This window comes from Schistocerca americana, chromosome 4 (assembly GCF_021461395.2).
Source record: "Schistocerca americana isolate TAMUIC-IGC-003095 chromosome 4, iqSchAmer2.1, whole genome shotgun sequence".
Lineage (NCBI taxonomy): Eukaryota > Metazoa > Arthropoda > Insecta > Orthoptera > Acrididae > Schistocerca > Schistocerca americana.
In genome coordinates, this window is record NC_060122.1 from 41,055,356 (window position 1) to 41,127,444 (window position 72,089).

General features: G+C 39.5%; 1 protein-coding gene across 1 annotated transcript; it reads right to left on the bottom strand.

The window, feature by feature from the left end:
• Positions 1 to 22,257: 22,257 nt before the first annotated feature.
• Positions 22,258 to 52,665, bottom strand: LOC124612569. The gene is made up of 3 exons (XM_047140853.1): positions 51,222 to 52,665; positions 22,620 to 22,671; positions 22,258 to 22,345 (listed from the first exon to the last, which is right to left on the bottom strand). The coding sequence occupies exons 1-3, from the start codon at positions 52,663 to 52,665 to the stop codon at positions 22,258 to 22,260; spliced, it is 1,584 nt and encodes a 527-aa protein (XP_046996809.1).
• Positions 52,666 to 72,089: the final 19,424 nt, after the last annotated feature.

The window sequence follows — 72,089 nt, forward strand, 5'->3', positions numbered from 1 at the left end:
ATCATTTTGCAAGATATGTGTGGGAGGAAGAAATACCTTGTCCCCGCTTCTCAGAAAGTGTGCTCCCAAAATTTCAGTAGTAAACATCACTGTGATGCACAATACTGCATTTGTGATTGGAACAGGAAAGGAAATGATTAGTAGTGATACAAGGTGCCCTCTGCCTTAGGTTGCCTTGTGTAGTATGTAGCTAGGTGAAGATGTAGGTCTTTCCTTGAGAAAAAATGAGCCTGAATTCTGAAATTAGTTTAGTGTGGGTAAATGTTTTTTGTGTTGATTTCACTTATTGTGCTGTTTGTGAAATCTGATTGTAGAATGCAGCTATATTATTTAAGCAACTTGATCATGATTTCAGCATTATTCTTTCTTTGGTTTTCGAACACACAACAGTTTCAGCACCCAAGGAAAAATAACGTTTTGCAAAGTAAAAAGCCCCAGTGAATGTCTGTAAGTCTGACATAAAATAAGTTGCCCTAGTTAATGAAATGGAGTATTCTTCGTTATAGAAGGTAACAGAAACAGCCACTGTTGGCAGTCTGTAGTGAACTCTTCTGCTTAGATTACATTGTCACTAAATAATTTTAGGCCAGTTTCATTTTAATCACAACACACTTTATAGTGACCTCTTTTCAGTTGAGTTTATTTGCATTGTTGCATACTGAATTCTTTACATGTGCTTTTCTGACATTTAGAACGATATAGTAATTACTTGCAGATGTCTGTAATAGGAAATGTCTGTGATAGGAAACAAACTTTCTTTTGTGTATTTCCCCCTTCATGGAGAGCAGAGCCTGCTGACACAGAAACCACAGTTGGAAGAACAGTAGCATTGTCATGTGCTGCTGAGGGCTACCATGTCCCAAGAATACAGTGGAAGAAAGACAGCGGCTCCCAGCCACCTGTGTATGAAGAGCTTGATTTTGTGATGAGCAATTACAGGTGTGTGAAGCAACAGGAAATTTTATGATTCAGCATCATTATGATTTTTACTATAAAATGCATTTGGTTTAATTCCGAATGGTGACATGACCAAGATGACCATTCACTAATAACAGAGGCTTTGAGCAGTAAATATACACCCACCCTACAAATTTCATGGTTCTAAAAGTGAATGTCTGTAGGCATGTATAAACATGTACACACGAGCGCATGCACATGCAGACACACACACACACACACACACACACACACACACACACACTACCATCACAGATTCGAACAGACAGTGTATCCACACAATGATATGGTTGTGATGTCATCAGACCGATGCCCAAGATAGTGTATTCGCACTGACGTCTCCTATGGAGCTTGTAGTGGCAAAGGTTGGCTCTATTTAATTTAGCAATAAGATCTCAGCTTTCTGTCCTTCTTTTCTGTGAAAATTAGTTTTGTGCTTTTGAATTGCTATGGCCTCTCTGTACATCCTAGCATAGTAATTATTGGGTACGTTAGAGGAATGAGTTTAGTGGTTTCTCAGTCCTAGTGCATGATCTGCTACTGCTGGTTTATCCATCTTGCCCAGGTGACAGTTGCTCTTGTGTTCCTTAAGTCTGGTGCTAATGCTTGTTTTTGTGGTATGTATGCTTGGACCAAGTACAAAGGATTTTATACACTCCTGCTATGGCAAGCAGAGGTTGTAAGTACTGCAGTGCTCAAGTATTTGCGCATCGTTATTCTTGGTTCAAACATTGTATCAATACTTTACCGTGTCTTCTGAGTACTTTGTTAATGAAATCTGTGAAAGTTTTGACAAATGTGAGGAAGATATTCTGTTTAGTTGGTTCTTTCTCATAGATAGGGCACTACATCCTAAAAGGTCTAGAGCTTGCATTGAAAAAGGCCCAAATAAAGGTAATGTTCTCCTTCCATTTGTAAAAACAGTTACACATTGAATTAGCAAAATACTCAGGAAACATTGATACCATGCTAAAACCAGAAAGGAATATTTGTGAATATTTGAACACTGCAATAGACCTGTACCAGCCACTTGCCATAGCAGGAGTACATAAAATACTTTGCACTTGAAACCAAGTGTGCATAGGAACTACAAAAAGAAGCATTGATACCCGTCTTAAGGAACATGAGCAGATGTTGCCTAGGTGAGAGGTATAAATCTGCAGTAGCAGATCATGCAATAAGACCAGGCAATTACCACATTCATTTCCCTGGGACTGTGGATTTAGTAATAACCAATGGCTACTATGCTAGAATGGACAGAAAGGCCATAGAAATTCAAAAGCGCAAAACCAATTTGAAAAGAAAAGGTGGAGGATTGAAATAGGCAATGGTCTGATGATGCTTGAGCAGATCATTGTGTGGATACATATAAACAGTTTGGCTTGCTGAGCTTGTTTGGATCTGTAACTGGATTTTGAGTTGTTAGAACCTCTGATGACATCTCAAGCATTCCAAGGTAATATATTAGGCAGGAAATTATGCCTTATGCTCATAAAACAAATATCAGCAATTACTGAAATCCTGTCCATGAAAGTCCGCTTTCTGTGAAAGTTTATGTTAATGACCTTAAACCATATTTAGATGAACCCATGAATGGAAAATAGTTATCAGGTAAGAATGTTTCAGTTTTTTGTTGTGTTTGCTCATATTGTCCATCAGCACCTTTAGTTCACAGACAAAATGGTTGCATACTTTTATGGCAGAATAATTCACCTCTTTCTGTCCTATACTCAGGTTAGTAAAAGCTTTTGTTGTTTGTGGTGTTACATCTATGAATGCTACTGTTTTCAAGTTCTGAACAGATGTTAATGACAAAACTTCATAAGGAAGCAACCTATTGTTAGAATTCCTAGTTGCCGAAACAGTTGTCTCCAGGAGGTTTTAGGGTGATACCACAGACAATATTCTGTGTAGGTTTTTGTACAATGAGTACCAGTGAATCAAGAACCCTCTCTAGCTTGAGCAGAAATTTTCTGAAGTCAGAGTTATGGGACCTATAAACAACAACAATTAGAAATTTAGTTTCAGTAAATTCACCTGCCCTGTGCAACATTCAAATACCTGTTCAGTGCAGTGCCGAGATATGTCTACAGACTCAAATGGAATACTGTTTTTTAAATAAGTGGCCACTTCCCCACTCCCCAAAGAACTCCTTGCAAAATAGCCAGTAAATGTGTACTCTGGTAAAGGAAGCCTCTGAATTGCCAAATAATTTAAGTGGTGCTCCGATATACCCATAATGTCAAGAGTCGACATTTATAAGCATTTCACTAACTTAATCTGTAATACCTCTTATATTTTGATGAAATATGCTGATTCCTTCTCTACTTGGATATGTGGCCTCTGAAGATGATTCCTTTGTTGGAAGGATTTCCTTTAAGCCGGGGTACCGGTCAGCTGACTTCATTCTAAAGAAGGTGCAGCTCTAACACCAACTACTCCAGGAATTTTGCAGATGGATTTTGTGAGTGATTGTTCTAATAGCTGACATCCTCAAAAGATGATCAATTGCATGTAGCAAAATTATATGGTAGCAACAGATAGATATGTATAAAACTTTAATTTTTGTAAGTTGATTTGTATGTGTGTGCGTGTGTGTGTGTGTGTGTGTGTGTGTGTGTGTGTGTGTGTGTGTGTGTGTGTGTTTACAAGATAGGAAGAAATTTGCATACTAGTCTTACATAGGCAATTATTAATGTGAAACAAATTTCTTCTAGCCTCCAGACAAGCATCTTCAGCATGGGGAAATTATGGGATATTACATTGGATACAGACTAGCAAATTCAAGTGAACCATTTCATTACAAGACGTTTGAAGTGATCCCAGGTATAGAGCTGCAGAATACACTAACCAATCTTCAGAAGTTTACTGAGTACAGTATTTTAGTGCAAGCATATAACAGAGTAGGGCAGGTCCTCGGAGTAAGGAAGTGGTGGCAACCACAGATGAGGACGGTAAGTGTAGCCCAATACATTCAGAATCCTTATAACACACATTTATGTTCTGTAAAGGGGGTAAAAGTATACAATTATTTACAAGTGATGCTGTGCATGAGGAAATTTGACTGTTGCATGTCAAACATAGAATATCTCCACTGTTGATAGTGTATTGTGTTAACATATTTGGCCAAGGATTCTGAGAGAGGCAGCCATCAGCTCCTTACAGAAGCTTACAAATTTTGTTTTTCTGTACTTTCACCTGTGGTACATGTGTGAAAGGGTCTTGTCTCTTTAACATTTTACTCATAATTCTTATCTGTATGCCTATACAGCTTTTGGACCTGTTATGTCAGCTAGTGGACCTTTCTCTCATTGGTCTTTGCTGTGAAGTTGCATTTTGAGTATTTTTGATTAGTAAATTATCAGAAGACCTAGGTAGTCAATTTTATCCAACATTTCAATAAGGCAAACTAGATATATTCATTATACACACATCAAAAAAAGTTTTGCATCAACTTAGTTCCGAGAGTTCCGGAACCAGTACAGAAAATTGGAATAGTGATCAACATAAACAGCATTCCCACACTTTTTATTGCTCATGAAAACCACACATTGCATGTTGTACCACCATACAGCAAGACCTTCAGAGGTGGTGGTCCAGATTGCTGTACAGACCGGTACCTCTAATACCCAGTAGCACGTCCTCTTGCTTTGATGCATGCTTGTATTCATCACGGCATACTATCCACAAGTTCATCAAGGCACTGTTGTTCAAGATTGTCCCACTCCTCAATGGCGATTTGTCATAGATCCCTCAGAGTGGTTGGTGGGTCATGTCATCCATAAACAACCCTTTTCAATCTATCTCAGGCATTTTCGATAGGGTTCATGATTGGAGAACATGGTGGCCACTCTAGTCGAGCGATGTTGTTATCCTCAAGGAAGTCATTCACAAAATGAGTGCAATGGGGGCGCAAATTGTCGTCCATGAAGACGAATGTTTCGCCAATATGCTGCCAATATGGTTCCACTATTGGTCAGAGGATGGCATTCACGTATTTTACAGCTGTTACGACACCTTCCATGACCACTATCGGCGTATGTTAGGCCCACATAATGCCACCCCAAAACAGCAGGGAACCTCCACCCTCCTGCACTCTCTGGACAGTGTGTCTAAGGCGTTCAGCCTGACTGGGTTGCCTCCAAACACACCTCTGACAATTGTCTGGTTTAAGGCATATGCGACACTCATCAGTGAAGAGAACACGATGTCAATGCTGAGCGGTCCATTCGGCAAGTTGTTGGACCCATCTGTACTGCGTTGCATGGTGTCATAGTTGCAAAGATGGACCTCGCCATGGATGCTGGGACTGAAGTTGTGCATCATGCAGCCTATTGCACACAGTTTAATCCATAACATGACGCCCTGTGGCTGCACGACAAGCATTATTCAACATGGTGCCGTTGCTGTCCGGGTTCCTCCAAGCCATAATCCGTAGGTAGTCACAATCCACCGCAGTAGTAGCCCTTGGGCAGCCTCAGTGAGGCATGTCATTGACAGTTCCTGTTGCTCTGTATCTCCTCCATGCCCGAACAACATTGCTTTGGTTCACTCTTACACAACTGGACACTTCCTGTGCTGACAGCCCTTCCTGGCACAAAGTAACAATGTGGACATAATCAAACCGTGGTATTGACTGTCTAGGCATGGTTGAACTACAGACAACATGAGCAATGTACCCCCTTCCTGGTGGAATGACTGGAACTGATCGGCTGTCAGACCCTCTCCGTCTAATAGGCACTGCTCATGCATGGTTGGTTGCATCTTTGGGCAGGTTTAGTGACATCTCTGAACAGTCAAAGAGACTGTGTCTGTGATACAATATCCACAGTCAATGTCTATCATCAGGAGTTCTCGGAAGTGGGGTGATGCAAAACTTTTTTTGATGTGTGTATATTCAAATAATTAGATGCCTAGACAGCAGATGATTACTATGGTGTGCAGTGTGGATATTTAATTATGTTACTGTTACACTGCAATACATATCACATGGATACCACAGAGAGGGAACTCCATAATGTGGAAAGAAGTCAAAATCCTGAAAAAATTAAATTGTAAGTTTTGTAAATTGTGCTCGCACTTACAGAAACTAACTGTATAATCGTCTTACAAATAAATTCACACTTGATATCAGTTGTGGAATTAATTTGTTTCTGTATGCCTATCTCTTTCTCATTTCTCTGTCTGTTTTGTATTTAGAAGTTAGAGTGTGCTGTGAGAGGTTAGAGAATCTTTCATTTTTCTCAAATCTTTCCTTCTATGTAGATTTCAGCAAACAAATTTTGTCCTGGTTTACTGAAGACAGGACATAGTAGTCACTATTGAGCCTTCCTTTTCATAGTTGAGCCACTGTTGGTTGGTTGCTTTAAAGCTCCTAACACTTTAGTTATAATTGGGCAGATTAAAAAGTCCACTCACCAAGTGGCAGCAGCAGAAAACATGTATGAACATTAAGGAAATGTGCAAGCTTTTATTGGCACTGCCTCATTCTTCTGGCAGAAGAGCTGAAGGGGAGTGCAGCGGGGAAGAAGGAAATGGACTGACGAGGTTTAGAAAATGGGAAGAGTTCTTTTTCAGAACTCAGAACCCCACGTCAGGGGAGACTCGCCAGACAGGATGAGGAGGGAAGACTGATTATTGGGGACTGCACTAAATGAGATTTGAGACCTGAGAGCTTAAAGATGGAAGATAGGGTAATAAGAAAGACAAGAGATCGCTGACAGGATATTGTGCAAGAGTTAATAAGAGTGGAAAACTGGGGGTATTAAATGTTGTTGAGGGGCGGAGGGGGCAGGGGAGGATACACAGGTCAGAAAATAAAATAAAAGCTATGAAAAACTAAAAGAGAGTGAAGAAAGGAAGAGTTACTGAGAAGAAACACAGCCAGATGGGTTGCGAGAGAGAAGGATATCTTGTTACACCAACTTCCACGTCTGCAGAGTTCTGAGAAACTGGTGTCAGGCAGAAGAATCAAGGTGTTACATGTGGTGAAACAGGCACTGAGGTCACCACTGTCATGTTGTATAGCATGCTCTGCAACAAGATATTGTGTTTCACCAGTGTAAACACTGTGTTGATATAGGAGGCCAGACAGTGTACACGAAAATAGTGGTACACTGTGTGTCTAATGTCACAGGTGTCTCTCCCTTTGATAGTATATCTTTTTCTAGTTAAAGAACTTAAACAGGTGTTCTGGGATTGTGGATAGGACCAGTCCTACAGCAGGAGTGGCAAAGAGGTAGGAGCGATAGCATAGACAAATGGGTGCAGAAAGAGCATGGGGTCTCACCATTATCTTGTGAAGCCTGGGATGATAAGCTGTTGTGGATGTGATGGGCAAAATGTCAGACAGAATGGACCTCATTTCATGTCTGTTAATAATTATTCCTTTCTTCAAACAGTGGGATCTCTAGGCTGGAATATCAACAGTATCAGGAAAAGTATAGACTGCTACTCACAGTAGTAAAGATGACACATTGAATTTCAGACAGGCACAACATAAAGACTGTTCATTCACACAAGCAATCACACTTCGCACACATATGACCAGCAACTCAAACTGGAATGCCTTTCTGTTTCTTGGCTGAGCTGCCAGAGATGGCGGTCATATGTGTGTGATATGTGCTTGCTTATGTGAACGAATGTGTGTGTGTGTTTTTCGTTTATGGTCCAAGCCACTGGATATGGCAGTCATGTGTGTGCAAGGTGTGTTTGCTTGTGTGAACAAAAGTGTTAGTGTGTTTTCTTTTCTGAAGAAAGCTTTGGCCAAAAGTTAAATGTGTAACAGCCTTTACGTAATGCCTGTCTGCAACTCGGTGAGTAGCAATTATCTTTTTCCTTATCCTTCCTTCACTCCCTCTTTGTTTCCTGTACCATTTATTTTATTTTATGACATTTCAAGTTTTATCCTTCCCCTGCCTTTACAGAATATATATAATAGTAATCTCTGCCTTGCTTATTACACTATCTTCCACCTTTAAGTTCTCAGGTTTTCAAATCTCATAAGGTGCAATCCCCTTCTCATCTTGTCTGGTACGTCTCCCATGATCCAGGGTTCTGGATGACTTTTCTGAACTCTCCTCATTGCCTAAAGATTGCTATGCCCTCATTGTTCCACTTCAACTCTTCTGCAGAAGGAGACGCCACTGGCTCCAAAAGATTGCACATTTACTTAACCTTTATATATTTTTTTTACATTTTTCCTCCTCCTGCCACTTGCTGAATAGACTTTCTATCTATCCAGTTATATTTTCAAAATTGATTATTTTCATTGAGGTATTAGCAGTGTAGTTATTTATACTCATATAATACCTTTAGCATACTTTCTTAGCATGTCTTACTTTTTTGTCTTAATAATCATTTTGCCATTGCACAATTGTTTCCTCTTTTTATATATCACATTCAAACAAAGTGTTACACCTAAATCAAATTCTTCATTATTTAAAATTAAAATTTATTTATATCTTTTGAAGTTTGTTCACACAGTAACAGAGTATCATTAGGTTGACATCCAAATTCCCATTTCATTATTTACATGTTATTGGGGGTAATGTGAAGTTTTTGAGTTTGATACATAATGAAAGTAGTGGCACAGTTAAATAATTATATAGAAAAAAAGATATTAAACACCAATGAAAACAAATAACAGTGAATTACATGCAGTTTCCAAATCACTTCCCATGATGAATACTTTAACTTATTTTCCAGGAAAACACTAACACTGACCAATATACGCTACATTTAGTGTGTTCTCTCGTAAATCTTTTTAAATAAGCATCTGACACCGATGCATCTGCTTAATCCTACGCATATTAATCACTCAGTGGACAAATAAAACCTGTGACAAAGTCGCAGCAGAACATCTTCCAAACCAACTGACAAAACTAATCTTGTTTTTGCACATCAGTCCTCTTAATATTCTTTTATGTACACTTCAGGGCTGTTGGCATACTTCCAGGGCAGCATGCCACATTCCAAAGACACACTAGTGCTGCACTCAAGCAGGTATTGCTTCTCAGCTCACCTATTTAAATCGCTACAAATGCCATCCCACACTTAAGATATATGTCTTCTCCAAATACTTCATATGCACATAAAAATAAGAAGACTTAAAATATCTGTGAATTACATTTATCCTATTTCTGCTTCTAGCATCATCCTTTCGTAAGAACTGCAGAGTAATGTGGATCATTCTCTCAGAGTGGTGTCAGACAGACACTAACATAAAGCTCTTAGCTACAGCCTTCATTAGCAAAAGAGGAACACTCACCATTCATAAGTTTGAGCAAGGACACCTCATGCCCATGTGACTGCTAACTCTGGCAGCTTGGGCTGGAATTGCATTTCAAAACAACTTGGCTAGCACTTTTTCTAGCCTAGGAATTACATACAGTCCTAAATGCAACTGAGATTCAATACTAACTTTTAAATCACCACATAATATAATTTCTCTAGTTATTTTCTGAATGACTATCAATTGTGTTCCCTATTGACTTGAAGATACAAATGAGATGAGCTCTAAACTTTGCAGCCTGTCCAATTTTGCCATACATTGCTCTCACATATCGTATCCCACTAGAACTGCCCCACAGAGCTTTGGTGCTTCTGTTTATTTTTATGATTTTTGCATCTCAAAATTCACAGCTCACCCAAAGTTCAGAAACCTGTCTGTTTCCTGAATGGGATTTTGCTAGAGACTAGGTTAACTTGGTATTCAATCCAGGACCCAAAATGTGTGAATGCATCCAGCCCACAAATGTCAGTAACTGTGTAGAAATTCACCTCTAAAGAAGGTTAAGTTTCCTATACTTACCCAAGGACATTGTTTGGCCCTGTAATGGGATTTACTGGTTGTCATACATCATCACTCAGTGCTGCGGGCAGCAATACAGTAGCGCTTGTTGTTGTTCTACAACTGTGCAAAGTGCTTGTCACAGCCAAAACTGCCAGTGTTGTGGGATGCCATAATCTGCACTAGATTTATTTGGGTTGGCCTTTTCGAATCATTGGCAGTGACTTGGGGGAAATATCTGCATGACACCATGGTAAATTAAACACTTTTTTATGTCTGTATTTGCCAATGATGAGGAGAGTCATCACTTATTAAGTATTGTATCCAGCACCAACAGACTACCAAAGGGCCAAGTGCTCTGTGAAACAGATGATTAAATGTTAATTAATTGTCATAAGTTGATTGATGAACATACAGTCAATTACTAGAAAGATTTTGTACACTAATGTCAAACGGAGCTTCTTCTAAAGCTGTAACTTAATGAGCTTCAGCAATTTTAAACACTTAACCCAATGTTGGATCAAATAATACTACAGCTGTTGTGCTGACATGTCTGGATAAATAAAGGCATCACAGAGTAGAGAACTACCATTAGATGTACCACACTATTTGCACCCTTGTGTACTAAACTTAGTATGTCTGCAGCACAAGATGCATATGTTTGCTTATTTTGCTGAATATACTGATTAAAATTCAGTGTAGCTGATACAGTGTGGGATTGTTGACTGTAGTAATCCTTTAGCAAATCACAAATTTTAGTAAAGATCAAACTCAGGTTCAGAGAGTGGCCATAGTTCCTGAACCAATCCACACAATTTGCTACTTTTACATCTGATTTGGAAGTTGATTGTCATTATGGCTAATCCTGTTCTTGACTTTGCAGATCTAAACAGTTCTAGAGAAGTGCTTCTGAACTGTTCTCTCAGATTCTGTAGCTACAGTGTTCATCTTTTTACTACTGATCTTTTCCCAGCAACCTTTCCTTCAATTATCACTCAAATGGTGGTGTACCTTTGTTACTAGGAAGACAGTAAAAGAGCTCTCAGACAGCTAGAGTCAGGTATCTGACTTGTCATGCAATGGAGAACATATGGGTGCAGACAAATTTTAGTATGTGAGGGTGATTCAACTCCCCATTAGCCTAAATATCAATAGAGAGAACACAACAGAGATATCTGGGTTCCAGGTGAGAGTGGAATAGCTGCTGTGGCAAGCATGTGAGATGGCATGGAACTCTGACTAGCATTTACCAATATACACCAGCCCAGCAATCATGTCTAGTCTCTTGCTAGTCACCAAGTTCTTACATGTGTGCTATTGGATAGCAGTGTGTTTTTATCTTGACTGATTAATGTTTTATGATTTGGTCTTCTTCCTGGATCTTGGTATATGCATAGACAAATCGGCTACACTCTGGAAATGTGTTGTTTGTTCAACTTCTGGTCTCTGTTGTCAGTCACCTTTGGAACTGCCTGTTTCATTCCACCTGTCTCCTCATTACCACCAGTGCAAGTTATCTTAAAGTGTGTTTCTACTTACACAGATTAGTAGCTCTCACTTGTTTCATTAGAACAAGTGAACGGCTGAAGGAGAAGCAATGCAACTATTCCTGTTGTCTTTGTTATTGTTGTATCATGTGGATAAGCTGGTTTTTCAGTTCCATCTGCTGCTGCTGCTGTACTTCCAATTGCTGTTGCCACAACTTTAAAAATTGGGGCACCATAAGCCATGATTGAATAGTGAATAATGTCCATGTTTCCACTTTACTGTCCTACTGCACAGGTTGCAAAAGTTCAGTATTGCTTGGCACATGAAGACTCGGTGACCGTTGGAACAAATGGGAATTCTGTGTTGTTGGTAGTGATTAAATTCACACAGTGACTGGCCAGCTGGAACCACAGCAGGGTCATTGTAAGCACGTATCAGTTCAGAGTGAATACCAAAAGAGAGAAAACCTTAAAATAAGCAATAGTAGGGCATTCTATTAAATGGTGCAGCCTGAAGTGATTATACGCAAGAGGTTGTACATGAACACACATTTATGTTTAAACATTTAAGTCCACCAGAGAGTGTGCCCATTGTGCCCTCTGTGTGTGCCACCTGCAGAGCCATGAGAAATTGTGTCTGCTTGCCAGCCATGTACGTCAGACTCTATACGGATACTGCGGCTTGACAGGGAATGAAAATACTATCAGATACAAGTGGTAACAATTTTCTCTGTGTATTCAAAGATGTGCATACTTGGAAGGAGAAGAATTCTTGTAACTGTAATGGGTAGTTAACAATGTTTTAGAATGTCATTTTTTTTTCCGAAGTCTAAATGTGTCTTCACTTCATCTTTGATCTCCCCCAGATATTTCTCAATTTGTGGCTGAACTGGAGTATGCGTTATAATCAGTTGTTACACATTTTTCACTACATGTGGTGGTTGAGATCTATCAGGGAAAAATATGCATGATTTAAGACTTTTCTTGAGATTAGAATTTTGTCTGTCACAGAGTAATGTGTTACTTCCATTGTTTCCAAGACTCTTTTCTGTGCAATACTAATGTCCCTTGTTCATTTAAAACTATCTTCAAATCATCTATGATTACTGTATCACCTGGTGCTTCAGTTTTCATGCACAGTGTTTTATTCATAGTAACCTATGTACATTGGACCAGTTTTGACTAATTCCAAGACGGTTCTAGGATGGAAGTATCAATAACAAAATTCATATTTTCTGCATAAGGCAGTAATTTTCCTAACTGTAAAAGTCATTTACATGCAGTATAGAGTTGTCCCTAATGAGATTCCCTATGGTAGGCTCATGTTTAGCTTTCTTATCAGTTACATGGGCTCTGTGTGATTACAGGGAGCGAAAGGCTATTTACAATCTGTACAGAAACTGGATGGCAGTTATAATCTGTGTGATTACAGGGAGAGAAAGGCTATTTACAATCTGTACAGAAACTGGATGGCAGTTATAAGAGTCGAGGGACATGAAAGGGAAGCAGTGGTTGGGAAGGGAGTGAGACAGGGTTGTAGCCTCTCCCCGATGCTATTCAATCTGTATATTGAGCAAGCAGTAAAGGAAACAAAAGAAAAATTCGGAGTAGGTATTAAAATCCATGGGGAAGAAATAAAAACTTTGAGGTTCGCCGATGACATTGTAATTCTGTCAGAGACAGCAAAGGACTTGGAAGAGCAGTTGGACGGAATGGGCAATGTCTTGAAAGGAGGATATAAGATTAAAATCAACAAAAGCAAAATGAGGATAATGGAATGTAGTCGAATTAAGTCGGGTGACGCTGAGGGAATTAGATTAGGAAATGAAACACTTAAAGTAGTAAAGGAGTTTTGCTTTTTCGGGAGAAAAATATCTGATGATGGTCAAAGTAGAGAGGATATAAAATGTAGACTGGCAATGGCAAGGAAAGCATTTCTGAAGAAGAGAAATTTGTTAACATCGAGTATAGATTTAAGTGTCAGGAAGTCGTTTCTGAATATGTTTGTATGGATTGTAGCCATGTATGGAAGTGAAACATGGATGGTAAATAGTTTGGACAAGAAGAGAATAGAAGCTTTTGAAATACGGTGCTACGGAAGAATGCTGAAGATTAGATGGGTAGATCACATAACTGATGAGGTGGTATTAAATAGAATTGGGGAGAAGAAGAGTTTGTGGCACAACTTGACAAGAAGAAGGGACCGGTTGGTAGGACATGTTCTGAGGCATCAATGGATCACAAATTTAGCATTGGCGGGCAGCGTGGAGGGTAAAAATTGTAGAGGGAGACCAAGGGATGAATACACTAAGCAGATTCAGAAGGATGTAAGTTGCAGTAAGTACAGGGACATGATGAAATTTGCACAGGATAGGGTAGCATGGAGAGCTGCAGCAAACCAGTCTCAGGACTGAAGACCACAACATCAACAATGTGATTGCATGAACAGAGTGAGATTTTTGCTAATGTGTTGCAGACTACTTGTAGTGCATGGCAGAGTCACTGGAAAAAGTATATAGATGATGGAGAGGACTAGTTTAAAGAGTTTTGAAGTTTCTAATACTTAAAATTTTGGTTTATGCATACAGTTTTGTTACTCTCTGAAGACACCTTATAATATGTCAGGTCACTGTTTCAAATGCCCAAACTTTTCTTGAGTACCTTTAATGTTGTTTGCATGTATTGTTATGATTGATTAGTTGCTTATTTCAGGCCTGAATCCAAATTAGGCACTGTGTTGCAGATTATATACAATCTTAAGGGTTTTGAGAAAACAGGCAGCACTTAGAGGTCTAAATAAATTCAGGCTAATTTGAGAAATGCTGCCTTTGTACATTATAGTGCTATATTATTATGCACTATTTTTTGCTTCACTTATACTTCTGTGTGTACTTTTCTCTGATCTCTGACACATGTGAAAAAAACTTGTGTAATTATTTTGACAACTGTATTGGGGTTGATGAATAAGTTCATAGTATTTTCCCATGCATTAAATAAACTCAACAGATAACTGCAGAAGACATTGTAGTCAGGGCAGCCACAGCCTGGATATATCATTTTGAAGAGAAGAAAGTTTCAACCGTAAGTACTTTATTTATAAGTATGACCAGTTTCACAGCATTTTGCTATATCATCAGGTGCAGTCTGTACAAATTAATAGACAAAAACACATGTAAGGTAAGAAATTTGTAACTAAAATGGAAAACTACACGGAATGAACATACTCATCATGTCATGTTCTGATCGAGGAAAGAGAGTGCAATGACCCATCATTCATAGTCGGCAATTTTTTCCTAAGTAGCAGACACCAGTTATAAAATAACATAAAATAACATAGAACACTTCAGTGATACCTAGAAATGACAAAAGATACAATAAAAACTTCTTAACATCAAGGTTGTGGTAGGTAAAATACTACTAAATACCACTCACTATGAGTACCAGTATCTGGAGGTCCCCATGTATCGAAGAAATGACCAAAATCCATTTTATATGCCTCTCTATAGACAACATTTTTAAGAATTTGCATCAGCTTTGACAGACTGTAAGGAATCGCCCAGCTTTCACTTCAGCCCAGCCATCCTTCTACACGTCTAGTTATGCATGGATTTTGCATGCTTGCTCCACATGAACCTTCTCTCCTTGTCGCTACATGCCACTTGCACTTGTGCACATGCACACGCTTGTTGTCGTAAGTGCATGCTCTTGTCATCTGGCTTTGAAGTGTGTTGCTTTCTGCCAATTGAGCTGTTGAAGTATGACAGTTTCGTGTCACTTCAAGCCATTTTTGTGCTAAGCCTTAAAATAGCTTTATATTGAATTTTTTGGGGAATGAACCATATTTTCAGATTGAATAACTGAAGTTTTTACCGGTATGTTTTTCAGTCCATTTTAGGTAAACGAAGGTTAGTGCTGCTTTATTTTACATAATCCCATAGATGATCATACACGGTCATGTTTTGATCACTTTTTTGATGTATGAGGACCAATTAGGTCACCTCATACTAGTGTCCATGGTGAGTAGGATTTAGAAGAATTTTACCTATCAAATAGCTTAATAATTTTGTAATTGATGTCTGCTACTTAGTAAGAAATTGCTCACTATAAATACTGGGTTATCCCGTTCTCTTTCCTCAATCTGAACATGACTTGATTTGTGAGTGAGTTCGTCCCATATATCTTTTCATATTAGTTACTGTATGTCTTCCTGCCTTACTTGTGTTTTTGTCTATTACTGTGCGTGGATTGCGCCAGATGTTTCAGCTAAAATTATGTGTAACTGGTCATGCTTATAAATAAAGTACTTACAGCTGAAATTGTCTTATCTCCAAAACAACAGACACACATAAAAAAGACTTCAGTCACCTATAATATATTCTCCTTCACAATTTACAGTAGTCTGCCAATGCTTTTCGATTCTGTGACTGTAGAAGTAGTGGTTCTGAGGCATAAAATTCGTTGAGCCATGTTTGGAATGCATTTTCATCTGGAAAGGAAGTTCCTTGAAGGTTGTCCCAAGGTTGTTGTATGAAGAGCAGAAAAGGTGATAATCTGAGGTGAATAAGGTAGGTTCAGAATAACTTTCTAATTTTCCTCCTGTTTAGTGCTTTTTGCCAATCTAGCAGAATGCGGGCAGCCATTATCATGGAGTATCATCACTTCATGCAGTCTTCCTGGTCATTGTACTTGGATGTCTACAAGACATCTCAGTAGTTGACAATAATGTCAGCAATGATGGTTACACCTTGGGGAAGCAATTTATACACCACACCATTGTTCTTCCACAAGATGCATAACATTATCTTTTGTGGAAGGGCACAGGTCTTTGCATGGAGAGTTGCTGTTTTGTTTTGGCTCAATGATTCCTTTAATTTCCTTGTGTTAGCATAAAGACGCCATTGCTTGTCACCAGTAACTCTACAGAATGGGAATGGTCACCTTTCTTCACCATCTGACCAATGACAAGCCAGCAGAGATACACGTATGGCCATTTGCTGATTTTTGTTATTTTGTCGAAGTGTATGCGGTACTATTACTCCTGATTTTCAAACCTTTCCTATTGGATGCAAATGCTGTATGATGGTCAAATGATCACAGTTCATCACATCTGCCAATTCTTTAGTATTCTGACATGAATAACTATGGATTAATCATCTTCATCAATACATAATTGATTGACCAGTTCATTCAGTATAACAGGTATTTACATACAGGTGTTACAACTATTAAAATATAAAACCGAATGAAAAGTCTGATAGTTCACTGTAGCTGTATTTATTTAAGTCAATTAAAGGCCCATACAATGGGTTTTGCAACTTGTAAGTTGCATCTTCTTGCATGTATAAATGCTGTGTCACATGGTATAGGGAATTGTTACAGAATGCCGCAGCGTAATAGCTGGTGTGACTAGGCTAAGTTCTGAGTCTTCTTCAATTCATAGAAAACCATTATCAATGATGAATTTCCAGTCTGTGTTAAAATCATGAACTATTATCACTTTACCAATTAAAACTTGTTCCTGGGGACCTACATTAAACAACAGATGATGCCCCTTGTCAATGTTATTCAAGATAATTTTGGGTTTGGGATAAAATTTATGAGGGACATCATTGTTCGATATTTACCCCCAGGAACATATTTTAATCATTAAAGGGAATATAGTTGGACTGAACATTAATCATTGATGATGCTTTTTTATCAGTTGGGGAAAGCTGAAAATTTTACGTAGCAACTCAAACTGTTACTCTGTGACATTTTGTAACAACGCTCTACACCACATGACATAGCATTTAGTTACACCAGAAGATGCCATTTAAAGGTGCAAAACAAGTTATTTGGGTCTCTAATTGACTTAGGCAAATATGGCGACAGCAGACTGTTCAACTTTTCATTCAGTTTTATATTTCAATAATTTTAACACCTGTATGTAAATACCTGTTATACTACATGAATTGATCAATCAATTATTTATAACTACTTAAGCTGTTGCTGACCAAGTTTAAAAAATATCTTCACCAAATCTCGGACACCTTCCTGAATGTGGGGAGTCACTTCAGTCAAAATGAGTCTCCTTAAAATGAAAAAACCATTTTCTTGCCATGATCTGTCCAGTAGCGCAAACGTTTCTGGCTCTCTCTGCTGCTGTCACCTCTCTATTGAACTCAATGAGAAGAATAGTCAGAAATGTACCAATTTCTCCACTCGGCACTCCATTTTTTAGCAACTACAGCTCCACTCACTATCTCCAAATGATGCAGTGACAATATGTATGCTCAAATAGCAATGATGAACTACAAATAAAAAATGACAGTTGATAGGTAATCCTATAGCAACACACAAAACAAAATTGCTATGAACTTATGCACCAATCTAATAGTTCGGAATTCTGGAATGGAATTCTTATGCCTTCTGTGATGTATGTATATGGATAATTTTGTGGGCTTTTGAAATTTGCTTTGGGAAATGCAAAACAAATTTGGTGAGGAATATGCTCAGAATAATAGTGATACCCACCACTGCTTTAAGAAATTATGATCCGTGATTGATATTTTTGAGTTTCTTAAAGTTGATTGTAGTTGTCTTTTGTATAATTCCTTTTGAATGCTGCATTTTTTATTTTTATTTATTTTTTGTCATTTTATAACTTTCCCATATCCAGTTCTATTTTTGTAATTTAATCACTTTTGTCAGACACGACTAAATTGTGAACAAATCCTTCATTTTGCCAGTGTTAACATCAGTGCATTTACCAATAATTGCCGTCACAGCTACCTTTATATGATACTGTCATTAAATCAGAGAAAGAAATCAGTGTATTTTAAACTCATAAAGTAATGTGGCATAGCAATTACATATACGCAGTTTTGAGGCACATACATACGCGAATTATGCTATTTGATGCTCACTAACCATCAGATATGGACTCAAGCCATCAGAATATCTCTTGTTGATATTTAAGTTGTTTCCAAGATCTCAGAAGTACCAAATACCTATATTAAGGGTTGTTGGGTACATTTACTATGCTGTCTCTCCAAGTATGTTCAATTCTGTTTTCGGAGTGTGTGGATGAAGGCAGATCATACAAATAATTACATGTTGTATATTTCATAAGAAATCTAGTTTCAGTGGAGAATGCATTAGTTTCTTATTACTAGAGACTGAATTATGTGCATTTGAATTGTGCATATGTAATTGCATATTTGGTGCTTCTTTACTGGTTATTGCTTATTTTAACTACAAAGTAGTGACGGTGGTCTATCTGTGCAATATTTTAAAGACCTAGGTGTACAGGCTCCAGCTTGATCTCATGAACTGATTCATAAACAGGAACAGGCAGGCAGTCAGTGCATATAATTCCCTCCCCTGTCATACCACATACAACAGCAACAATTTGATTAACCCTTTCCGTGTCTGCAATTCCAAATGGCATCATTAAGTATTCCTGGCTTTTTTGAGCTTCCCAATGCTTCAGTGATACCATTTGGCATTGCTTCACGTAGTTCCAACTTTGGCCAACAGATCACAGTGGTATTTGCTTTCATGACTCACTGTTTGTTTTAAGTGCAGAACAGAGAAGTGTTATGAGTTGTGCTACTGCATTTGTGAGTGAACAATAACTGTTGTGTTTAGCTTTATTATGTGTATACTGAAATTCTTGGTTATGGAACCAACTTTACGTAGTTCCTCAAGGTCAAGGGAAAGAAATACAGTAAGTTTACAATACAGTTATGTATGCAATTTTTTGAGTAATTATTTGTAATTTCTAATTATGCCATTTTGGAATCATTATTTTATTTATTAACCAATAGCTTCAAAATAGCTCTTGCAATGGGTATGGCATACGTGCAACATATACAGTAAATATTCATCACAAAAAAAATTTTCACCAATTTTTTTTCTAAATGTGACGCACAAAGTGTTAAGTGAGTTGTTAGCCACATACCCATTGTAAGTTAAGTTTTCATTTTATTTATACGTAGTTTATCGTGTTCACATGTAGTGTGTTAACGTCTTGTGTACATGCCATTCATAAAATGAAATGGCGTTTTGTGGATAGGTGACCATACTGGAACCTTTACGTATGATAGAAAATTTTTTACATTGCCGTGTTTGCGAGAAAACTGTTTCACGCAAAAAAAAGTTTCAAATAGACCAGCATGTCAAGACAAGCCTTCATATTGCAGCAGTGCAAAAGAAAGCCGCACGATAACTTTTGACAGTGACAAGTAGCTGTAAGAGAAATTTAACTTCCAAAGGTAACCAAAAAATTGCTTTAACATGGCTCTTATGTGAAGCATTCGCTGCAAGTAATATTGTTCTTTGCAAACTTACAAATCCTATTCTCTGAGGTTTTCTGCATGAATATTGGTTAAATCAAAATATACCAGATGAATCAACATTGCATAAAAAGTACATACCTAAGGGATGTCTAAATGTTCTGGAAGAAATACGCAGTGAACTTCAGGACAGTATTATTTGGATTTCAGTTGACAAAACTACTGACACTTGTGGCTAATACATTGCAAATTTAATTATTGGTGCATTAAAATAAGAACCTTCTTCTTCCTACTTAGTGGCCTGCAAAGGACTTGAAAAGGCAAATCAACTACAATCATCAGAATGAGGGTATTAGAAAATTATTTCCAGAATTCTGTGGAGGAAAGGGTGTTTGTGTTTCTCACACATGCTGGTCCCTGCATGATCAAACCAAGAAAAGACATCAAAGTATTTTATCCCAATTTCATTCATGTGACACGCTTTGCTCACATAGTACATCGCCTTGTCAAAGAAGTGTAGTCCACATTTGGGAATGTAAATAAACTGATTTAATCCACAAAGAAAGTGTTTCTTCATGTACCTGCTTATAGTGAATGACTTCAGAGATGCAGATGCTTTGGGAATTTAAGAGTGCAAGGAAGCATTTAATGATTCCAGTACTTAAAAAAAACAATGCTGGTATTAACACTCATTTTACCCATATACCTGTTAATATTAAAAAGCTTGACATTGAAGATTTCGCATTGAATGAATCTATTTAGTTAAAACTGACAGTGAGGGAAAAAATGAAACCACACCTTTTCTGTAGTACACATAAAATTTTGTTTCTCACAGTCAGTTGCAACAGAAAATTTGTCATAATATAATAATAATAATAATAATAATAATTATTATTATTATTATTTTAAAAAAATATAGCCTCTGCCCATCTGAATGCTTATTAGAGTATTGTTTAAAAGTGTGAAGTAACTGGGTCTAGACTTTTTGAGATTTTTGCTAGTAAAATTTGCCATTTATTTGTCTGTATCGATTTATGCATGTTCTGTAATATTTGATATAAAATCAGTTGTGACAGTTTTAATGTTTTCTGCTGGGAAGAGAAAGTTTTTACTGCAAGATACAAAGAACATGTTAGAAAAACTGAAAATAACACCTCCAAGTTTGTTGCACATGGTAGAGAAAATGACCATACTATAGTTGAATGAGAATAAATGTTACAATACTGCATGGAAATGTTTATTTGCCTATGCAGCCAAATATTGTTCTGTATGTGTTGATAGTCTATTCATGTTCAGAAAACACCTTAAACGACTAGAGATAGGATGTTCATATTCATATGACATGTACAATTGTATGTTCTGCAGAAATGGTTAGCTTTTCAGTCAGCTCAGTTCAGCATGTGTCCTGCTGCTTGCCTATTAGGTATAGAGTTTGCCATGGGCCCCGATAACTTGTTCTATGCCTTGATGGAATCAACATGTATAACACGTGAATGGTGTCCTATGGTATAGCCATCTGTGCTGCATTTTCCTGGTTCCAAAGTTGCCGTTGGATCACAGTCCTGGATCCGATGGTTCACAGTTTCCCACACATCTTCGATTGAGAACAAGTCTGGTGATTTGGTGGGCCAGAGCAAAAGGCTGGAATCCTGTGATACCAAGAAGGCATGTGTTCATGCAGAAATGTGTGATTTTCCATTGTCTTGCTGAAAAATGGTGTCTGAGTTGTGCAGAAAGGGGATGGCTGTGGGCTGCAGGTTGTTATTCACGTACGTCGCACTGGTCATAGTATCCTGGAAATGCACCAACTGTGATTTGTGCTTGTACCCAATAGCAACTCACACCATTAGGCCTTGAGTTGGCACTGTAGGTTGTATGCGAATGCATTCTCTATGATACTACTCCCCCTGTCTGGTGAACCAAAATGTGGCCATTATTTTCAAACAAACAGAACATGGATTCGTCCAAAAAAGAGTATCTAATGTCATTGCTGTCCCCAGTGATGATGTTTCATGCACTATTCTGTCTAGCATGTTTTTGCACATTTGTCAAAGGTAGTTGGAGAACTGGATGATGCACATGTAACCCATGCCATAATAAACAGTGCCAGACTGTGACCACTGATAGTGTACAATGTGTTATACTGTTCAACTGTTGTTCCAGAGCTGAGGAGGATGCAGGTCTGTCCTGCAATGATAGTCGAATGAGGTGTTGCTCATCTCTGGGAAAGGTAGGGGTGTCTAGGTGGTGTGACCTGACCCATCTCATCATATTCTATGGCCGTCTGTGAACCATTCTGCACACACCCGTTGCACTGATGAAACACAGCAGCCCACATGAGCAGCCATTTCGTGGATGGGTGCATCACATTCTCTCATGCCAAAATGTGTCCTCTTTCAAACTCTATGGGGCATCCAGCACATCTGCTCAAGTCACACTGATCCATTTATCTTCAATTTATAGAGAAAACAAGAGCCACTGGCACATTTCACCAGTAGCTGATGTTATGCTGCAATATCGATGTTGAATGTGAACCTGCAGGCCGACATGGTTCAAGTGCTAATCATTTCTGTAGAAGGTACTAATGTACATGTCCTGTGAATATGAATATCCTACCTCTAGTCATTCAAGGTGTTCTGTTTTTTCTGATCGTGAGTGTACTTTGTAGTAAAAAAAGAAGCAGTAACATATTTAATACTCCTCTTTGTGATTTATGAACCAGCCATTTGCAAGGGAAGATGGAAATTTAGAACAGTGAATCTGGGGTTATGGCAATTAATATTGTTTGCTGTACACACAGTGTGGCATAAAGTGTTGCATTAGCCTCAGACATGCTGTAATGTAAGATTTGTGGCATGAGATTATATATTAGCAGGAGGACAAATTTTGAGAATATTAAATACTTATGCCTTCTCCTGTGAGAGCACTTGCCATTATACAGTACTTAGTGTAAAACATTAATGCACACCATTTTATCCTCTTCTCCTTTTCTCATCTTACTTTCCTAAATTATTAGAGAAGATATTTGAGTACTTGGTTAGTTGTTACCCAAGTACAATTTAATTTAAGAATTTTATATGCAGACGTGCTAGGGTGCTTGCCTATTACTGTATGGATTTTAAGCCTTCTAATTCTATACAGGGTGTTCCAGCAGGAATGCCTAATATTAATGGATATGTCAAGAATGATCATTTGAAGCAAAACGTCAGCTAAACATGAGCTGATACTGTGAAATGAATGTCTTCCACTGCAAGCTCATTGCTTTCCATATTTGAGAGGTGGATGTATGGAGCAAAATAAGAAAAAATATCCAGTAAACATGGGGTCTAAAGTGTATACCATAACAGCAATGGGCAGTTGTTCATCTTTGCGATTCTGAAACACACCTCTTCTGCTGAACAAGTGCTCATAGCTCTTAAGGGATGCAATTTTTAGTCCATTTTTACTAGATAACATTTCTTTATTGGGTCTGTACTATCTCCTTCCAAAACATGGAAAGTAAAGTGCATGCAGTACAGAACAGCAAACGCTTCTCACCTTGTGTTTGAGTCGACATTGTGCCTTTTGTATTTAATTCCGATGCAATTTTTGTGTTTCATCGTCAATGTCAAGGTCCAAGGGATACAGTAAACCTGCAGTTGTGCATCGGAATCTAAAACTGGTGACACAGGAAAGGATGAAAACATAGACACTAAGAAAGGTCAGTCTTCCTTTACTGAAGTCTGCATTGTGTATTTTGTATTTAATTCTGATGCCATTTATGTGTTTCATCGTCAATGTGAAGGTCCAAAGGATACAGTAAACTTGCAGTTGTGCATCGGAATCTAAAACTGGTCTCACAGGAAAGGCTCAAAACATAGACGGTAAGAAAACTCAGTCTTCTCGTACGTAAGTCGGCATTGTGGCTTTTGTATTTAATTCCGATGCAATTTCTGTGTTTCATTGTCAATAAGAAGGTCCGAGGGATACAGTAAACTGGCAGTTGTGTATCGGAATCTAAAACTGGTGACACAGGAAAGGCTCAAACCATAGACGGAAAAAAGACTCAGTCTTCTTGTACTTAAGTCGGCATTGTGCCTTTTGTATTTCATTCCGATGCAATTTCTGTGTTTCATTGTCAAGGTGAAGGTCCGAGGGATACAGTAAACCTGCAGTTGTGCATCGGAATCTAAAACTGGTGACACAGGAAAGGCTCAAAACATAGACAGTAAGAAGACTCAATCTTCTTGTACTTAAGTCGGCATTGTGGCTTTTGTATTTAATTCCGATGCAATTTATGTGTTTCATCGTCAATGTGAAGGTCCTAGGGATACAGTAAACCTGAAGTGAAGCATCGGAAACTAAAACTGGTCTCACAGGAAAGGCTCAAAACTCAGATGGTAAAAAGACTCAGTCTTCTTGTACTTAAGTCGGCATTGTGCCTTCTGTATTTAATTCCGATGAAATTTCCATATTTCATCGTCAATGTGAAGTTTCAAGCGATTCAGGAAACCTGCAGTTGTGCATTGGAATCTAAAACAAGTGACACAGGAAAAGCTCAAAACATAGACACTAAGAAAAGTCAGTCTTCTTGTACTTAAGTCGGCATTGTGCCTTTTTGTATTTAATTCCGAAGCAATTTTTGTGTTTCATCGCCAATGTGAAGGCCCAAAGGATACAGAAAACCTGAAGTGAAGCATCGGATTCTGAAACTGGTCTCACAGGAAAGGCCCAAAACATAGACAGGAAGAAGAATCAGTCTTCCTGTACTTAAGTCGGCATTGTTCCTTTTGTGTTTAATTCCGATGCAATTTCTGTATTTCATTGTCAATATGAAGGTTCGAGGGATACAGTAAACCTGCAGTTGTGCATCGGAATCTAAAACTGGTGACACAGGAAAGGCTCAAAACATAGACACTAAGTAAATTCAGTCTTCTTGTATGTATGTCGGCATTGTGCCTTTTGTATTTAATTACGATTCAATTTCTGTGTTTCGTCGTCAATGCAAAGGTCCGAGGGATACAGTAAACCTGCAGATGTGAATCGGAATCTAAAGCTGGTGACACAGGAGAAGCTCAAAACATAGACACTAAGAAAAGTCAGTCTTCTTGAACTTAAGTCGGCATTGTGCCCTTTGTATTTAATTCCGATGCAATTTTTGTGTTTCATCGCCAATGTGAAGGTCCAAGGGATACAGTAAACCTGCAGTTGGGCATCGAAATCCAAAACTGGTCTCACAGGAAAGGCTCAAAACATAGACAATAAGAAAAGTCAGTCTTCTTGTACTTAAGTAAGCATTGTGCCTTTTGTATTTAATTCCCATGCTATTTTTGTGTTTCATCTTTAATGTGAAAGTCCAAGGGATACGGTAAACCTGAAATGAAGCATCGGAATCTGAAACTGGTCTCACAGGAAAGGTTTAAAACATAGACAGTAACAAGATTCAATCTTCTAGTACATAAGACGGCATTGTGCCTATTGTAATTAATTCCAATGCAATTTCTGTGTTTCGTCGTCAATGTGAAGGTCCAAGGGATACAGTAAACCTGCAGTTGTCCATCGGAATCCACAACTGGTGACACAGGAAAGGCTCAAAACATAGACACTAAGTGAAGTCAGTCATATTGTACTTATGTTGGCATTGTGCCTTTTTGTATTTTATTCCGAAGCAATTTTTGTGTTTCATCGTCAATGTGAAGGTCCAAAGGATACAGAAAACCTGAAGTGAAGCATCGGATTCTGAAACTGGTCTCACAGGAAAGGCTCAAAACATAGACAGGAAGAATAATCAGTCTTTCTGTACTTTAGTCGGCATTGTTCCTTTTGTGTTTCATTCCGATGCAATTTCTGTAATTCATTGTCAATATGAAGGTTCGAGGGATACAGTAAACCTGCAGTTGTGCGTCGGAATCTAAAACTGGTGACACAGGAAAGGTTCAAAACATAGACACTAAGTAAATTCAGTCCTCTTGTAAGTATGTCGGCATTGTGCCTTTTGTATTTAATTACGATTCAATTTCTGTGTTTCGTCGTCAATGCTAAGGTCCGAGGGATACAGTAAACCTGCAGATGTGAATCGGAATCTAAAGCTGGTGACACAGGAAAGGCTCAAAACATAGACACTAAGAAAAGTCAGTCTTCTTGAACTTAAGTCGATATTGTCCTTTTTGTATATAATTCCGATGCAATTTTTGTGTTTCATCGCCAATGTGAAGGTCCAAGATATACAGTAAACCTGCAGTTGGGCATCGAAATGAAAAACTGGTCTCACAGGAAAGGCTCAAAACATAGACAATAAGAAAAGTCAGTCTTCTTGTACTTAAATAAGCATTGTGCCTTTTGTATTTAATTCCGATGCTATTTTTGTGTTTCATCGTTAATGTGAAAGTCCAAGGGATACGGTAAACCTGAAATGAAGCATCGGAAACTAAAACTGGTCTCACAGGAAAGGTTTAAAACATAGACAGTAACAAGACTCAATCATCTAGTACTTAAGACGGCATTGTGCCTATTGTAATTAATTCCAATGCAATTTCTGTGTTTCGTCGTCAATGTGAACGTGCAAGGGTTACAGTAAACCTGCAGTTGTCCATCGGAATCCAAAACTGGTGACACAGGAAAGGCTCAAAACATAGACACTAAGAGAAGTAAGTCTTTTTCTACTTAAGTCGGCATTGTGCCTGTTGTATTTAATTCCGATGCAATATCTGTGTTTTATCGTTAATGTGAAGGTCCAAGGGATACAGTAAACCTGCAGTTGTGCATCGTAATCTAAAACTGGTGACACAGGAAAGGCTCAAAACATAGATACAAAGAAAAGTCAGTCTTCTTGTACTTAAGTCGGCATTGTGCCTTTTGTATTTAATTCCGATACAATTTTTGTGTTTCATTGTCAAAGTGAAGGTCCAAGGGATACGGTAAACCTGAAGTGAAGCATCTGAATCTAATACAGGTCTCACAGGAAAGGCTCAAAACATAGACGGTAAGAAGACTCAGTCCTCTTGTACTTAAGGCAGGATTGTGCCGTTTGTATTAAATTCCGATGCGATTTCTGTGTTACATCGTCAATGTGAAGGTATAAGGGATACAGTAAAACTGCAGTTGTGCATCGGAATCTAGAACTGGTGACACAGGAAAGGCTCAAAGCATAGACACCTAGAAGAGTCAGGCTTCCTTTACTTAAGTCGGCATTGTGCCTTTTGTATTTAATTGCTATGCAATTTCTGTGTTTCATCGTCAATGTGAAGGTGTAAGGGATACAGTAAAACTGCAGTTGTGCATCGGAATCTAGAACTGGTGACACAGGAAAGGCTCAAATCAGAGACACCTAGTAGAGTCAGGCTTCCTTTACTTAAGTCGGCATTGTGCCTTTTGTATTTCATTCCGCTGCAATTTCCGTGTTCCATCGTCAATGTGAAGTTTCAAGGGATACAGTAAACCTGCAGTTGTGCATCGGAATCTGAAACTGGTGACACAGGAAAGGCTCAAAGCATAGACAACTAAAAAAGTCAGTCTTCCTTTACTTAAGTCGGCATTGTGCCCTCAGTATTTTTTTGCGATGAAATTTCTGTGTTTCATCGTCAATGTGAAGGTCTAAGGGATACAGTAAACCTGCAGTTATGTATCGGAAACTAAAACTGCTCTCACAGAAAAGGCTCAAAGCATAGACACTAAGAAAAGTCAGTCTTCTTGTACTTAAGTCGGCATTGTGCCTTATGTATTTACTTCCGATGCAATTTCTGTGTTTCATCGTCAATGTGAAGGTCAAAGGGATACAGTTGCCCTGAAGTGAAGCATCGGATTCCAAAACTGGTCTCACAGGTAAGGGTCAAATCATAGATGATAAGGAGACTCAGTCTTCTTGTACTATGTCGGCATTGTGACTTTTGTTTTAAATTCCGATGCAATTCCCATGTTATATCTACAATGTGAAGTGTCAATTGACACAGTAAACCCGAAATGAAGCATCGGAATCTAAAACTGGTCTCAGAGGTAACGCTCAAAACACAGACAGTAAGAAGACTCAGTCTTTTTGTACCTAAGACGGCCTTGTGCCTTTTGTATGTAATTCCGATGCAATTTCTGTGTTTCATCGACAATATGAAGGTCCAAGGGATACAGTAAACCTGCAGATATGCATCGGAAGGTAAAACTGGTGGCACAGTAAAGGCTCAAACATAGACACTAAGAAAAGTCAGTCTTCTTGTACTGAAGTCGGCATGGTGCCTTTTGTGTATAATTCCGATAAAATTTCTGCGTTTCATCGTCACTGTGAAGTTCCAAGTGATACACTAAACGTGAAGTGAAGCATCGCAATCTCAAACTGGTCTCCTATAAAATGCTCAAAACATAGACAGTAAGAAGACTCAGTCATCTTGTACTTAAGTCAGCATTTTGCCTCTTGTATTTATTTCCGATGCAATTTCTGTGTATCATCAACAATGTAAGAGACCAAGGGATACATTAAACCTGCAGCTGTGCATCGGAATCTAAAACTGGTGACATAGGAAAGGCTTAAATCATAGACACTAAGAAAAGACAGTCTTCTTGTCTTAAGTCGGAATTGTGACTTTTGTATTTAATTAGGATGCAATTTATGTGTTTCATCGTCAAAGTGAAGGTCCAAGGAATACAGTAAACCTGAAGTGAAGCATCGGAATCTAAAAGTGGTCTCACAGGAAACGCTCAAATCATAGACGGTAAGAAGACTCAGTCTTGTTGTACTTAAGTCGGCGTTGTGCCTTTTGTCTTTAATTGGGATGCAATTTATGTGTTTCATCGTCAAAGTGAAGGTCAAAGGGATACAGTAGACCTGAAGAAAAGCATGGGAATCTAAATCTGGTCTCACAGGAATGGCTAAAAACATAGACACCAAGAAAAGTCAGTCTTCTTGTACTTAAGTCTGCATTGTTATTTTGTATTTAAGTCCGATGCTATTTTTGTGTATCATCGTCAATGTGAAGGTCGCAAGGATACAGTAAAGCTGATATGCAGCATCGGAATCAACAACTGGTCTCACAGGAAAGGCTTAAATCATTGACAGTAAGGAGACTCAGTCTTCTTGTAATTAAGTCGGCATTGTGCCCTATGTATTTAATTCCGATGCAATTTCTGTGTTTCATCGTCAATGTCAAGGTCCAAGGGATAGAGTAATCCTGCAGTTGTGTATCGGAATCTAAAACTGGTGACACAGGAAAGGCTAATAGCAGAGAAACTAAGAAAAGTCAGTCTTCCTTTATTTAAGTCGGCATTGTGTCTATTGTATTTAATCCCGATGCAATTTCTGTGTTTCATCGTCAATGTGAAGGTCCAAGGGATACAGTAGACCTGATGTAAAGGAACGGAATCTAAAATCTGGTCTCACAGGAAAGGCTAAACACATAGACACTAAGAAAAGTCTGTCTTCTTGAACATAAGTCGGAATTGTGCCTTTTGTATTTAATTCCGATGCAATTTCTATGTTTCATCGTCAATCTGAAGGTCCAAGGGATACAGTAAACCTGCAGTTGTGCATCGGAATCTAAAACTGGTGACACAGGAAAGGCTCAAAACATAGACACTAAGAAAAGTCTGTCTTCCTATACTTAAGGGGGCCTTGTGCTTTTTGTATTATTTCGGATGCTATTTTTGTGTTTCATCGTCAAAGTGAATGTCCAAGGGATACAGTAAACCTGATGTGAAGAGTCGGAATCTAAAACTGGTCTCACAGGGAAAGCCCAAAGCATAGGCAGTAAGAAGATTCAGTCTTCTTGTACTAAAGTCGGCATTGTGCCTTTTGTGTTTAATTCTGATGAAATTTCTGTGTAAACCTGACGTGAAGCAACGGAATATAAAACTGGTCTCACAGGAAAGGCTCAAAGCAAGTGAAGGCCCAAGGGTAACAGTAAACCTGCAGTTGTGCATCGGAATCTAAAACTTGACTCACAGGAAAGGCTAGAAACGCAGACACTAAGAAAAGACAGTCGTCTTGTACTTAAGTCTGCATTGTGCCTTTTGTACTTAATTCGGATGCAATTACTGTGTTTCATCGTCAAAGTGAGGGTCCAAGGAATACAGTAAACCGGCTGTCGTGCATCGGAATCTAAAACTGGTGACACAGGAAAGCCTCAACCACAGACACAAAGAAATGTCAATCTTCTTGTACTTAAGTCGGCATTGTGCCTTTTGTATTTAATTCTGTTACAATTACTGTGTTTCATCGCCAAATTGTAGGTCCAAGGGATACTGTAAACCTGCAGTTCTGCATCGGATTCTAAAACTGGTGACACGCGAAAGGCTCAAGTATAGACAGTAAGAAGAGTCAATCTTCTTGTACTTAAGTCGGCATTGTGCATTTTGTTTTTAATTCGGACCCAATTTATGTGTTTCATCGTCAAAGTGTAGGTCCTATTGACACAGTAAACCTGCAGTTCTGCATCGGAATCTAAAACTGGGTCACAGAAAAGGCTCAAAACATAGACACGAAGAAAAGTCAGTCTTCCTGTACTTAAGTCGGCATTGTGCTTTTGTATGTAATTCCGATAAAATTTTTGTCTTTCATCGTCAAAGTGAAGGTCCAAGGGAGACAGTAAACCAGAAGTCAAGCATCTAAATCGAAAACTGTCTCACTGGAAAGGCTCAAAACATAGACGGTAAGGAGACACAGTGCTCTTGTACTTAAGTCTGCATTGTGCCTTTTGTACTTAATTCCGATGCAATTTCTGTGTTTCATCGTCAACGTGAAGGTCCAAGGGACATAGAAAACCTGCGGTTGTGCATCGGAATTTAAAACTGATGACACAGGAAATGTTCAAAACATAGACACCTAGAAAAGTCGGTCTCCCATTACTTAATCTAAAAGTGGTCTCACAGGAAAGGCCCAGAACATAGACGGGAAGAAGACTCAGTCTTCTTGTACTTATGTCCCCATGGTGCCATTTGTATTTAATTCCGATGCAATTCCTGTGTTTCATCGTCAGTGTGAAGGTCCAAGGGATACAGTATACCTGCAGTTGTGCATCGGAATCTAAAACTGGTGACATAGGAAAGGCTTAAAACATAGACACTAAGAACAGTCAGTCTTCTTGTACTTAAATCGGCATTGTGCCTTTTGTATTTAATTCGGATGCAATTTATGTGTTTCATCGTCAAAATGATGGTCAAAGGGATATAGTAAACCTGAAGTGAAGCATCGAAATCTAAAAGTTGTCTCACAGGAAAGGCTCAAACATAGACGGTGAGAAGACTCAGTCTTCTTGTACTTAAGCCGGCATTGTGCCCTTTGTATTTAATTCCGATTCAATTTCTGTGTTTCGTCGTCAGTGTGAAGGTCAAAGGGATACAGTAAACCTGCAGTTGTGATTCGGAATCCGAAACTAGTGGCACAGGAAAGGCTTAAAACATAGACACCTAGAAATGTCAGGCTTCCATTGCTTAAGTCTGCATTGTGCGATTTGTGTTTAATTACGATGCAAATTATGTGTTTCATCGTCAAAGTGGAGGTCCAAGGGATTCAGTAAACATGCAGTTGTGCATCGGAATCTAAAACTTGTGACACAGGAAAGGCTCAAAGCATAGACAGTATGAAAAGTCAGTCCACTTGTACTTAAGTCGGCATTGTCCCTTTTGTATTTAATTCCGATGCAATTTCTGTGTTTCATAGTTAATGTGAAGGTCCAAGGGATACAGTAAACCAGCAGTTGTGCATCGGAATCTAAAACTGCTGACACAGGAAGGGCTGAAAACAGAGACTCTAGGAAAAGTCAGTCTTCCTATACTTGAGTCGGCATTGTGCCTTTTGTATTTAATTCCGATGCAATATCTGTGTTTCATTGTCAATATGAATGTCCAAGAGATACAGTAGACCTGAAGTAAAGCATCGGAATATAAATCTGGCCTCACAGGAAAGGCTAAAATCATAGACAATAAGAAAGTCAACCTTCTTGTACTTAAGACGGCATTGTGCCTTTTGGATTTAATTCCGATGCAATTCCTGTATTTCATCGTCAATGTGAAGGTCCAAGAGATACAGTATACCTGTAGTTGTGCATCTGAATCTGAAACTAGTGACACAATAAAGGCACGAAATATAGACGCTTAGAAAAGTCACTCTTCTTGAACTTAAGTCGGCATTGTGCCTTTTGTATTTAATTCCGATGCAATTTTTATGTTACATCGTCAATTTGAAGGTCCAAGGGATACAGTAAACATGAAATGAAACTTGGGAATCTAAAACTGGTGTCACAGGAAAGGCTCAAAACGTAGACCGTATCAAGACGCAGTCTTCCTCCACTTAATTCGGCATTGTACCTTTTGTATTTACTTCGGATGCAATTTCTGTGTTTAATCGCCAATGTAAAGGTATAAGGGATACAGTAAACCTGCAGTTGTGCATCAGAATCTAAAACTGGTGACACAGGAATGTATTATAACATAGACACATAGAAAAGTCAGTCTATTTTTTACTTAAGTCAGCATTGTGCCTTTTGTATTCAATTCCGATGCAATTTCTGTGTTTCAACGTGAATGTGAAGGTCCAAGGGATTCAGTAGACCTGAAGTACAGCATCGTAATGTAAAACTAGTCTCACAGCAAAGGTTCAAAGCATAGACACTAAGAAAAGTCAGTCTTCTTGTACTTAAGTCGGCATACTGCCTTCTGTATTTCATTCCGATGCTATTTTTGTGTCTCATTGTCAATGTGAAGGTCCAAGGGATACAGTAATTCTGAAATGAAGCATCTGAATCTAAAACTGGTCTCACAGGAAAGGCTTAAAACATAGACAGTAAGAAGACTCAGTCTTCATGTACTTAAGACGGCATTGTGCCTTTTGGATTTAACTCCGATGCAATTCCTGTGTTTCATCGTCAGTGTGATGGTCCAACGGATACAGTATACCTGCAGTTGTGCATCGGAATCTAAAACTGGTGACATAGGAACGGCTCAAAACATAGACACTAAGAGAAGTCAGTCTTCAAGTACTTAAGTCGGCATTGTGCCTTTTGTATATAATTCCGAAGCAATTTCTGTGTTTCATCGTCAATGTGAAGGTCCAAGGGATACAGTAAACCTGAAGTGAAGCATCGGAATCGAAAACTGGCTCACAGGAAAGGCTTAAAACATAGACGAGAAGAAGACTCAGTCTTCTTGTAAGTAAGTCGGCATTGTGCCTTTTGTATTTAATTCCGATGCCATTTTTGTGTTTCATTGTCAATGTGAAGGTCCAAGGGATACAGTAAACCAAAGTTGTGCATCGGAATCTAAACCTGGTGACACAGGAAAGGCTCAAGGAATAGACACTAAGGAAAGTCAGTCGTCTTATACTTATGTCGGCATTGTGCATTTTATATTTAATTCCGATGCAATTTCTGTGTTTCATCGTCAATGTAAAGGTCCAGGCGATACAGGAGACCTGCAGTTGTACATCGCAATCTAAAACTGGTGACACAGAAGAGGCTCAAAACATAGACACTAAGACAAGTCAGTCTACTTGTACTTAAGTCGGCATTGTGCCATTTGTATTTAATTCCGTTACAATTTTTGTGTTTCATCGTCAAAAATGAAGGTCCAAGGGATACAGTAAACCTTAAGTCGAGCATCGGAATCTAAAACAGGTCTCACAGGAAAGCCTCAAAACAAAGACGGTAAGAAGACTCATTCTTCTTGTACTTACGTCAGCTTTGAGCCTTGTGTACTTAATTCCGATGCATTTTCCGTGTTTCATCGACAATGTGAAGGTCCAAGGGATACAGTAAACCTGCAGTTGTGCATCAGAATCTAAAACTGGTGACACAGGTAAGAATCAAAACATAGGCACCTAGAAAAGTCAGCGTTCCTTTACTGAAGTCTGCATTGTGCGTTTGGTATATAATTGCGATACAATTTCTGTGTTTCATCGTCAATGTAAAGGTCCAAGGGATACAGTAAACCTGAAGGAAAGCATCGGAATCAAAAACTGGTCTCACAGGAAAGGTTCAAATCATAGACACTAAGAAAAGGCAGTCTTCTTGTACTTAAGACGGCATTGTGCCTTTTGTATTTAATTCCGATGCTTCTTTTGTGTTTCATCGTCAATGTGAAGGTCCAAGGGATACAGTAAACCTGAAATAACGCATCTGAATCTATAACTGGTCCCACAGGAAAGCCTTAAAACATACACAGTAAGAAGACTCAGTCGTCTTGTACTTAAGATGGCATTGTGCCTTTTGAATTTAATTCCGATGCAATTCCTGTGATTCATCGTCAATGAGAAGGTGCACGGGATACAGTATACCTGCAGGTGTGCAGCGGAATCTAAATCTGGTGACATAGGAAAGGATCAAAACATAGACAATGAGAAAAGTCCGTCTTCTAGTACTGGAGGCGGCATTGTGCCTTTTGTATTTAATTCGGAAGCAATTTATGTTTTTCATCTCAAAGTGGAGGTCCAAGGGAAATAGTAAACCTGAAGTGAAGCATCGGAATGTAAAAGTGGTCTCACAGGAATGGCTTAAACATAGACAGTAAGAAGACTCAGTCTTCTTGTACTAACGACGGCAAAATGCCTTTTTTAATTCATTCCGATGAAATTCCTGTGTCTCATCGTCAGTGTGAAGGTCCAACGGATACAGTATAGCTGCAGTTGTGCATCGGAATCTAAAACTGGTGACATAGGAAAGGCTTAAAACATAGATACTAAGAAAAGTCAGTCATCTTGTACTTAAGTCGGCATTGTGCTTTTGTATTTAATTCGGATGCAATTTATGTGTTTCATCGTCAAACTGAAGGTCCAAGGGATATAGTAAACCTCAAGTGAAACATCGGAATCTAAAAGTGGTCTCACAGGAAAAGCCCAAACATAGACAGTGAGAAGACTCAGTCTTCTTGTACTTAAGTCGGCATTATGCCCTTTGTATTTAATTCCGATTAAAGTTCTGTGTTTCGTCGTCAATGTGAAGGTCAAAGGGATACAGTAAACCTGCAGTTGTGCTTCGGAATCTGAAACTGGTGACACAGAAAAGGCTCAAAACATAGACACTAAGAAAAGTCAGTCTTCGTTTACTTAAGTCGGCATTGTGTCTTTTGTAATTAATTCCCAAGCCATTTCTGTGTTTCATTGTCAATGTGAAGGTCCAAGGGATACAGTTAACCACAGTTGTGCGTCGGAATCTAAAACTGGTGACACAGGAAAGGCCCAAAGCGTAGACAGTAAGAAAAGTCGGTCTTCTTGTACTTAAGCCAGCATTGTGATTTTTGTATCTAATTCCGATGCATTTTCTGTTCTTCATCGTCAATGTGAAGGTCCAAGGGATACAGCAGACATGAAGTAAAGCATCGGAATCTAAATCTGTTGACACAGGAAAGGCTCAAAGCATAGACAGTATGAAAAGTCAGTCCACTTGTACTTAAGTCGGCATAGTGCCTTTTGTATTTAATTCCGATGCAATTTCTGTGTTTCATCGTCAATGTGAAGGTCCAAGGGATACAGTAAACCTGAAGTAAAGCATTGGAATCTTAAACTGGTGTCACAGGTAAGTCTCAAAACATAGACACTAAGAAAAGTCAGTCGTCTTATACTTAAGTCGGCATTGTGCCTTTTGTATTTAATTCAGATGCAATTTATGTGTTTCATCGACAATGTGAAGGTCCAAGGGATTCAGTAAACCTGCAGTTGTGCATCGGAATCTAAAACTGGTGACACAGGAAAGGCTCAAAACAGAGACTCTATGAAAAGTCAGTCTTTTTATACTTGAGTCGGCATGTGCCTTTTGTATTTAAATCCGATGCAATTTCTGTGTTTCATTGTCAATGTGAAAGTCCAAGGGATACAGTAAACATGAAATGAAGCTTAAGAATCCAAAACTGGTTTCACAGGAAAGGCTCAAAACGTAGACCGTATCAAGATGCAGTCTTCTTGTACTTAAGTCGGCATTGTACCTTTTGAATTTACTTCCGATGCAATTTCTGTGTTTAATCGCCAGTGTAAAGGTCCAAGGGATACAGTAAACCTGCAGTTGTGCATCGGAAACTAAAACTGGTGACACAGGAATGTATTATAACATAGACACTTAGAAAAGTCGGTCTTGTTTTTACTTAAGTCGGCATTGTGCCTTTTGTGTTCAATTCCGATGCAATTTCTGTGTTTCAATGTCAATGTGAAGGTCCAAGGGATACAGTCAACCTGAAGTGAAGCATCAGAAACTAAAACTGGTCTCACAGGAAAGGTTCAAAACATAGACACTAAGAAAAGTCAGTCTTCTTGTACTTAAGTCGGCATTGTGCCTTTTGTATTTAATTCCGATGGTATTTTTGTGTTTCATCGTCAATGTGAAGGTCCAAGGGATACAGTAACCCTGAAGTGAAGCATCGGAATCTAAAACTGGCTCACAGGAAAGGCTCGAAACATAGACGAAAAGAAGACTCTGTCTTCTTGTAATTAAGTCGGCATTGTGCCTTTTGTATTTAATTCCGATGCAAATTCTGTGTTTCATCGTCAATGTAAAGGTCCAAGCGATACAGTAAACCTCCAGTTGTACATCGCAATCTAAAACTGGTGACACAGGAGAGGCTCAAAACATAGACACTATGACAAGTCAGTCTTCTTGTACTAAAGTGGGCATTGTGCCTTTTGTATTTGGTTCCGATGCAATTTCTGTGTTTCATCGTCAATATGAAGGTCCAAGGTGTACAGTAGACCTGGAGTAATGCATCGGAATCTGAAACTGGTCTCACAGGAAAGGCTCAAAACATAGACACTAAGAAAAGTCAGTCAACTTGTACTTAAGTCGGCGTTGTGCCTTTTGTATTTTATTCCGATCCAATTTCTGTGTTTCATCGTCAATGTAAATGTCCAAGCGATACAGTGAACCTGTAGTTGTACATCGCAATCTAAAACTGGTGACACAGGAGAGGCTCAAAACATAGACACTAAGACAAGTCAGTCTTCTTGTACTTAAGTCGGCATTGTGCCTTTTGTATTATATTCCGATGCAATATCTGTGTTTCATCGTCAATGCGAGGGTCCATGGGATACAGCAAATCAAAGTTGTGCATCGGAATCTAAAACTGGTGACACAGGAAAGGCTCAAGGCATAGACACTAAGAAAAGTCAGTCGCCTTGTACTTATGTTTGCATTGTGAATTTTATATTTAATTCCGATGCAATTTCTCTATTTCATCGTCAATGTAGAGGTCCAAGCGATACAGTAAACCTGCAGTTGTATATCGCAATCTAAAACTGGTGACACAGGAGAGGCTCAAAACATAGGGAGTAAGACAAGTCAGTCATCTTGTACTTAAGTCGGCATTGTGCCTTTTGTATTTTATTCCGATGCAATTTCTGTGTTTCATCGTCAACATGAAGGTCCAGGGGTTACAGTAAACCTGAAATGAAGCTTCGGAATCTAAAACTGGACACACGGGAAAGGCTTAAAACATAGACAGTAAGAAGACTCAGCCTTCTTGTTCTTAAGACGGCATTGTGCCTTTTAGATTTAATTCCGATGCAATTCCAGTGTTTCATCGTCAATGTGAAGATCCAAGGTATACAGTAAACCTGCAGTCGTGCATCGGAATGTAAAACTGGTGACATAGGAAAGGCTCAAAACATAGACACTAAGAAAAGTCAGTCTGCTTGTACTTCAGTCGGCATTGTGCCTTTTGTAGTTAATTAGGATGCAATTTATGTGTTTCATCGTCAAAGTGAAGGTCCAAGGGATACAATAAACCTGAAGTGAAGCATCGGAATCTAAAAGTGGTGTCACAGGAAAGGCTAAAATCATAGACCATAAGAAGGCTCAGTCTCCTTGTACTTAAGTCGGCATTGTGCATTATGTATTTAGTTCCGATGCAATTTTTGTGTTTCATCGTCAAAGTGATGGTCCAAGGGACACAGTAAACCTTAAGTGAAGCACCGGAGTCTAAAACTGGTCTCACAGGAAAGTCTCAAAGCCTAGACCGTGAGAAGACTCAGACTTCTTGTACTTAAGTCAGCATTGTGCCTTTTGCATTTAATTCCGATGCATTTTCTGTGTTTCATAGTCAATGTGAAGGTCCAAGGGATACAGTAAACCAGCAGGGGTGCAACGGAAACATGCAGTTGTGCATCGGAATCTGAAACCGGTGAGACAGGAAAGGCGCAAATCATAGACGCTAAGAAAAGTCAGTCTTCCTTTACTTAAGTCGGCATTGTGCCTTTTATACTTAATTCGGATGCAATTAATGTGTTTCATCGTCAAAGTGCAGGTTCAAGGGATGCAGTAAACATGAAGTGAAGCATCGGAATCTAAAAGTGGTCTCACAGGAAAGGCTCAAAGCATAGACGCTAAGAAAAGTCAGTCTTCTTTTACATAAGTCGGCATTGTGCCCTTTGTATTTAATTCCGATGCAATTTCTGTGTTTCTTCGTCAATGTGAAGGTCCAAGTGAAACAGTAGACCTGAAGTAAAGCACGGTATTCTAAAACTGGTCTCACAGGAAAGGCTCAAAGCATAGACACTAAGAAAAGTCAGTCTTCTTGTACTTATGTCGGCATTGTGCCTTTGGTATTTAATTCCGATACAATTTTTAGGTTTCATCGACAACGTGAAGGTCCAAGGGATACGGTAAACCTGAAATGAAGCATCGGAATTGAAAACTGGTCTCACAGGAAAGGCTTAAAACATAGTCAGTAAGAAGACTTAGTCTTCTAGTACTTAAGCTAGCATTGTGCCTGGTTATTTAATTCCGATGCAATTTCTGTGCTTCATCGTCAATGTGAAGGTTCAAAGGATACTGTAAACCTGCAGTTGTGCATCGGAATCTAAGACTTGTGACACATTGATAGCTCAAAACATAGACACCTATAAAAATTACTCCTCCTTTTTTTAAGATGGCATTGTGCCTATTGTATTTAATTGAGATGCAATTTCTGTGTTTCATCGTCAATGTGAAGGTCCAAGAGATTCAGTAAATCTGAAGTAAAGCATCGGAATCTAAAACTGGTCTCACAGGTGTGGCTCAAAATATAGACGATCAGAAGGCACAGTCTTCGTGTACTTATGTCGGCATTGTGCCTTTTGTACTTAATTCCGATGCAACTTCCGTGTTCTCCGTTAATCTGAAGTATCAAGGGATACAGTAAACCTGCAGATGTGCATCGGAATCTGAAACTGGTCTCAGAGGAAACGCTCAAAACATAGAGAGTAAGAAGACTCAGACTTCTTCTACGTATGTCTTCATTGTGATTTTGTATTTAAATCCGATGCAATTTCTATGTTTCGTCGTCAATGTGCAGGTCCATGGGATACAGTAAAACTGCAGTTGTGCATCGGAATATAAAACTATTGACACAGGAACAGCTCTAAGCATGGAGACCAAGAAAAGTCAGTCTTCCCTTACTTAAAATGGCATTCTGCCTTTTGCATTTATTTGCGATGCAATTTCTGTGTTTCATCGTCAATGTGAAGATCCAAGTGATACAGTTAACTTTAAGTAAAGCATCGGAAACTAAAACTGATCTCAAAGGAAACGCTCAAATCATAGACAGTAAGAAGACTTAGTCTTCATGTACTTAAGACGGCATAGTGCCTTTTGGATTTAATTCCGATGCAATTCCTGTGTTTCATCGTCATTGTGATGGTCCAAGGGATACACTAAACCTGAAGTGAAGCATCGCAATCTAAAACTGACTCACGGGAAAGGCCCAAAACATAGACGAAAAGAAGACTCAGTCTTCTTGTAATTAAGTCGGTATTGTGCCATTTGTATTTAATTCCGATGCAATTTCTGTGTTTCATCGAAAATGTAAAGGTCGAAGCGATACAGTAAACCTGCAGTTGTACATCGCAATCTAAAACTGGTGACACAGGAGAGGCTCAAATCATACACACTAAGACAAGTCAGTCTTCTTGTACTTAAGTCGGCATTGTGCCCTTGATATTTAATTACGATGCAATTTCTGTGTTTCATCGTCAATGTAAAGGTCCAAGCGATACAGTAAACCTGCAGTTGTACATCGCAATCTAAAACTGGTGACACAGGAGAGGCTCAAAACATAGACACTAAGACAAGTCAGTCTTCTTGTACATAAGTCGGCATTGTGCCCTTTGTATTTGATTCCGATGGAATATTTGTGATTCATCGTCAAAGAGAAGGTCCAAGGGATACAGTAAACCTTAAGTGAAGCATCGGAATCTAAAACTAATCTCACAGGAAAGTCTCAAAGCCTAGTCGGTAAGAAGACTCAGTCTTCTTGTACTTAAGTCAGCATTGTGACTTTTGCATTTAATTCCGATGCATTTTCTGTGTTTCATCGTCAATGTGAAAGTCCAAGGGATGCTTTAAACCTGCAGTCGTGCATCGAAATCTAATACTGGTGACACAGGAAATGCTCAAAACATAGACACCTGGAAAAGTCAGGCTTCCTTTACTTAAGTCGGCGTTGAGCGTCTTGTATTTAATTGCGATGCAATTTCTGTGTTTCATCGTCCATGAGAAGGTCCAAGGGTAACAGTAAACCTGAAGTAAAGCATCGGAATCTAAAACTGGTCTCACAGGAATGGCTCAAAACATAGATACCAAGAAAAGTCAGTCATCTTGTACTTAAGTCGGCATTGTGCCTTTTGTATTTCATTCCGATGCAATTTCTGTGTTTCATCGTCAATATGAAGGTCCAAGGGATACAGTAGACCTCATGTAAGGCATCGGAATCTGAAACTTGTCTCACAGGAAAGGCTCATAACATAGACACTATGAAAAGTCAGTCATCTTGTACTTAAGTCGGCATTGTGCCTTTTGTATTTTATTCCGATGCAATTTCTGTGTTTCATCGTCAATATGAAGGTCCAAGGGTTATAGTAAACCTGAAGTAAAGCATCGGAATCTAAAACTGGTCTCACAGGAATGGCTCAAAACATAGATACCAAGAAAAGTCAGTCATCTTGTACTTAAGTCGGCATTGTGCCTTTTGGATTTAATTCCGATGCAATTCCAGTGTTTCATCGTCAATGTGAAGATCCAAGGTATACAGGAAACCTGCAGTCGTGCATCGGAATGTAAAACTGGTGACATAGGAAAGGCTCAAAGCATAGACACTAAGAAAAGTCAGTCTTCTTGTACTTCAGTCGGCATTGTGCCTTTTGTAGTTAATTAGGATGCAATTTATGTGTTTCATCGTCAAAGTGAAGGTCCAAGGGATACAGTAAACCTTAAGTGAAGCATCGAAATCTAAAACTGGTCACACAGGACAGTCTCAAAGCCTAGACCGTAAGAAGACTCAGTCTTCTTGTACTTAAGTCAGCATTGTGCCTTTTGCATTTAATTCCGATGCATTTTCTGTGTTTCATCGTCATAGTGAAGGTCCAAGGGATACAGTAAACCTGAAGTAAAGCATCGGAATCGAAAACTGGTCCCACAGGAATGGCTCAAGTCATAGACACTAAGAAAAGTCAGTCATCTTGTACTTAAGACGGCATTGTGCCTTTTGTATTTTATTCGGATGCGATTTCTGTGTTTCATCGTCAATGTGAAGGTCCAAGGGACACAGTAAACCTTAAGTGAAGCATTGGAATCTACATGTGGTATCACAGGAAAGGCTCAAATCATAGACTGTAAGAAGACTCAGTCTTCTTGTACTTAATTCGGCATTGTGAATTTTGTATTTAATTCCGATGCAATTTCTGTGTTTCGTCGTAAATGTGAAGCTCCAAGGGATACAGTAAATTTGCAGTTGTGCATCGGAATCTAAAACTGGTGACACAGGAAAGTCTCAAAACAGAGACACTAAGAAAAGTCAGTCTTGCTTTACTTAAGTCGGCATTGTGCCATTTGTATTTAATTCCGATGTAATTTCTGTGATTCTTTTCAATGCGAGGGTCCAAGAGATACAGTAAAGCAAAGTTGTGCATCGGAATCTAATACTGGTGACAGAGGAAAGGCTCAAATCATAGAAACATAGAAAAGTCAGGCTTCCTTTACTTTAGTCGGCGTTGTGCATTTTGTATTTAATTGCGATGCAATTTATGTGTTTCATCGTCAATGTGAAGGTCCAAGGGAAACAGTAAACCTGCAGTTGTGCATCGGAATCTAAAACTGGTGACATAGGAAAGGCTCAAAACATAGACACTAAGAAAAGTCAGTGTTCTTGTACTTAAGTCGGCATTGTGCCTTTTGTATTTAATTCCGATGCAATTTCTGTGTTTCATTGTCAATGTGAGGGTCCAAGGGATACAGTAAACCAAAGTTGTGCATCGGAATCTAAAACTGGTGACACAGGAAAGACTCAAAGCATAGACAGTAAAAAAAGTCAGTCTTTTTGTACTTAAGTCCTCATTGTGCCTTTTATATATAATTCCGATCCAATTTCTGTGTTTCATCGTCAATGTGAAGTTCCAAGCGGTACAGTAAACCTGCAGTTGTACATCGCAATATAAAACTGGTGACACTGGAGAGGCTCAAAGCATAGACACTAATACAAGTCAGTCTTCTTGTACTCAAGTCGGCATTGTGACTTTGTATTTAATTCCGATGAAATTATTGTGTTTCATCGTCGAATTGAAGGTCCAAGGGGTAGAGGAAACCTGCAGTTGTGCATCGGAATCTAATACTGGTGACACAGTAAAGGCTCAAAACATAGACACTAAGAAATGTCAGTCTTCTTGTACTTCAGTCGGCATTGTGCCTTTTGTAGTTAATTAGGATGCAATTTAAGTGTTTCTCCGTCAGAGTGAAGGTCCAAGGGATACAGTACACCTGAAGGGAAGCATCGGGATCTAAAAGTGGTATCACAGGAAACTCTCAAATCATATCCGGTAAGAAGACTCAGTCACCTTGTACTTAAGTCGGCATTGTGCCTTTTGTATTTAATTCCCACGCAATTTCTGTGTTTCGTCGCTAATGTGAAGGTCCAAGGTATACAGTAAACTTGCAGTTGTGCATCGGAATCAAAAACTGGTGATTTAGGAAAGGCTCAAAACATAGACACTAAGAAAAGTCAGTCCTCCTTTACGTAAGTCGGCATTGTGCATTATGTGTTTAATTCCGATGGAATATTTTGTGTTTCATCGTCAATGTGAAGGCCCAAGGGAAACAGTAAACCTGATGTGAAGTATCGGAATCTAAAACTGGTCTCACAGGTATGGCCCAAATCATAGACGATCAGAAGCCACAATCTTCTTTTACTTATGTCGGCATTGTGCCTTTTGAATTTAATTCCGATGCAATTTTTTGTGCTTCATCGTCAATGTGAAGGTCCAAGGGATACAGTAAACCTACAGTTGTGAATCAGAATATAAAACTGGTGGCACAGCAAAGGTTCAAAACATAGACACTATGAAAAGTCAGTCATCTTTTACTTAAGTCGGCTTTGTGCATTTTGTACATAATTCCGATGCAATTTTTGTATTTCATCGTCAATGTGAAGCTCCAAGGGATACAGTAAACGTGAAGTGAAGCATCGGAATCTCAAACTGGTCTCCTATGAAAGACTCAAAAGATTGACGGTAAGAAGACGCAGTCTTCTTTTACTTATGTCGGCATTGTGCATTTTGTTTTTAATTCCGATACAATTTCTGTGATTCATCGTCAATGTGAAGGTCCAAGGGATACAGTAAACTTGCAGTTGTGCATCGGAATCTGAAACTGGTGAGACAGGATAGACGCAAATCATAGACACTAAGAAAAGTCGGTCTTCCTTTGCTTAAGTCGGCATTGTGCCTTTTGTATTTAATTCCGATTCAATTTCTGTCTTTCATCGTCAATGTGAATGTCCAAGGGATAGAGTAGACATGAAGTAAGGCATCGGATCTAAAACTGGTCTCACAGGAAAGGCTAAAACCATTGACATTAAGAAAAGACAGTCTTCTTGTACTTAAGTCGGCATTGTGCATTTTGTATTTAATTCCGACGCTATTTTTGTTTTTAATCGTCAATGTGAAGGTCCAAGGGATACAGTAAACCTGAAATACAGCATCGGAATCTAAAACTGGACTCACAGGAAAGGCTTAAAACATAAAAAAAGTAAGAAGAGTCAGTCTTCTTGTACTTAAGAAGGCCTTGGGCCTTTTGTATCCAATTCCGATGCAATTTCACTGTTTCATCGACAATATGGAGGATCAAGGGATACAGTAAACCAGCAGTTGTGCATCGGACTCTGAAACTGGTGAGACAGGAAAGGCGCAAATCATAGACACTAAGAAATGTCAGTCTTCCTTTACTTAAGTCGTCATTGTGCCTTTTGTATATAATTCCGATGCTATTTTTGTGTTTCATCGTCAATGTGACAGTCCAAGGGATACGGAAAACATGTAATGAAGCATCGGAATCTAAAACTGTTCTCACAGAAAAGGCTTCAATCATAGACAGTAAGAAGACTGAGTCTTCTAGTACTTAAGACGGCATTGTGCCCTGTGTATGTAATTCAGATCTAATTTCTGTGTTCCGTCGTCAATGTGAAGGTCCAAAGGATACAGTAGACCTGAAGTAAAGGATCGGAATCTAATACTGGTCTCACAGGTAAATCTCAAAACATAGACACTAAGAAAATTCAGCCTTCTTGTACTTATGTCAGCATTGCGCATTTTGTATTTAATTCCGATGCTACTTTTGTGTTTCATCGCCAATATGCAGGTCCAAGGGATACAGTAAACCTCAAATGAAGCATCTGAATCTAAAACTGAACTCACACAAAAGGCTTAAAACATGAACAGTAAGAAGACTCAGTCTTCTTGTACTTAAGACGGCATTGTGCCTTTTGGATTTAATTCCGATGCAATTTCTGTGGTTCGTCGGCAATGTGTAGGTCTAAGGGATACAGTAAACCTGCAGTTGTGTATCGGAATCTAAAACTGGTGACACAGCAAAGGCTCAAAACACAGGCAGCTATAAAAGTCAGCCTTCCCTTACTTAAATTGGCATTGTGCCTATTATATTTAATTGCGATGCAATTTCTGGGTTTCATCGTCAATGTGAAGGTCCAAGGGAAACAGTTAACCTGAAGTAAAGCATCGGAATCTAAAAATGGACTCACAGGAAAGGCTCAAAACATACACACTAAGAAAAGTCAGTATTCTTGTACTTAAGTCTGCATTGTACCTTTTGTATTTAATTCCGGTGTAATTTCTGTGTTTCATCGTCTATGTGAAGGTCCAAAGGATACAGTAAACCTGAAGTGAAGGATCGTAATCGAAAACTGGTCTCACCGGTATGGCTCAATACAGAGACGATCAGAAGACTCAGCCTTCTTATACTTAAGACTTTATTGTGCCCTTTGTATTTGATTCCAATGCAATTTCCGTGTTTCATCGACAATGTGAAGGGCCAAGCGATACAGTAAACTAGCAGTTGTGAATCGTAATCTAAAACCGGTGACACAGGAAAGACTCAAAACATAGACTTTAAGAGAAGTCAGTCTTCTTGTACTTAAGACGGCATTGTGCCTTTTGTATTTAATTCCGATGTTAATTTTGCGATTCATCATTAATGTGAAGGTGCAAGGGACACAGTAAACCTGAAATGAAGCATCGGAATCTAAAATTGGTCCCACAGGAAAGCCTTAAGACATAGACTGTAAGAAGTCTCAGTCTTCTTGTACTTAAGACGGCATTGTGCATTTTGGATTTAATTCCGATGCAATTCCTGTGTTTCATCGGCAATGTGAAGGTCCAAGGGATACAGTAAACCTGCAGTTGTTCATCGGAATCGAAAACTGGTGACACAGGAAAGGCTCAAAACATAGACACCTATGAAAGTCAGTCTTCCTTTACTTAAGTCGGCATTGTGCCTTTTGTATTTAATTCCGATTCTATTTTTGTGTTTCATCGTCTATGGGAAGGTCCAAGGGATACGGTAGACATGAAATGAAGCATCGAAATGTAAAACTGGTCTCACAGTAAATGCTTAAACATAGACGGTATGAAGACTCAGTCTTCTTGTACTTAAGTCAGCAATACGCCTTTTGTATTTGATTCCGATGCTATCTTTGTGCTTCATCGTCAATGTGAGGTTCCAAGGGATACAGTTGACCTGAAGTAAAGCATCGGAATCTAAAACTGGGCTAACAGGAAAGGTTTAAAACATAGACACTAAGAAAAATTAGTCTTCTTGTACTTAAGTCGGCATTGTGCCTTTTGTATTTAATTCCGATGCTATTTTTGTGTTTCATCGTCAATGTTAAGGTCCAAGGGATACAGTGAACCTCAAATGAAGCATCGAAATCTCAAACTGGTCTCACAGGAAAGGCTTAAAACATAGACGGTGAGAAAACTCAGTCTTCTTGTACTTAAGTCGGCATTGTGCCTTTTGTATGTAATTCCGATGCAATTTCTGTGTTTCATCGTCAATGTGAAGGTCAAAGGGATACTGTAAACCTGCAGTTGTGCATCGGAATCTAAATCTGGCCACACAGGAAAGGTTGAAAACATAGACACTAAGAAATGGCAGATTTCTTGTACTTTAGTCGGCATTGTGCCTTTTGTATATAATTCCGATGCAATGCCTGTGTTTCATCGACGATGTGAAGGAAAAAGGGATGCAGTAAACCTGCAGTTGTGCATCGGAATATAAAACTGCTGGCACAGGAGAGGCTCAAAACATAGACACTAAGAAAAGTCAGTCTTCTTGTACTTATGTCGGCATTGTGCCTTTTGTATTTAATTCCGATGCTATTTTTGTGTTTCATCGTCAATGTGAAGGTCCAAGGGATACAGTGAACCTGAAATGAAGCATCGGAATCTAAAACTGGTCTCACAGGGACGGCTTAAAACATTGACAGTAAGAAGACTCAGTCCTCTTGTACTTAAGACGGCATTGTGCCTTTCGGATATAATTCCGATGCAATTCCTGTTTTTCATCGTCAATGTGAAGGTCCAAAGGATGCAGTAAACCTGCAGTTGTGCATGGGAACCTAAATTTGGTGACATACGAAATGCTCAAATCATAGACACTAAGAAAAGTCAGTCTACTTGTACTTAAGTCAGCATTGTGCCATATGTATTTAATTAGAATGGAATTTATGTGTTTCATCGTCAAAGTGAAGGTCCAAGGGATACAGTGAACCTGAAGTGAAGCATCGACATCTAAAAGTGGTCTCACAGGAAAGGCTCAAAACGTAGACGGTAAGAGGACTCAGTCTTCTTGTACTTAACTCGGCATTGTGCCTTTAGTATTTAATTCCGATGCAATTTCTGAGTTTCATCGTCAATGTGAAGGTCCAAGGGATACAGTAAACCAGAAATGAGGCATTGGAATCTCAAACTGGTCTCACAGGAAAGGCTTAAGACATAGACACTAAGAATAGTCATTCTTCGTGTACTTAAGTCGGCATTGTGCTGTTTGTAATTAATTCCGATGCTATTTTTGTGTTTTATCGACAATGTGCATGTCCAACTGATACAGTAAACCTGCAGTTGTGCATCGGAATCTAAAACTGGTGACATAGGAAAGACTCAATAATAGACACTAAGAAAAGTCAGTCTTCTTGGACTTAAGTCGGCATTGTGCCTTTTTTATTTAATTCGGATGCTATTTATGCGTTTCATCGTCAAAGTGAAGGTTCATGGGAACCCGTAAACCTGAAATGAAGCATCGTAATCTAAAACTGGTCTCACAGTAAACGCTTAAAAAATTGACAGTAAGAAGACTCAGTCTTTTTGTACTTAATTCGGCAATAAGCTTTATGTATTTAATTCAGATGCTATTTTTGTGTTTCATCGCCACTGTAAAGGTCCATAGGATACAGTAAACGTAAAGTGAACCATCAGAAGCTCAAACTGGTCTCCTAGGATGGGCTCGAAAGATAGACGGCAAGAAGAATCAGTCTTCTTGTACTTTAGTCGGCATTGTGCCTTTTGTATTTAATTCCGATGCAATTTCTGTGTTTCATCGTCAATGTGACGGTCCAAGTGATACAGTAAACATGCAGTTGTGCATGCACTCTGAAACTGGTGAGACAGGAAAGGCGCAAATCATACACACTAAGAAAAGTCGGTCATCTTTTACTTAAGTCGGCCTTGCGCCCTTTGTATTTAATTCCGATGCAATTTCTGTGTTTCATCGTCAATGTGAAGGTCCAAGGGATACAGTAGACCTGAAGGAAAGCATCGGAATCTAAAACTGGGCTAACAGGAAAGGCTCAAGGCGTAGACACTAGGAAAAATTAGGCTTCTTGTTCTTAAGACTGCATTGTGCCTTTTGGATTTAATTTCGATGCAATTCCTGTGTTTCATCGGCAATCTGAAGGTCCAAGGGATACAGTAAACCTGCAGTTGTGCAACGGAATCTAAATCTGGTCTCATAAGTAAGGCTAAAAGCATAGACACTAAGAAAAGTCAGTCTTCTTGAACTTAAGGCTGCATTGTGCTTTTTGGATTTAATTCCGATGCAAATCCTGTGCTTTATCGTCAATGTGAAGGAACATGGGATACAGTAAACCTGCAGTTGTGCATCGGAATCTAAAACTGGAGAAACGGGAAATGCTTAAACATAGACAATAAGAAATGGCAGTCTTCTTGTACTTAAGTCGGCAATGCGCCTTTTGTATTTAATTCCGATGCAATTTTTGTGTTTCATCGTCAAAGTGAAAGTCCAAGGGATACAGTAAACCTGCAGTAGTGCACCGGACTCTAAAACTGGTGATACAGGAAATGCCGAAACATAGACACTAAGAATAGTCAGTCTTCTTGTACTTAAGTCGGCCTTGTGACTGTTGTGTAAAATTCCGATGGAAATCTGTGATCCATCGTCAATGTGAAGGTCCAAGGGATACAGTAAACCTGCAGTTGTCCATCGGAATCTAAAACTGGTGACACCGAAAAGACTCAAAGCATAGACACTAAGAAAAGTCAGTCATCTTGTACTTAAGTCGACATTGAGCCTTCTATATTTAATTCCGATGCAATTTCTGTGTTTCACCGTCAATGTGAAGGTCCAAGGGATTCAGTAAACCTGCATTTGTGCATCATAATCTAAAACTGGTGACACAGGAGAGTCTCAAAACGAAGACACTAAGAAAAGTCAGTCTTCTTGTACTTAAGTCGGCATTGGGCGTTCTGTATTTAATTCCGATGCAATTCTTGTGTTTCAACGTCAAAGTGAAAGTCGAAAGGTATACAGTAAACCTGAAGTGAAGCATAGGAATCTCAAACAGGTCTCACAGGGAAGGCTCAAAACATAAACAGTAAACAGGCTCAATCTACTTGTACGTTAATTGGCATTGTGAATTTTGTAATTAATTCCGATGCAATTTCTGTGTTTCATCGTTAGTGCGAAGGTCCAAGGGATACTGTAAACTTGCAGTTGTGCATCGTAATCTAAAACTGGTGACGCGGGAATGGCCTAAAACATAGACACTAAGAAAAGTCAGTCTTCTTGTACTTAAGTCGGCATTGTGCCTTTTCTATTTAATTCCGATGCAATTTCTGTATTTCATCGTCAATATCTGTGTCCAAAGGATACAGTAAGCCTGTAGTTGTGCATCGGAATATACGACTGGTGACACACGATAAGCTCTAAACAAAGACACTAAGAAAAGTCAGTCTTCTTGTGCTTAAGTCGCTATTGTGCCTTTTGTATTAAATTCCGATGCAATTTCTGTGTTTCATCGTCCATGTGAAGGTCCAAGGGATACAGTAAACCTGCAGTTGTGCATCGGAATGTAAAACTGTTGACACAGGAAATGCTCAAACATAGACACTAAGAATAGTCAGTGTTCTTGTACTTTAGTCGGCATTGCGCCTTTTGGTATTTAATTCCGATGCAATTTTTTGTTTCATCGTCAAAGTGAAGGTCCAAGGGATACAGTAAACGTGCAGTTAAGCATCGGAATCTAAAACTGGTGACACAGGAAAGGCTCAAATCATCGACACTAAAAAACTCAGTCTTCTTGTCGTCGTCGTCGTCGTCGTCGGCTGATACTCGTATCCGAGTTTTCATTTCTCTCCTGAGATTTCCTTTGTCACGGTTCAGGCGTGGAAGTGTCGTTGATGGCTTAGCAATCCAATTCTAGCGTGGAACAGGCGGCCACAGACATTACAGCTGATGGAAGGTGGAGGACGTGGCTGAGCCTGGAGGAGTTTACGTCTCTGGCGTTTGTCATTCTCCATTCTTCGACGTTCCAGCTCAAAGTTTTGAAGAGCATTTGAGGTAACTGAGCGCCAGCGACTTCGGTCTTCTGCTATTGTGGACCAGTTACTCGGATCGATGTTCAAGGTTTTCAGATTTTTCTTGTACTGATCCTTATAACGTTTGAGAGGGGCACCTCGTGGCCTTTTACCTGTGCTCACTTCGCTGTACAGCATTTGGCGTGGAAGTCTGTCATTTTTCATCCGCTGGACATGTCCGACCCTTCTGAGTTGATGCCCAATGATAAGAGCTTCCATGCTATGCATTTTTGCTCTCTCTAGAACAGCCGTGTTGGATATGAAGTCATCCCATTTTAGGTTCATGATATATCTTAGCTTCTGTTGGTTGAAGCGTTCTAGTTTCTTCAGATCGCAGCGATACAACGTCCAGGTTTCGCAACCATATAGCAGGGTGGAAATGACTACAGCTTTGTACACCATCAGTTTGGTGTACAGTGTTAGGTCTTTATTCAGGAAGACACGCTTTGTAAGACGACCAAATGCTACATGTGCAGCACGTATTCTATTCTCCACTTCTTTTCCAGATGAGCAGTTGGATGACAGTATGCTTCCCAGGTAGAGGAAATGGTCCACTTGTTCCAGGAGTGTATCATAGATGGATATGCTGAAGTCAGGAACGGAGGAGCCAGGAGTTGGCTGCGCCATCACATTTGTCTTTGAAATATTGATGGAGAGACCAAATCGTTCGTACGCCCTGCTGAAGGAATCAACTGACAGCTGCAACTCTGCAGGTGAATGAGCTGGAGAGGCATTGTCATCAGCATACTGCAGCTCTGTCACACGAGTGGTACTGGTGAACCTTTTTGAATGGAGTCTGGACTGGTTGAATAATCCTCCATCAAACCTGTACTTTAGTTCTATTCCTGCATTGTTTACGGTTGTCTCGTAAAGCATAGCTGCCAGATACAATGCAAATAAAGTAGGTGCAAGAACGCATCCTTGTTTAAGCCCACTTGTTATTAGGAATTCACCAGTCATTTCATTCTGGCAGAGGACCTGTCCAGTCATATCAACGTGGAGAGCTTCAATCAGGTCAACAAAATGTTCAGGGCAGCCGAAGCGTTTTAAGACCATCCACATGGCTTCTCTGGGAACTGTATCAAAGGCCTTTTCTAGATCGTAGAAAACAAGTAGTAAAGGCTTTTGCTGTTCTCTGCACTTCTCCTGTAGTTGTCGTGCACAGAAGATCATGTCAATTGTCCCTCTTGAAGGTCGAAACCCGTATTGAGACTCAGGTAGTATAGTCTCTGAAAGTGTCTGGAGGCGATTTAAAAGGATTCTTGCAAAAATTTTTTCAGTGACAGAGAGTAGAGATATTCCCCGGTAGTTACCACAGACGCTTTTGTCGCCCTTTTTGAAGATGGTGACAATTGTGGAGTTCTTCAAGTCAGCTGGTACCTTGCGGGTTTCCCACATTAATATAATAAGTGAGAAGAGTCTAGTTTTTAGAGGCAAGCCGCCACCCTCAATAAGCTCCATCGGGATGCTGTCAGGTCCAGGAGCCTTCCCAGGTTTCACACTCTTGAGTGCCTTGCAAAATTCTTGAAAAGTTGGAGGATCAGCCAGACAGGGTTTTGGAGGGTGCTGTGGGACATTTTTGAGAAAATCTCCAGCGGCAGTAGAAGGGCTGTTTAACAGTGAGCTGAAGTGCTCTTTCCAACGATTTAAGATGTCCTGACTTTCAGTAAGAATGGTGGAGTTGTCAGCAGCTTTAAGTGCTCCTGATGATGAGCGGATAGGTCCATACAGCTCTTTAATACCAGCATAAAAGCCACGCAGGTTCCTTGCATCAGAAAGATTTTGGAGTTCTGTGGCTTTCTGTTGCCACCATTTGTTCTTGATTACTCGTATTTCACTTTGACATTTCTGCTTGAGTTCTAGAAAGTGTGATTTCTTTTCTGCGCAGGATGGATCTTGAGCAAGGGATAGGTAAGCATCCCGCTTTGCATTGATGATGGCTTGGATTTCTCCGTGGTTGTCATCAAACCAGTCACTTCTTTTCCGTGCACTACAACCAACAACATTCTCAGCAGTTTCTTTGATGATGTTCTTTAATGTGGTCCATTCTTGTTCGACGTCATCTGTGGTTGCTGGAGCTTTGTTAAGTTGTTCGGACAGTATGTCTTGGAAGTGTGAGCGAACATTTTTGTTGTTCAGGTTGCTTATGTTGAATTTTCTGCGTGGTGGGTTTGAAAAGTGGGATCGTGGCTTGCGATACTTTGGTACTCTCAAACGGCTGACTAAAAGTCTATGGTCCGTCCAGCACTCATCGATGTTTAGTGCTGCTTTTGTGATGAGAATGTCTTTCTTGTCACGCTGTCGCGTAATAACATAGTCTATAAGATGCCAATGTTTGGAGCGTGGGTGCATCCATGTGGTCTTATAGCGGTTACGCAAACGGAATTGGGTATTGGAGATGAAAAGCTCGTGCTCAGCACACAGACCAAGAAGTAGCAACCCATTTGCATTGCAGTTTCCCACCCCTTGTTTACCCATGACATCTCTCCAAAAACGGTTGTCCCTTCCCACTCTGGCATTGAAATCACCAAGTAAAATTAATTTATCTTGAATGGGTATTTTAGAGAGAGTACTGTTCAGTTGGTGGTAGAACTGATTCTTTGTGTCTTCATCACTGTCTAAAGTAGGAGCGTATGCAGAGACAAAGGTGATGAATCTGTCTGAACCAATGGGTACTCTAAGAGTCATCAGTCTTTCATTAATTGAGACAGGTGTAAGTCGAAGATCTTTCACTATTTTCGTTTTTACGGCAAATCCTGCACCATGGATGCGTGGTTCTCCTGCATCCTTTCCCTTCCAGAAGATGGTGTACCCTGAACGTACCTCACTAATGTGTCCCTCACCTGAGAGTCTTGTCTCACTCAAGGCAGCAATGTCTATATCTAGACGGGCTAGTTCTTGGGTGATAAGAGCAGTTCTTCTCTCTGGTCTGTAATTGTTCACGTCCAGGAGGGTCCTGACATTCCATGTCCCTATTGTCATAATCATTTCATTCTTCTTTTGTTTACGTCCGCAGTATAAGGAGTGACCTACTGGGTGCGGATTCCCAGCCCGGTTCAAGTGTGACTTCCGATGTTTAGCCCACATTTTCTAGGGCCTTCCCCATTCAGGGTGGGCAGCGGTCATCCTAAATAGGCCTGCCCAGTCGCAGGTGCAGGACCGGATTCCCGAGTAGTCACACGGGTTCTCAGGAAGGCGACCATCACACACCTGCCGCCAGTGTGCAGGTCCAGACTAGTAGCTTCCAGCCTCACTCGGAGCCTGCTACCATCGTCCTTATCCCATCGTCATTGGTCTTTAGAGAAAATGACAGGAGAAATTGCCATTTGCGTGAATTTGTTTAAGGTGGATTACAGCTTGCGAGGAAGTGACCAACACACTATGATTCTGGAACAATTCATCACGGCACATATGTATGTGACATGTGACTTCCGGTACCAGAACTGCAACGAACTGCCGCGAGCTCAATGATGGCTGAGCGGCGCCTTTACAGCCAGTTCGTCTGGCATGACCTCTTCCGCCTCCACGATCTTTGAGAACCTGGGATATAAGATTCTTCTTCCGCTCGCTTCGCCGTTGGGTCGGAGGGAAGATAATAGATACTAGAGAGGAAAGTGAAAGACACCCTTGGGCCTCGGAAACCTAATACCGTTGGGGTCGAAGAAACCAAGAGTTGGCCGAGGGGGGCCGGATAGGAAAGGAAACAGGAGAAGCCTGACACAAGTAACTGGAAGTAATGCCAGGCTTAGCTAAGGGCCCGTGTGGATGCTACCCACATACTCCCAAGACGGGAGCCCCCTGCGGTAAGTCTTCTTGTACTTAAGTCGTGATTGTGCCTTTTGTCTTTAATTCCGATGCAATTTCCTTGTTTCATCGTCAATGTGAAGGTCCCTTGGATACAGTAAACCTGCAGTTGATCATCGTACTCTAAAACAGGTGACACAGGAAAGGCTTTAAACATAGACACTACGAAATTCAGTGCTCTTGTACTAAAGTCGGCATTGTGCCTTTTGAATTTAATTCCGATGCAATTTCTGAGCTTCATCGTCGATGTGAAGGTCCAAGAGATACAGTAAACCTGCAGTTGTGGATCGCAATCTAAAACTGGTGATACAGGAAATGCTCAAAGATAGACACTAAGAATAGTCAGTCTTCTTGTACTTAAGTCGGCATTGTGACTATTGTATTTAATTGCGATGGAAATCTGTGATCCATCGTCAATGTGAAGGTCCAAGTGATACAGTAAACCTGCAGTTGTGCATCGGAATCTTAAACTGGTGATACAGGAAATGCTCAAACACAGACACTGAGAAAAGTCAGTTTTCTTGTACTTAAGTCGGCATTGTGACTTTTGTATTTAATTACGATGCAATATTTGTGTTTCATCGTCAATATGAAGGTCCAAGGGATACAGTAAACCTGCAGTTGTGCATCGGAATCTAAAACAGGTGACACAGGAAAGGCTGAAACATAGACTGTAAAAAGAGTCAGTCTTATTGTACTTATGTCGGCATTGTGTCTTTTGTATTTAATTACGATTTAATTTCTGTGTTTCATCGTCAATGTGAAGGTCCAAGGGATACAGTAAACCGGCAGTTGAGCATCGGAATCTAAAACTGGTCTCACAGGAAAGTCTCAAAACATAGACAGTAAGAATACTCAGTCTTCATGTACTTAATTCGGCAGTGTGCCTTTTGTATTTAATTCCGATGCGATTTCTGTGTTTCTTAGGCAATCCGAAGGTCCAAGGGATACAGTAAACCTGCAGTTGTGCAACGGAATCTTAAACTGGTGACACAGCAAAGGCTAAAACATAGACACAAATGAAAGTCTGTCTTCTGGTACTTAACTTTGCAATGTGCCTTCTGTATTTAATTCCGATGCAATTTTTGTGTTTCATCGTCATAGTGAATGCCCAACGGATACAGTAAACCTGCAGTTGTAAATCGGAATCTAAAACTGGTGACACCGAAAAGACTCAAAGCATAGACACTAAGAAAAGTCAGTCATCATGTACTTAAGTCGACATTGAGCCTTCTATATTTAATTCCGATGCAATTACTGCGTTTCATCGTCAATGTGAAGTTCCAAGGGATTAAGTAAACCTGCATTTGTGCATCATACTCTAAAACTGGTGACAAAGGAGAGTCTCAAAACATAGACACAAAGAAAAGTCAGTCTTCTTGTACTTAAGTCGGCATTGTGCGTTTTGTATTTAATTCCGATGCAATTCTTGTGTTTCATCGTCAAAGTCAAATTCGTAAGGGATACAGTAAACCCGAAGTGAAGCATTGGAGTCTAAAACACGTCTCACAGGAAAGGCTCAAAACATAAACAGTAAACAGGCTCAATCTTCTTGTACTTTAATCGGCATTGTGGCTTTTGTAATTAATTCCCATGCAGTTTCTGTGTTTCATCGTTAATGCGAAGGTCCAAGGGATACTGTAACCTTGCAGCTGTGCATCGTAATCTAAAACTGGTGACACAGGAATGGCATAAAACATAAACACTAAGAAAAGTCAGTCTTCTTGTACTTAAGTCGGCATTGTGCCTTTTCTATTTAATTCCGATGCAATTTCTGTGTTTCATCGTCAATGTGAAGGTCACAGGGATACAGTAAACCTGCAGTTGTGTATCAGAATCTGAATTTGGTGACACAGGAAAAGCTCAAAACATAGACACTAAGAAAAGTCAGTCTCCTAGTACTTAAGTCGGAATTGTGAATTTTGTATTTAATTCCGATGCAATTCGTGTGTTACATCGTCAGTGTGGAGGTCAAAGGGATACAGTAAACCTGCAGTTGTGCATTGGAATCAAAAACTGGTGACACAGGAAAAACTCAAAACATAGACACTAAGTGGAGTCAGTCTTCCTGCACATCAGTCGGCTTTGTGGAATTTGTTTTTAATTCCGATGCAATTTCTCTGTAACATCGTCAATGTGGAGGTCTAAGGGATACAGTAAACATGAAGTGATGCATCGGAATGTAAAACTGGTCTTACAGAAAGGCTCAAAACTAAGTCAGTAAGAATACTCAGTCTTCCTGTACTTAAGTCGGCATTGTGTCTTTTGTATTTAATTACGATGGAAATCTGTGTTTCATCGTCAATGTGAAGGTCCAAGGGATACAGTAAACATGCAGTTGTGCATCGGAATCAAAATCTGGTGATACGGGAAATGCTCAAACGTAGACACTAAGAATAGTCAGTCTTCTTGCACTTAAGTCGGTATTGTGACTTTTGTATTTAATTCCGATGCAATTTTAGTGTTTTATCGTCAATGTGAATGTCCAAGGGATAGAGTAAACCTGCAGTTGTGCATCGCAATCTAAAACAGGTGACACAGGAAACGCTTAAACATAGACACTAAGAAAAGTCAGTCTACTTGTACTTAAGTCGGCATAGTGACTTTTGTATTAAATGCGGATGCAGTTTCTGTGTTTCATGGGCAATGTGAAGGTCCAAGGGATACAGTAAACCAGAAGTGGAGCATCGGAATCTAAAACTGGTCTCACAGAAATGCTCAAAACATAGACAGTAAGAATAGCCAGTCCTCTTGTCCTTAAGCCGCGCTTGTGCCTTTTGTATTTAATTCCGATGCTAATTTGTGTTTCATCGTCAATGTGAAGGCCCATGAGATACAGTAAACCTGCAGTTGTGCATCGGAATCTAAAACTGGTTAAACAGGAAATGCTCAAACATAGACAATAAGAAATGTCAGTCTCATGTACTTAAGTCGGCATTGCGCCTTTTGTATTTAATTCCGATGCAATTTTTGCGTTTCATCGTCAAAGTGAAAGTCCAAGGGAAACAGTAAACCTGCAGTTGTGGATCGGAATCTAAAACTGGTGATACAGGAAATGCTCAAACTTAGACACTAAGAATAGTCAGTCTTCTTGTACTTAAGTCGGCATTGTGACTTTTGTATTTAATTCCAATGCTAATTTGTGTTTCATCGTCAATGTGAAGGCCCATGGGATACAGTAAACCTGCAGTTGTCCATCGGAATCTAAAACTGGTTAAACAGGAAATGCTCAAACATAGACAATAAGAAATGTCAGTCTTCTTGCACTTAAGTCGGCATTGTGCCCTTTGAATTTAATTCCGATGCAATTTCTGTATTTCAACGTCAATGCGAATGTCCAAAGGATACAGTAAACCTGCAGTTGTGCATCGGAATCTAAAACAGGTGACACAGGCAAGGCAGAAATTATAGACTGTAAAAAGAGTCAGTCTTATTGTACCTAAGTCGGAATTGTGCCCTTTGTATTTAATTCCAATACAATTTCTGTGTTTCATCTTCAATGTGAAAGTCCAAGGCATACAGTAAACCGGCAGTTGTGCATCGGAATCAAAACTTGCCTCACAGGAAAGGCTCAAAACATAGACACTCAGGAAAAGCAGTCTTCTGGTACTTACGTCGGCATTGTGAATTTTGTATTGAAGTCCGATGCAATATTTGTGTTTCATCGTCAAAGTGAAGGTCGAAAGTGATACACTATAACTCAAGTGAAGCATTGGAATCGAAAACAGGTCTCGCAGGAAAGGCTTAAAACCTACATAGTAAACAGACTCAGTCATCTTGTACTTTAATCGGCATTGTGCCTTTTGTAATTAATTCCGATGCAATTTCTGTGTTACATCCGCAATGTGAAGGTCCAAGGGATACTGTAAACTTGCAGTTGTTCATCGTAATCTAAAACTGGTGACACAGGAACGGCTCAAAACATATACAGTAATAAGACTCAGTCTCCTTGTACTTAATTCGGAATTGCGATTTTTGTATATAATTCAGATACAATTTCTGTGTTTCATCGTCAATTTGAAGGTCCAAGGGATACAGTAAACCTGCAGATGTGCATCGGACTCAAAAACTGGTGACACAGGAAAGGCTCAAAACATAGACACTAAGAAAAGTCTCTCTTCTATTACTTAAGTCGGCATTGTGTCTTTTGTGTTTAATTCCGATGCAATTTCTGTGTTTCATCGTCAAAGTAAAGGTCCAAGGGATACACGAAACCTGAGGTGAAGCATCGGAATCTAAACCTGGTCTCACAGGAAAGGCTCAAAACATATACAGTAATAAGAATCAGTCTTCTTGTACTTAAGTCGGAATTGCGACTTTTGTATTCAATTCAGATGCAATTTCTATGTTTCATCGTCAATGTGAAGGTCCAAGGGATACAGTAAACCTGCAGTTGTGCATCGGAATCTAAAACTGGTGACACACGAAAGGCTCAAAACATAGACACTAAGAAATTCAGTCCTCTTGTACTTAAGTCGCTATTGTGCCTTTTGTATTCAATTCCGATGCAATTTCTGTGTTTCATCGTCAATCAGAAGGTCCAAGGGATACAGTAAACCTGCAGTTGTGCATCTGAATGTAAGACTGTTGACACAGGAAATGCTCAAACATAGACGCTAAGAACAATCAGTCTTTTTCTACTTAAGTCGGCATTGCGCCTTTTGGTATTAAATTCCGATGCAATTTTTGTGTTTCATCGTCAAAGTGAAGGTCCAACGAATATAGTAAACGTGCAGTTTAGCATCGGAATCTATAACTGGTGACACAGGAAAGGCTCAAAACATAGACACTAAGAAAAAGTCTTTCTTCTAGTACTTAAGTCGGCATTGTGGCATTTGTATTTAATTCCGATGCAATGTTTGTGTTTCATCGTCAGAGTAAAGGTCCAAGGGATACACGAAACCTGAAGTGAAGCATCGGAATCTAAAATTGGTGACACAGGAAAAGCTCAAAACATAGACCCTAGAAAGCCGAAGTGGCCATGCGGTTAAAGGCGCTGCAGTCTGGAACCGCATGACCGCTACAGTCGCAGGTTCGAATCCTGCCTCGGGCATGGATGTTTGTGATGTCCTTAGATTAGTTAGGTTTAACTAGTTCTAAGTTCTAGGGGACTAATGACCTCAGCAGTTGAGTCCCATAGTGCTCAGAGCCATTTGAACCATAGACCCTAAGAGAAGTCAGTCTTCAAGTACTTAGGTCGAAATAGTGCATTTTGTATTTAATTCCGATGCAATTCGGGTGTTACATCGTCAATGTGGAAGTCAAAGGGAAGGGCTCAAAATATAGACGCTAAGAAATTCAGACCTCTTGTACGTAAATCGGCACTGTGCCTTTTGTCATTAATTTCGGTGCCAATCTGTGTTTCATCGTGAATGTGATGGTCCATGGGATACAGTAAACCCGAAGTGGTGCATCGGAATCTAAAACTGGTCTCACAGAATGGCTCAAAACATAGACAGTAAGAATACTCAGTGCTCTTGTAATTAAGTCGGCATTGTGACTTTTGTATTTAATTCCGATGCAATTTTTGTGTTTCATCGTCAAAGTGAAGGTCCAAGGGGATACAGGAAACCTGAAGTGAAGCATCGGAATCTAAAGCTGGTCTCACAGGACAGGCTCAAAACATAGACAGTAAGGAGACTCAGTCTTCTTGTACTTAAGTCGGCATTGTGCCTTTTGTATTTAATTCCGATGCAATTTCTGTAATTCATCGTCAAAGTGAATGTCCGAAGGATACAGTAAACCTGTAGTTGTGCATCGGAATCTACAACTGGTAAGACACGAAAGGCTCTAAACATAGACTTAAGTCGTTATTGTGCCTTTTGTATATAATTCCGATGCAGTTTCTGTGTTTCATCGCCAATGTGAATGTCCATGGGATACAGTAAACCTGCAGTTGTTCATCAGAATCTAAAACTGTTGACACAGGAAAGGCTCAAAATATATACAGTAATAAGAATCAGTCGTCTTGTACTTAAGTCGGAATTGCGACTTTTGTATTTAATTCAGATGCAATTTGTATGTTTCATCGTCAATGTGAAGGTCCAAGGGATACAGTAAACCTGCAGAAGTGCATCGGACTCTAAAACTGGTGACACAGGAAAGGCTCAAAACATAGACAATAAGAAAAGTCTGTCTTCTTGTACTTAAGTCGGCATTGAGCCTTTTGTACTTCATTCCGATGCAATATATGTGTTTCATCGTCAATGTGAAGTCCAAGGGATACAGTAAACCTGCAGTTGTGCATCGGACTCTAAAACTGGTGACACAGGAAAGGCTCAAATCATAGACACTAAGAAAAGTCTGTCTTCTAGTACTTAAGTCGGCATTGTGCCTTTTGTATTTAATTCCGAAGCAATTTTTGTGTTTCATCGTCAAAGTGAAGGTCCTAGGGATACAGTAATCCTGAAGTGATGCATTGGAATCTAAAACTGGTCTCACAGAAAGGCTCAAAACACAGACAGTAAGAAAACTCAGTCCTCTTGTACTTAAGTCGGGAAAGTGCCTTTTGTATTTATTTCCGAAGCAATTTCTGTAATTCATCGTCAATTTGTATGTCCAATGGATTCAATAACAAATTGGTGCATCGGAATATACGACTGGTTTTACATGATAGGGTCTAAACAAAAATACTAAGAAAAGTCAGTCTTCTTGTGCTTCAGTCGCTATTGTGCCTTTTGTATTCAATTCCGATGCAATATCTGTGTTTCATCGTCAATCAGAAGGTCCAAGGGATACAGTTAACCAGCAGTTGTGCATCTGAATGTAAAACTGTTGACACAGGAAATGTTCAAACATAGACTCTAAGAATAGTCAGTCTTTTTCCACTTAAGTCGGCATTGCGCCTTTTGGTATTTAATTCCGATGCAATTTTTGTGTTTCATCGTCAAAGTGAAGGTCCAACGGATACAGTAAACGTGCAGTTTAGCATCGGAATCTAAAACTGGTGACACAGGAAAGGCTCAAAACATAGACACTAAGAAAAGTCTGTCTTCTAGTACTTAAGTCGGCATTGTGGCATTTGTATTTAATTCCGATGCAATGTTTGTGTTTCATCGTCAAAGTAAAGGTCCAAGGGATACACGAAACCTGAAGTAAAGCATCGGAATCTAAAATTGGTCTCACAGGAATGGTTCAAATCATAGACAGTAAGAAGACTCAGTCTTCTTGTATTTAAGTCGGCATTGTGCGTTTTGTATTTATTTCCAATGCAATTTTTGAGTTTCATCGTCAATGTGAAGGTCCGAGGGATACAGTAAACATGCAGTTGTGCTTCGGACTCTGAAACTGGTTTCACAGGAAAGGGTCAAAACGTAAACAGTAAGAGGACTCAGTCTTCTTGTACTTAAGTTGGCATTGAGTCATTTGTATTTCTTTCCGGTGCAATATATGTGTGTCATCGTCAATGTGAAGGGGCAAGGGATACAGTAAACCAGCAGTTGTGCATCGGACTCTAAAACTGGTGACACAGGAAAGGCTCAAAACATAGACACTAAGAAAAGTCTGTCGTCTAGTACTTAAGTCGGCATTGTGGCATTTGTATTTAATTCCGATGCAATGTTTGTGTTTCATCGTCAAAGTAAAGGTCCAAGGGATACAGTAAACCTGCAGTTGTGCATCGGACTCTAAACCTGGTGGCACAGGAAAGGCGCAAAACATAGACTCTAAGAAAAGTCAGTCTTCTACTACTTAAGTCGGCTTTGCGCCTTTTGTATTTAATTCCGATGCAAATTCTGAGTTTCATTGACGATGTGAAGGTGCAAGGGATACAGTAAACTTGAAGTGGAGCGTCTGAATCTAAAACTGGTCTTACAGAAACGCTCAAAACACAGTCAGTAAGAATACTCAGTCCTCTTGTACTTAAGCCGGCCTTGTGCCTTTAGTACCAAATTGTGATGGAAATCTGGGTTTCATCGTCAATGTGAAGGTCCAAGGGATACAGGAAACCTGAAGTGGATTATCGGAATCAAAAAGTGGTCTCACAGATAGGCTCAACACATAGACAGTAACAAAAGTCAGTCTTCTTGTACTTAAGTCGGCATTGTGCCTTTTGTATTTAATTCCGATGCTATATCTGTGTTTCATCGTCAATGTGAAGGGCCAAGGGATACAGTAAACCTGCAGTTGTGCATCGGACTCTAAACCTGGTGACACAGGAAAGGCGCAAAACATAGACTCTAAGAAAAGTCAGTCTTCTACTACTTAAGTCGGCATTGTGCCTTTTGTATTTAATTCCGATGCAATTCGTGTGTTACATCGTCAATGTGGAAGTCAAAGGGATACAGTAAACCTGCAGTCGTGCATCGTAATCTAAAACTAGTGACACAGGAAGGGCTCAAAACATAGACGCTAAGAAATTCAGTCCTCTTGTACGTAAGTCGGCACTGTGCCTTATGTCATTAATTTCGATGTCAATCTGTGTTAGATCGTGAATGTGAAGGTCCATGGGATACAGTAAACCTGAAGTGGAGCATCGGAATCTTAACCTGGTCTCACAGGAAAGGATCAAAACATAGACAGTAAGAAAACTCAGTCTTCTTGTACTTAAGTCTGCATTGTGCCTTTTGTATTTAATTCCGATGCAATTTTTGAGCTTCATCGTCAATGTGAAGTTCCGAGGGATACAGTATACCTGCAGATGTGCTTCGGACTCTAAGACTGGTCTCACAGGTGAGGGTCCAAACGTAGACAGTAAGTCGACTCAGTCTTCTTGTACTTAACTCGGCATTGAGCCTTTTGTACTTCATTCCGATGCAATATATGTGTTTCACCGTCAATGTGAAGTCCAAGGGATACAGTAAACCTGCAGTTGTGCGTCCGACTCTAAAACTGGTGACACAGGAAAGGCTCAAAACATAGACACTAAGAAAAGTCTGTCTTCTAGTACTTAAGTCGGCATTGTGGCATTTGTATTTAATTCCGATGCAATGTTTGTGTTTCATCGTCAAAGTAAAGGTCCAAGGGATACACGAAACCTGAAGCGAAGCATCGGAATATAAAGCTGGTCTCACAGGACAGGCTCAAAACATAGACAGTAAGAAGACTCAGTCTTCTAGTACTTAAGTCGGCATTGTGCCTTTTGTATTTAATTACGATGCAATTTCTGTAATTCATCGTCAAAGTGAATGTCCAAAGTATACAGTAAACCTGTAGTTGTGCATCGGAATCTACAACTGGTGAGACACGAAAGGCTCTATACATAGACACTAAGAAAAGTCAGTCTTCTTGTACTTAGGTCGGTATTGTGCGATTTTTATATAATTCCGATGCAGTTTCTGTCTTTCATCGCCAATGTGAATGTCCATGGGATACAGTAAACCTGCAGTTGTTCATCAGAATCTAAAACTGTTGACACAGGAAAACCGAGCGAGGTGGCGCAGTGGTTAGCACACTGGACTCGCATTCGGGAGGGCGACGGTTCAATCCCGCGTCCGGCCATCCTGATTTAGGTTTTCCGTGATTTCCCTAAATCGCTCTAGGCAAATGCCGGGATGGTTCCTTAAAAAGGGCACGGCCGACTTCCTTCCCCGTCCTTCCCTAATCCGATGAGACCGATGACCTCGCTGTTTGGTTTCTTCCACAAAACAACCCAACCCCCAACACAGGAAAGGCTCAAAACATATACAGTAACAAGAATCAGTCTTCTTGTACTTAAGTCGGAATTGCGACTTTTGTATTTAATTCAGATGCAATTTCTATGATTCATCGTCAATGTGAAGGTCCAAGGGACACAGTAAACCAGCAGATGTGCATCGGACTCTAAAACTGGTGACACAGGAAAGGCTCAAAACATAGACACTAAGAAAAGTCTCTCTTCTAGTACTTAAGTCGGAATTGTCCCTTTTGTATTTAATTCCGATGAAATTTTTGTTTTTAATCGTCAAAGTGAAGGTCCAAGGGATACAGTAATCCTGAAGTGATGCACCGGAATTTATAACTGGTCTCACAGAAAGGTTCAAAACATAGACAGTAAGAATAGTCAGTCCTCTTGTACTTAAGTCGGCCTTGAGCCTTTAGTGCTCAATTCCGTTGGAAATCTGTGTTTCATCGTCAATGTGAAGGTCCAAGGAATACAGTAAACCTGCAGTTGTGCATCGGAATCTAAAACTGGTGATACAGGAAATGCTCAATCATAGACGCTAAGAATAGTCAGTTTTCTTGTACTTAAGTCGGCAATGTGACTTTTGTAATTACTTCCGATGCAATTTCTGTGTTTCATGGGCAATGTGAAGGTCACAGGGAAACAGTAAACCTGCAGTTGTGCATCTGAATCTGAAACTGGTGAAACATGAAAGGCTCAAAACACAGACGCCAAGAAATTCAGTCCCCTTGTACTTAAGTCGGCACTGTTCCTTTTGTCATTAAGTTCGATGCCAATCTGTGTTTGATCGTGAATGTGAACGTCCATGGGATACAGTAAACCTGAAGTGGAGCATCGAAATCTAAAACGGGTTCACAGAAAGGCTCAAAACATAGACAGTAAGAATAAACAGTGCTCTTGTACATGAGTCGGCAATGTGACTTTTGTATTTAATTCCGATGGAAATCTGTGTTTCATCGTCAATGTGAAGGTCCAAGGGATACAGTAAACCTGCAGTTGTGCATCGGAATCTAAAACTAGTGATACAGGAAGTGCTCAAACATAGACACTAAGAATAGTCTGTTTTCTTGTACTTAAGTCGGCATTGTGCCATTTGTATTTCATTACGATACAACTTCTGTAATTCATCGTAAATGTGAATGTCCAAAGGATACAGTAAAAATGTAGTAGTGCATCGGAATCTACAACTGGTGACACACGAAACGCTTTAAACATAGACACTTAGAAAAGTCAGTCTTCTTGTACTTAATTCGAGATAGCGCCTTTTGTATTTAATTCCCACGCAGTTTTTGTGTTACATCGTCAAAGTGAAGGTCCAAGGGATACAGTAAACCTGCAGTTAAGCATCGGAATGTGAAACTGATGACACTGCGAACGCTCAAATCAAAGATACTAAGAATAGTCAGTCCTCTTGTACTTTAGTCGGCATTGTGACTTTTGTATTTAATTCCGATGCAATTTTTGTCTATCATCGTCAAAGTGAAGGTACCAGGGATACAGTAACCCAGAAGTGAAGCATCGGGATCTAAAACTGGTCCCACAGGAAAGGCTCAAAACATAGACAGTTAGAAGACTCAGTCTTCTTGTACTTAATTCGGCATTGTGCATTTTGTATTTAATTCCGATACAATTTCTGTGTTTCATCGTCAATGTGAAGGTACAAGGGATACAGTAATCCAGAAGTGAAGCACTGGAATCCAAAACAGGTCTTACAGGAAAGGCTCAAAACATAGACAGTAAGAAGAAACAGTCTTCTAGTACTTAAGTCGGCATTGTGCCTTTTGTATTTAATTCCGATGCAATTTCTGTAATTCATCGTCAATGTGAAGGTCCAAAGGATTCAGTAAACCTGTAGTTGTGCATCGGAATCTACAACTGGTGACACAAGATGGGCTTTAAACATAGACACTAAGCAAAGTCAGTCTTAATGTACTTAAGTCGGCATTGTGCCTTTTATATTTAATTCCGATGCCATTACTATGTTTCATCGGCAATGTGAAGGTCCAAGGCATACAGTAAACCTGCGGTTGTGCATCAGATTCTAAAACTGTTAACTCAGGAAAGGCTTATAACATATAGAGTAATAAGACTCAGTCCTCTTGAACTGAAGTCGGAATTGTGCCTCTTGTATTTAATTCCGATGCAATTTCTGTGTTTCATCGTTAATCTGTAGATCCAAGGGATACAGTAATCCTGTAGTTGTGCATCGGAATCTAAAACTAGTGACACAGGATAGGCTCAAACAAAGACACAAAGAAAAGTCAGTCCTCTTGTACTTAACTCGGCAGTGTGCCTTCCGTATTTAATTCCGATGCAATTTTTGTGTTTTATCGTCATAGTGTTTGTCCAAGGGATACAGTAAACCTTTCCGTTGTGCATCGGAATCTAAAGTGGTGACACAGGAAAGGCCTAAAACTTAGTCACTAACAAACGTCAGTGTTCTTGTACTTAAGTCGGCATTGTGCCTTTTTCATTTAATTCCGATGTAATTTCAGTGTTTCATCGTTAATGTGAAGGTCCCAGGGATACAGTAAACCTGCAGGTGTGCATCGGAATCTAAATTTGGTGACACAGGAAAAACTCAAAACATAGACACCATGAAAAGTCATTCTTCTTGTATTTAAGTCGGAATTGTGCATTTTGTATTTAATTCCGATGCAATTCGTGTGGTACATCGTCAAAGTAAAGGTCCAAGGTATACAGTAAACCTGAAGTGATGCATCGGAGTCTTAAACTCGTTTCACAGGAAAGGCTAAAAAAATAGACAGTAAGAATACTAAGTGTTCTTGTACTTAAGTCGGCTTTGTGCCTTTTGTATTTAATTCCGTTGGAAATCTGTGTTTCATCGTCAATGTGAAGGTGCAAGGTACACAGTAAACCTGCAGTTGTGCATCGGAATCTAGAACTGGTGATACAGGAAATGCTCAAACATAGACACTAAGAATAGTCAGTCTTCTTGTACTTCAGTCAGGATTGTGACTTTTGTATTTAATTCCGATGCAATTTTTGTGTTTCATCGTCGAAGTGAAAGTCCAAGGGATACAGTAAACCTGAACTGAAGCTTCGGAATCTAAAGCTGGTCTCACAGTAAAGGCCCAAACATAGACAGTCAATTTGTACTTAAGTCGGCATTGTGCCCTTTGTATTTTATTTCGATGCATTTCTGTGCTTCATCGTCAATGTGAAGGTCCAAAGGAAACAATAAACCTGCAGTTGTGCCTCGGACTCTAAAATTGGTCTCACAGGAAAGGGTTTAGGCATATACAGTAGGAAGATTCAGTTTCTTGTACTTAAGTCGGCATTGTGCCTTTTGTATTTAATCCCGATGCAATTTCTGTGTTTCATCGTCATAGTGAAGGTCGGAGGGAAACAGTAAATCTGCACTTGAGCATCGGAATCTGATACTGGTGACACAGGAAAGGCACAAAACATAGACACTAAGAACGGCCAATCATCTTGTATTTAAGTCGGCATTGTGCCTTTTGTATTTGATTCCGATGCTATTTCTGTGTTTCTTGGTCAATCTGAAGGTCCAAGGGATACAGAAAAACCAGCAGTTGTGCTTCGTACTCTAAAACAGGTGACACAGGAATGGCTCAAAACATAGACACTAAGAAATGTCAGTCTTCTTGTACTGAAGAAAGCATTGTAGCTTTTATATTTAATTCCGATGCAATTTCTGTGTAACTTTGTCAATGCGAAGGTGCAAGGGATGCAGTAAACCTGAAGTATTGCATCGGAATCTAAAAATGGTCTCACAGGAAAAGGTCAATACATAGATAGTAAGAACACTTAATCTTCTTGTACTTAAGTCGGCATTGTGTCTTTTGTACTCTAAAACAGCTGAAACAGGAAAGGCTCAAAACATAGATACTAACAAAAGTCAGGCCCTTTGTACTTAAATTGGCATTGAGCATATTGTATTTAATTCCGATGCAATATTTGTGTGTCATCGTCAATGTGAATGTCCGAGGGATACAGTAATTCTGCAGTTGTGCATTGGAATCTAAAACTAGTGATACAGGAAAGGCTCAAAACATAGCCACTAAGAAACCTCTGTCTTCTAGTACTTAAGGCGGCATTGTGCCTTTTGTATTTAATTCCGATGCAATTTTTGTGTTTCATAGTCAAAGTGAAGGTCCAAGGGATACAGTTATCCTGAAGTGATGCATCGGAATCTGAGACTGTTCTCACAGAAAGGCTCAAAACCTAGACAGTAAGAATATTCAGTCTTCTTGTACTTAAGTCGGCATTGTGCGTTTTGCATTTAATTCCGATGCAATTTCTTTAATTCACCGTCAATGTGAAGTTCCACGGGATGCAGTAAACCTGCAGCTGTGCATAGGACTCTAAAAATGGTGACACAGGAATGGCCCAAACATAGACACTAAGAAAAGTCAGTCTTCCTGTACTTAAGTTGTCATTGTACCTTTTCTATTTAATTCCGATGCAATTTCAGTGTTTCATCGTCAATGTGAAGTTCCCAGGGATACAGTAAACCAGCAGTTGTACATCGGAATCAAAAACTGGTCTCACAGGAAAGGCTCAAAACATAGACAGAAAGAAGACTCAGTCTCCTTGTACTTAAGTTGGCATTGTGCCTTTTGTATTTACTTCCGATGCAATCCCTGTGTTTCATCGTCAATGTGAAGGTCCAAGGGATACAGTAAACCTGAAGTGAATCATCGGAATCTAAAACTGGTCTCACAGGAAAGGTTAAATCATAGACAGTAAGAAGAGTCAGTCATCTGGTACTTAAGTCCACATTGTGCCTTTTGTATTTAATTCCGTTGGAAATCTGTGTTTCATCGTCAATGTGAAGGTCCAAGGTATACAGTAAACCTGCGGTTGTGCATCGGAATCTAAAACTGGTGATACAGGAAATGCTCAAACATAGACACTAAGAATAGTCAGTCTTCTTGTACTTAAGTCGGCATTGTGACTTTTGTATTTAATTCCGATGCAATATTTGTGTTTCATCGTCAAAGTGAAAGTCCAAGGGATACAGTAAACCTGAAGTGAAGCTTCGGAATCTAAAACTGGTCTCACATTTAAGGCTCAAAACATAGACAGTAAGACGACCCAGTCAATTTGTACTTAAGTCGGCTTTGTGCCTTCTGTATTTTATTTCGTTGCAATTTCTGTGCTTCATCGTCAATGTGAAGGTCCAAAGGATACAATAAACCTGCAGTTGTGCTTCGGACTGTAAAGTTGGTCTCACAGGAAAGGGTTTAGACATATACAGTAGGAAGATTCAGTCTTCTTGTACTTAAGTCGGCATTGTGCCTTTTGTATTTAATCCCGATGCAATTTCTGTGTTTCATCGTCATAGTGAATGTCGGAGGGAAACAGTAAATCTGCACTTGAGCATCGGAATCTGATACTGGTGACACAGGAAAGGCACAAAACATAGACACTAAGAACGGCCAATCATCTTGTACTTAAGTCGGCATTGTGCCTTTTGTATTTGATTCCGATGCTATTTCTGTGTTTCTTGGTCAATCTGGAGGTCCAAGGGATACAGAAAAACCAGCAGTTGTGCTTCGTACTCTAAAACAGGTGACACAGGAATGGCTCAAAACATAGACACTAAGAAAAGTCAGTCTTCTTGTACTGAAGAAAGCATTGTAGCTTTTATATTTAATTCCGATGCAATTTCTGTGTAACTTTGTCAATGCGAAGGTGCAAGGGATGCAGTAAACCTGAAGTGATGCATCGGAATCTAAAAATGGTCTCACAGCAAAAGGTCAATACATAGATAGTAAGAACACTTAATCTTCTTGTACTTCTGTCGGCATTGTGTCTTTTGTATTTAATTCCGTTGCAATAACTGTGCTTCATCGTCAATGTGAAGGTCCCATGGATACAGTAAACCTGCAGTTGTGCATCATACTCTAAAACAGCTGAAACAGGAAAGGCTCAAAACATAGATACTAACAAAAGTCAGGCCCTTTGTACTTAAGTTGGCATTGAGCATATTGTATTTAATTCCGATGCAATATTTGTGTGTCATCGTCAATGTGAATGTCCGAGGGATACAGTAATTCTGCAGTTGTGCATTGGAATCTAAAACTAGTGATACAGGAAAGGCTCAAAACATAGCCACTAAGAAACCTCTGTCTTCTAGTACTTAAGGCGGCATTGTGCCTTTTGTATTTAATTCCGATGCAATTTTTGTGTTTCATAGTCAAAGTGAAGGTCCAAGGGATACAGTTATCCTGAAGTGATGCATCGGAATATGAGACTGTTCTCACAGAATGGCTCAAAACCTAGACAGTAAGAATATTCAGTCTTCTTGTACATAAGTCGGCATTGTGCGTTTTGTATTTAATTCCGATGCAATTTCTTTAATTCACCGTCAATGTGAAGTTCCACGGGATGCAGTAAACCTGCAGCTGTGCATAGGACTCTAAATATGGTGACACAGGAAAGGCCCAAACATAGACACTAAGAAAAGTCAGTCTTCCTGTACTTAAGTTGTCATTGTACCTTTTCTATTTAATTCCGATGCAATTTCAGTGTTTCATCGTCAATGTGAAGGTCCCAGGGATACAGTAAACCAGCAGTTGTACATCGGAATCTAAAACTGGTCTCACAGGAAAGGCTCAAAACATAGACAGAAAGAAGACTCAGTCTTCTTGTACTTAAGTCGGCATTGTGACTTGTATTTAACTCCGATGCAATATTTGTGTTTCATCGTCAAAGTGAAAATCCAAGGGATACAGTAAACCTGAAGTGAAGCTTCGGAATCTAAAACTGGTCTCACATTTAAGGCTCAAAACATAGACAGTAAGACGACCCAGTCAATTTGTACTTAAGTCGGCTTTGTGCCTTTTGTATTTTATTTCGTTGCAATTTCTGTGCTTCATCGTCAATGTGAAGGTCCAAAGGATACAATAAACCTGCAGTTGTGCTTCGGACTGTAAAGTTGGTCTCACAGGAAAGGGTTTAGACATATACAGTAGGAAGATTCAGTCTTCTTGTACTTAAGTCGGCATTGTGCCTTTTGTATTCAATTCCGATGCAATTTTTGTGTTTCATCGTCAATGTGAAGGTCCGAGGGAAACAGTAAATCTGCAGTTGAGCACTGGAATCTGAAACTGGTGACACAGGAAAGGCTCAAAAAGTAGACAGCAAGACGACTCAGTCTTCTTGTAATTAAGTCGGCATTGTGCCTTTTGTATTTAATTCCGATGCAATTCTGTGTTTCATCGTCAATGTGAAATACCAAGGGATACATTAAACCTGCAGTTGTACATCGGATTCTAAAACAGGTGACACAGGAAAGGCTCAAACATAGACACTAAGAAAAGTTAGTCTTCTTGTACTTAAGTCGGCATTGTGACTCTTGTATTTATTTCCGATGCAATTTTTTTGTTTCATCGTCAAAGTGAAAGTCCAAGGGATACAGTAAACCTGAAGTGAAGCTTCGGAATCTAAAACTGGTCTCACAATAAAGGCTCAAGACATAGACACTAAGAAAATTCAGTCATCTTCTACTTAAGACTGCATTGTGCCTTTTGTATTTAATTCCGATGCAATTTCTGTGTTTCATCGTCAATGTGAAGGTCCAAGGGATACATTAAACCTGCAGTTGTGCATCTTACTCTATAACTAGTGATACAGGAAAGGCTCAAATCATAGACACTAAGAAAAGTCATTCCTCTCGTACTTAAGTCGGCATTGTGCCATTTGTATTTAATTCCGATGCAATTTTTGTGTTTGATCGTCAAAGTGAAGGTCGAAAGAGATACAGTAAACCTGATGTGAAGCGTCAGAACGTAAAACATGTCTCACATTAAAGGCTCAAAACATACACAGTAAGCAGACTCAGTCTTCTTGTATTTAAATCGGCATTATGCCTTTTGTAATTTATTCCGATGCAATTTCTGTGTTTCATCGTCAATGTGAAGGTCCAAGGAATACTGTAAACTTGCAGTAGTGCATCGTAATCTAAAACTGGTGACACAGGAATGGACTAAAACATAGACACTAAGAAAAATCCGACTTTTTGTACTTAAGTCAGCATTGTGCCTTTTCTATTTAATTCAGATGCAATTTCTGTGTTTCATCGTCTATGTGAAGGTCCCAGGGATACAGTAAACCGGCAATTGTGCATCGTAATCTAAAACTGGTGACACAGGAAAGGCACAAATCAGAGACACAAAGAACGGATAGTCATCTTGTACTTAAGTCGGCATTGTGAATTTTGTATTTAATTCCGAAGCATATTCTGTGTTTCATCGTCAATGTGAAGGTCAAAGGTATACAGTAAACCTGCAGTTGTGCATCGGAATCTAAAACTAGTGACACAGGAATGGCTCAAATCATATACACTAAGAAAAGTCAGTCTTCTTGTACTTAAGTCGGCATTGTGCATTTTCTATTTTATTCCGACACAATTTAGTGTATCATCGACAACCTGATTGTCTAAGTGATACTGTAAACCGGCAGTTGTGCATCAGAACCGAACATTGGTGACACAGGAGAGGCTCAAAACATAGACACTAAGAAAAGTCAGTCCTCTTGTACTTATGTCGGAATTGTGCATTTTGTATTTAATTCCTATGCAAATTGTGTGTTACATCGTCCATGTGGAGGTCCAAGGGATATAGTAAACCTGCAGTTGTGCATCGTAATGAAAAACTGGTGACACAGGAAAGGCTCCAAACATAGACACTAAGAAGAGTCAGTCATCTTGTACATAAGTCGGCATTGTGCCTCTTGTATTTAATTCCGATGCAATATCTGTGTTTCATCGTCAATCTGAAGGTCCAAGGGATACAATAAACCTGCAGTTGTGCATCGGAATCTAAAACTGGTGACACAGGAAAGGCTCATAACAAAAACACAAAGAAAAGTCAGTCTTCCTGTACTTAACTCAGCAGTGTGCCTTCTGTATTTAATTCCGATGCAATTTTTATGTTTCATCGTCATAGTGAAGGTACAAGGGATACAGTAAACCTCCAGTAGTGCATCGGAATATAAAACTGGTGTCACAGGAAAGGCTCAAACATAGACACTAAGAAAAGTCTGTCATCTTGCACTTAAGTCGGCATTGTGCCATTTATCGTTAATTCCGATGCAATTTCTGTGTTTTAACGTC

Bases quoted from the DNA above. Each gene is read 5' to 3' on its own strand.
- LOC124612569 (XM_047140853.1), bottom strand. From the start codon at position 52,665: ATGTGGGCTAAACATCGGAAGTCACACTTGAACCGGGCTGGGAATCCG. The intron at 22,672-51,221 runs GTTGGAAAGAGC...CATTAATATTAG, and splicing joins AAGTCAGGACATCTTAAATC to GCATTCCTGCTGGAACACCC. The intron at 22,346-22,619 runs GTAATAGGCAAG...CTTACATTACAG, and splicing joins GAAGGCTTAAAATCCATACA to CATGTCTGAGGCTAATGCAA.